A 59,473-nucleotide genomic window follows, 5' to 3' on the forward strand; every position below is an offset into this window, starting at 1 on the left:
TTTGAAATTGTCTGACAAATTTTTTGTAAGCCATTGCATGTTCAAGTAATGACTTTTTTATCAAATTGTAACACAAATTAAAGTCATTCAAGAACAAATCATGCAATGGTGTAATTTTTTAATCAATTTAAGATTTTATAAAATTATTTTAGTCTACTTCATAAATAAGTAGGTTCCCGTGTATAGCACGGGTTAGTGACTAGTTAGTCATATAATGAAATTATATCACAACGTGTAAGACCTAACTTTTATTATTAAAAAAAGTTAGATTCTTAAAATAATATAATTTGTTTTTAATTTTTAGAAATTCTTGGTAGTAGACTTTTGATTGAAGTAATAATTTTAAATTTTTTTTAGAATTTTGGTAATAGAATTTTACTTGGAGCATCTGCGATACTTATTTTTAATTATGTGCTTATATTGCTCAACATGACATAAGATCATAAAAAAGGAGAGGGCGTCCGCTTGGTACAATCAAAGTGTGTAGATCCTGTAGGATACCACTTTTATAATATATATTGATATAATTCAACATTAGCTTATATAATATTTAATTTTATTGTAAATATTTTGTTGATAATTAATAACTGAATGACTACTTAATAAATAATTTCACAACTCGCATATAGTCATGGGTCTTATAGTTCCATATGAAATATTCTTTTAGATAGATTTTAGTTATAACTTATGTGAATTTCTAATATTTTAAATAAGTGATGACTCATTGAAGACATGAATTGAAACGATAAAAAAGTTAACGGTTTTAATTGAAATCGTCTAAAAGTTAATGTGTAATTGAACCACTCCAAACCTGAGAGTTCTTTAATTTACTTGAACTTTTAATAAAGGGTGGCCACTTGGTGCAAGGAGCGTGTTACCACATGCCGTAGAGAAAAGATGGTAACTTGACGTAATTATAGCTTATAAGACCTCGCATTATTATTTTATTGTAAATACTTTGACAACAATTGTTAAATGATAGAATGCCCTGTTGGGAGACTCACCCACCACAGCCAGGTGTGCGACCCGGGTCGACCAACGGATTAGTCGGGGCGAAGCCCCGGATACCGTGGCAGGCAACCAAAAAAAAAAAAAAAAAAAAAAAAGATTATCATATAATTTCACAACTTTCATATAATGACAAAATTTAGTTACAATACTTTAAATGTTATTCCTTAAGTTCTAAATGATCGATTATCATATAATTTCACAACTCTCATATAATGTATCAAATAACAAAATTTAGATACAGTACTTTAGGCGCTGTTCCTTAAGTTTCCTTCTTAAGATTCAACTATGTGGCTATTTAATTAAAAATACATTTTCATCCCATGAGAAAAAATCTACATGACAGAATCTTAAAAGAGGAATCTATAAAATAGAACCTAAGTACTGTACTTAAGTCTTGCTCTATATCAAATGTCTTATAATGACGATATATAGCATATGCTTTACATAGAAAACCTTTATATGTATATGGTGATAGGAATAAGTTACACTAGTATAACTTTATGATTCTCAAGAAAAAAAAAGTGTAACTCTTCATGAATGTTATACCACTCAATAGATTTTAATTGAATTTAAATTTAAAAATCCTATTTTTGAATTGCACATTTTCATTATCTTTAACACTCGAATCAAATTTCGTGTTAATCTTAATCAGATATTGTTTATTATTTTGATAAATGAACTCATGTTTTGTGTATAATTTTAAAATAAAAACTTTAAAATTTAGGCATTTTATATATGAGATTTTTATTAATATTTGATTATCTTAAAATGTTACTTTCATATAATTATAAGAAAAAAAAATGTAATCTAATAGTAGTAAATTTGCCAAAATACACATCTGATAAAAAAAATTAAGAGGTGTAATATTTCCAAAAGTTACACCTAGTCTAACTGGAATATATATATATATATATATATATATATATATATATGCACATAAGTGTGTATATAAAAACACACATCTGAAATTTTATCAATATGTTTTATTTTGATTAGCCCATTCATAAATTTTGCAATTTTTTTTTTATTTATGTTGTACAGTAATTTCCATACTCTCATTTACAATGAACCCTATTTTACTTACCTATAAAACAATCCTCATTTAAAGTTTAACTCATTTGGAATTATTTAAGGTGGCATTTGATACAGGGTAATGTTTTAGGATTCCTAAGAATGTTGAAAGATTCCTATATTTGGTTGCAAATCACACAAAGGAATCAGATGCCAAGAGTATCTAGATTCCCACATAACCCCCTTCCTTTAAGAATGTAAATTCCCTCTGAAACAAGTGGGTATCCAGATTCCCAAGCTTAAAAAAAATTACATTTGTTATAAATTGACAATTTTATCATTTTTCACTTATCATTTAACCAATGGAGATAAAGCATACTTATAAAAAAAAATTGGAAATAAAACATAAAACAAATCATCAATATCTATTCCTTTATTTTTATCTCTTCCCGCCATGACAATATAAATGCTAAATTAAAATAAAATATTTATATCTCCTATTTGGGATTGGTTATTTGCTAAAATAAAATAAAATATTTATTTTTATTAACAAAACATGATGTTGTGATTTTCATAAAGAACAAGAATTTAAATAGTTATTTTGTATTATACATGTCATTTTGAAATGTTAGACTATAATTTTAATGAATTTGTCTTAATTTATAGTTTATATTTTGTTTGTTATTATTTATTTAGAGGAAGATTAAAAAAATTAATATTGGGTTTATAAATCTAAGGATAGTATGAGAAAAATAAATAATTCATTTAAGATTGTTATGAATAAACCAAACATAGGAATAGTTACATTCCAAGGCATTCAGATTGCAAGACATCACGTTTTAAGAAATTTAGATGATGGGAGTAATGTGGATTCCCCTGTACCAAATGCCACCAAAAGGTATTTTGGTAGCTTTTTTATGACTTAATGGTGCGTTTGGGTGGTAGGATTTGGACGTGGATTTGGATTTGAGTATTAAAATCCAAATATCTTGTTTGGATGCTTTAAAAAAGATTAAGGATTTAGATTTGATAAATCCACCAAAAAATTTAAACCTTTAAAATCCTTAGATTTGAAATGATATCTAAAATCAATGGATTTGAAATCATGACATTTCAAATATATTGATTTAGAACTCAAATTCAAATCCAAATTTAAGTTTCCAAAAAACAACTTAAAAAGTAAGAAATACAGAATGTGCTTTTATATCTGGTATATAGATACCGAAGACATATGAAAGATCATTAATATTGTGACTAATAAAAGCTTATGTGGAATGACTTGAATGTATATATATATATATATATATATATATATATATATATATATATATTGTGGGGGCCGGCCCAGAAATGATGGGCTATTCCGAACTCAGGCCCATCCGAGGAGCTTACTGTCCGAGGAGGAGCCTCGTATGCAGCATTACCAACCCCAGCAGCTCCAAGGAAACCCGTCCGAGAAGCAATTCGTCCTCGGACATCATGAAGCCAGACGAGAAACTCTGCTCAGCCACTTCAGCTCACCTTCCCCAACATATAAAACGAATTAAATTTAAAATATCTCACTGAAGGCTACCACCACATTAATTGCGCCCCAACCGCCCTCTTGGCCGCATTAATGGGGAAAAGACCCCTGAACAGTACCGCCTTGGCCTCTGCAACTCACAAAGAGTCTGATGAGGGCGTCTGATGGGACAGGTGCTCGAGTGGATGCTTGGATGGCTAACAGGTGTAAGGCTGGGATGAAAAGATGAAGAATATATAATGTAAATGAAGTCCCTCAAAGAGGGGCGGCAGAACTAGGAGAACTGTAAGAGAGAAAAAGAGAAATAAAATCAAACTTGAGGAATCCTTCTTGGTGTTCTTATTTTTCTTTCTGCAAGCAGTATACTACATGCAATAGACCCGCTAGTGTCATTGAGGCTAAGCTCTTTAACCCATTCTCTACAAGTATTTATTGTGGGTTGTGCTTTGGACCAGGGCCGGACCAACACCAGTTGGGCCAGGAAAATCGTGCAACTACAATTGGCGCCGTCTGTGGGAAGAGCTAGGGCATCAGCTAGTGCAACAGTCGAGCATGGAAGAAATAGATCCACACCAGGAGGATCCTCATCAAGCTAACTCCCAACGAACACAACCCGCCGAGTCCCAGAGGCAAAATAACCCAACCAACCAGGGCAGCAGGGGGAATCGTGAGGGGAGTGCGCATACCACCCGGACGAGTCAAAGTCACACAGAGATAGGAAGTCACGTGTCTCAGAGGCGAAATAGTCACCAGGCCATGCAGCGAGAGATAGATGACCTGAAAAGGAAGCTACGACGTGTACAGCGAAGACGATCTCCCTCTGACTCAGGCGAGTCTTCTAAGGCGGAGGACATGAGTTACAGACGAAGGTCAAGGACCCCCCCAAGCGAGACTTTTTCTTACGTAAAGGAACCACGCCCAGTACGGAAGTATGAGATCCCATCCAGCAGAGGTTCAGGGAGCGACGCCATGAAGAAGGCGTTGGATCAGGTTTCAAGATCACCCTTCATGAATAGAATCGAAGGGGCTAAGCTGCCAAGACGCTTTAACCAACCGGTGTTCGTCATCTATACCGGCAGAACGGACCCGGTAGAGCACGTGAGTCAATTCAACCAGAAAATGGCGATATATTCACAAAACGAAGCCCTAATGTGCAAGATCTTCCCGTCCAGCTTGGGATCGATGGCAATGAGGTGGTTCAACAGCCTGAGGACAAACTCCATAGGCTCCTACAAGCAGCTCACTCAAGCTTTTTGCTCCCGCTTTATTACAAATACCAGAGTCCCTCGACCGCTCAGTTCGCTGCTGTCCTTGTCCATGCATGAAGGGGAAACTCTGAAAGCATACTCGGATAGGTATTGGGAAGTGTATAACGATTTAGACGACGACCATGATAACGTTGCTATCAGCACGTTCAAAAGCGGCCTCCCTACCTGGCATGGCTTGAGGAAATCCCTCACCGGAAAACCAGTTACTGACGTCCAACAGTTAATGGATAGGATCGACAAGTACAAAAGGGTGGAGGAGGATCAGCTGCAAGGGAAGGGGAAGGAGAAAGTTGTCCCCTTTAAAGGAAGTGATTTCAGGACGGAACGTCACAATCCTGGTCAGCCGAGGAGAGATTTTCCGCGACAAACTGCGCAGAGCAACCCGCAAACAGTGAATGCCGTATTCAGAGAGCCGGTGCAGCAGATACTGGAAAAAGTAAGGGATGAACCCTATTTCAGATGGCCGGGAAAGATGGCTGGAAACCCTGCCAACCGTAATCAGAACCTGTATTGCCAATATCATCAGGACCACGGGCATACTACTGAGGACTGCAGGAGTCTGTGGAATCACCTAGATCAATTGGTCCGAGAAGGAAAGCTACGTCACCTGCTACACCCATCGAGCGGCCATCCTGGCCCAGCAACACAAGAACCTCGAAGAGACGTGTCTCTAAGACCCCCCACGGGGACGATACATGTCATCCTCGCTGCACCAGGAAGAACTGGGCCACCCATCCCCAGGGTATTAGCCGTGGACTGCCTTCCCTCCGAGGGCAGGCAAAGGGAGCCCAAAAGGATAAAGAAGGGAAGCTCTTTGATACTGGGATTCTCGGATGAGGATAAGGAAGGAACAATTCAGCCTCACGATGACGCCTTGGTGGTCACCTTGCGGATTGGGGGTTTCGATGTGAAAAGGGTATTAGTAGACTCTGGAAGTGCGGTGGAGATAATGTACCCCGACCTATACAAGGGGCTGAATCTGAAGCCAGAAGATCTGACAGCTTATGACTCCCCCCTCCTCAGCTTTGAGGGGAAGCTCGTTACACCAAAGGGGCAAATCCGACTTCCCGTGCAGACTGGGGCGGAGGTGGTGGAGGTAAATTTCATCGTGGTCGACGCTTATTCACCCTACACCGCGATAGTCGCAAGGCCCTGGATCCACAGCCTAGAGGCCGTGACCTCCACACTTCACCAGAAAGTGAAATACCCCTCCAGAGGACGAGTGGAAGAGATCCGAGGAGATCAGGCCGTGTCCAGGAAGTGTGTGGTGGCCGCCATTTTACATCGGCCCTTGGTCGAGACCTCGATCCCAGAGAGCTTATAGCAACCAGCCTCCTCGGCAGAGCAAGACAAGGGGCTGGCCGAGGAGATAAGGTGTGAAGGTTTAGATAGGGTTGCTGTCGGCAACGACCCGGAGAAGTTCTTTCAGGTCGGCTCTGAATTACCGTCTCAGGAAAAGGAGGAACTGATCAAATTTCTCAGAGAAAATGTTGATGTATTCGCTTGGGACGCCTACGATGCCCCTGGAGTTGATCCCAGCCTCATCTGCCACCACCTGAACGTCAACCCCTCTTCCACTCCGAGGAAACAACCGCCCCGACGCCCCTCAAAGGAGCACGCTGGTGCCGTGAGAGACGAAGTGGCCAAGTTGAAAAGAGCAGGGGCTATCAAAGAGGTCTTTTACCCTGAATGGCTGGCGAACACAGTGGTGGTGAAGAAAAAGACGGGGAAATGGAGGGTCTGCGTGGACTTCACGGACCTGAACAAGGCGTGCCCCAAGGATCCATTCCCCCTTCCCAAAATTGATCGATTGGTGGATGCAACTGTGGGACATCCTCGAATGAGCTTCCTGGACGCCTTCCAGGGCTATCATCAGATACCCCTTGCGCTGGAGGACCAAGAAAAAACGGCTTTCATGACGCCCCTCGGAAATTACCATTATAAGGTGATGCCCTTCGGGTTAAAGAACGCGGGCTCAACCTACCAGAGGATGATGACTCGGATGTTCGAACCGCAACTGGGCAAGATTATTGAGGTGTATATAGACGATATGGTTGTAAAGAGCAAGAGGGTGTCCGAGCACGTGCAAGACCTGGGAACTATCTTCGCTATCTTAAGGGAGCACCGGTTGCGGCTGAATGCTTCCAAATGTTCATTCGGGGTCGGGTCGGGGAGATTCCTAGGGTACATGGTCACCCATAGAGGGATAGAAGTAAGCCCTGACCAAATCAAAGCCATTAACAGTCTACAGACTCCTCGGAACCCGAAGGAAGTGCAGAAGCTCACTGGCATGATTGCGGCCTTAAGCCGGTTCATATCACGATCGGCGGATCGATGTCGACCTTTTTATCTCCTGATAAACAAGTGGAAAAAGTTTAAGTGGTCGGAGGATTGCGTTCAGGCTTTCCAGCAGCTCAAGGACTACCTGTCCCGACCACCCATCATGTCCAGTCCGGAGGCAGACGAGGTGCTGTTTGCTTACATCGCCGTAGCTCCCCACGCTGTAAGCCTGGTATTAATACGGGATGATAATGGAGTGCAGCGACCGGTGTACTATGTGAGCAAGTCACTACATGAAGCCGAGGTGCGATACCTACCCCTAGAAAAGGCAATTCTGGCGATAGTGCATGCAACCCAAAAGCTTCCTCATTACTTTCAGGCGCACACGGTCATCGTCCTGACTCAGCTTCCACTTCGAGCCGTGCTTCGAAGTGCTGACTACACAGGAAGGATCGCCATGTGGAGTGCTCTTCTGGGGGCTTTTGATATTAAATATATGCCCAGACCCTCCGTCAAGGGATAGGTCCTCGCGGACTTGGTAGCAGAGTTTGCTGAGCCCTCTATAGAAACAATGACCGAGATGAAAGGCCTGGGCGGAAAGCTGGTTGGCACAGTTTCAGCCGGCGAGACCATGCATTGGAAGGTCTACGTGGATGGCGCGGCCAATCAGAGAGGATCAGGAGTTGGGATAGTTTTAATATCGCCAGACGGCGCTGTCGTTGAAAAGTCATTAAGACTCGGATTCTCGGCTACGAACAATGAAGCCGAATACGAAGCCTTACTTCAAGGAATGACAATGGTTCAAAGGTTGGGTGGGAGAATAATTGAAGCCTTCTCGGACTCCAGATTAGTGGTCGGACAAGTGATGGGAGAGTTGGAAGCTCGAGATACTAGGATGCAAGAGTATCTGGGACAGGTCAAACGGCTACAGGAGAGCTTTAAATCCTTCAATTTAACGCACATTTCCAGGAGCGTAAACACTCACGCAGACTCGCTGGCCACACTTGCCACGTCCTCGGCACGCAATTCGCCACGAGTAATCCTAGTCGAAGATCTAGTTAAGGCCAGTCCCATCAGCGCAAACCCGATCCAAGTCCATCAGATAAGACAGAGCCCCAGTTGGATGGACCCCCTAAAGAATTTCCTCCAAGATGAGATCCTACCAGAAGAAAGACTAGAAGCCGAGAAGATACGTAGAAATGCTCCTCGTTTTTGGCTGTCAGAGGACCGCAAGCTTTATCGGCGCTCCTACTCTGGACCGTACCTACTCTGCGTACATCCGGAGGAGTCCGAGTCTCTTCTTGAAGAGCTGCATGAAGGAATTTGTGGAAGTCACACCGGAGGAAGATCGCTGGCGCACAGGGCACTCACCCAAGGATACTGGTGGCCGAACATGCAGAGACAAGCCCAGGAGTACGCTAAGAAGTGCGATCAGTGCCAAAGATTCGCCCCAAATATCCACCAACCCGGAGGGGTTCTCAACCCACTCTCCAGTCCATGGCCATTCGCGCAGTGGGGCCTTGATATTGTCAGACCTTTCCCCAAGGCTGCGGGGAACAAGCGATACATAATAGTCGGAACCGATTACTTCACTAAATGGGTGGAGGCTGAACCTTTGGCCAACATTAGGGACGTGGACGCCCAGAAATTCATCTGGAAGAACATCATCACCCGCTTCGGAACTCCGAGGACACTCATTTCCGACAATGGCCTTTAGTTTGACAGCAAGAATTTCAGGGAGTATTGCCGAGAGTTTGGGATCCTTAATCGATATTCCACCCCCGCATATCCCCAAGGAAATGGGCAGGTCGAGGCCGTAAACAAAGTCATAGTGAACGGATTGAAGAAAAGATTGGATGAGTCAAAGGGGAGATGGATAGAAGAATTACCGCACGTCTTATGGACCTATCGGACAACGCCACGGCGTTCCACCGGTGAGACCCCCTTCTCAATGACTTACGGGGCTGAGGCTGTGCTCCCAATCGAGAACAATTTCCCCACATTGAGGTCTAGCTCGCTTACGCCAAGCGATAACGATGAGTTGCTAGGAAGAAGTCTGGATCTAGCCGAGGAAAGGAGGGAGAAGGCCACGATTCACCTGGCTTATTATCACCAGAAGCTAAGACAAGGGTACGATGCTAACGTCAAGCTGCGGCCTCTGGGTCCAGGTGATCTCGTGATGAGGAAGGTTCTTGGCAGCGCAAAGAACCCCTCTTGGGGCAAGTTGGGGCCCAATTGGGAGGGACCTTACCGAGTCACGTCCGTGGCCGGAATAGGCGCCTACTACTTGGAAGATTTGGATGAAAAAGCTGTACCTCGACCATGGAATGTAAATAACCTCAGGAGGTATTATTATTAATAAGAATGGCTTAGCGTATGTTCTCTTTCATGACTGTTTACCGCTTTCCAGTTGACATTACAATTATTTATAAGTTTTAAACAGAACCCAAGTCCTGCATGGCTCCTCGGACCACAGACTTGGGGGAAATTGTTATTTCAAACCGATTATTTATAAGTTTTAAACAGAACCCAAGTCCTGCGTGGCTCCTCGGACCACAGACTTGGAGGAAATCGTTACTTAAACCAACTATTTATAAGCTTTAAGCATAACCAAAGTCTTGCATGGATCCTCGGACCACAGACTTTTGGGGAAGTTATTACTCATGACAGCTCATAGTTTTAAATAGAACCTAAGTCCTGCATGGCTCCTCGGACCACAGACTCTAGGGGAAATTATTGCTCATGACAAGTCATAGTTTTAAGCAGAACCTAAGTACTGCCTGGCTCCTCGGACCACAGACTTTTGGGGAGATTATTACTTATGATAGATTGGGAGATTGTTACTTAAAGGAAATCACTTTCAATACATGCGCACAGTTCAGCACCATCGCGACCCTCAAATAAGCAACCCAAAGACCCATTTTTACTTTGACCTTTTGCTTGTATCTACCTCGTCGCAAATATTTAAAAAAGAACGCTATTGACACATCCGCAGTAAGCAAAATGAACATATTATATTAATATTCCGAGTACATCGGAAAGAGAGGTCCTTACAAAAAAGGGAAGAATAGGGCAACTCTCATTTAAAAGGAAAATGAAACAAAATAAAAAAAAATATATATAATAAGAACTATTTACAGAGGTTGAAAGCCTACAAGGCTAGGCTTGAGCAGGAGGATCTTCTTTCTGCTCGGACTGAGGAGGGGGAACCTCAATTGTAGAGTCTGTGGCAAGATCCTCAGCCACATCGGGCACAAGATCCTTAGCCACAACAGGCACAAAGACGGCGTCAGACGCCACCAAGTCTTGCTCCGAAGCAACTTGGACTTCATCAGGGTTAGCTCGGATCTCCGGAGGGTAGAAGATGCTCTCGGGCAATCTTAGTGCCGAGTCCGCAGGAACTCCTGCAGCATCAAGAGCATGAGCCCATGAAATGTCGCAGTACTCCCTGCATACCTCAGGGATCTCCTCGGACAGCCTGGCCTCAGTCTCTGCGGCCCCGAGTTGGCGAGCAGCATTCTTCTCAGCCTCTGTGGACTCTCGGATCAGCTGGGCCTCCTCCCTTGCCAGCTTCAGTTCATCCTCCACCTTTTGCAGGGAAGCCCTGAGATCCTTCACTGCCTGCCTCTCAGTGGTAAGGTTAAGCTGAGCCGTGTACAGCTGTTTGCGCTGGTCCTCCGCCTGATCCTCGGCAGTCTTCAGGCCAGCCTCTGCACTTTTACGTCGGTGCTCCGAATCCTTGAGCTCAGCCGTGAGTTTAGTGTGATCATGCTTGAGAGAACCCAAGGCTTTCTTCACCTCTGTCCGAGCCTGGGTCTCAGCCTCAGCCAGATTGCGGCTATCACGGCAAAACTCCTCAGCCACAAAGACCTGCTGAGTAATCTGCGGACAAAACAAGAGCGTCCTTAAAAGAAGAGTATATGACCTAACAGGAGCAAGTAAATGGACAAAGCAGCAAAAGGATTACTTACCAGCGCAAGATCCCTTTTAAGGGATAGGAAGAGCTCGGACTGAGTGCACCGCCTGTAGGCCTCCATGTCCCGAGGAAGAAGTAGGGGCTGCTCTAAGGCCTCAGCCACGTACCCTGCCCGGCCGCGATTATACTCTCGGACCGAAGCAGTGTAAGGAATGGCAAGCCCATCCAGCTCCAACTTTGGGTCCCATGAGCGAGGGGCAGTGCGCACTTCAGCAAGGTTCCCCTCGTCCCTACTGTCCGAGGATGTACCCCTTCTGCTCCTTGGCGCCCGTGTGGTTTTCTGCTGCTTGGCCGGCTGGACAGCCACCTCGCCTTCCTCAGGCGTGTCCACCGGCCTTTTCTTCTTCAGGTCCGGATTAACCTTAAGGCCAAGGTCCGGGACACCCTGGGGGACCGCCGGGGGAAGGGTCTTGACCTGAGATGGAGTAGGCCCCTTCGAAGATTGACCCTTTGGTGACTGACCTTTCCCCCTGGAAGACATCAGCTCCTTCAAGGACTTCCCTTTTCCCGCCATAGGCTCGGCCTCTTCGTCTGAGGTATCGTCCGAGCAGATAACGATTGGGGGAACACCAACTGCAGAATGTCGGTCCTGCTCGGCTTCAGGATTGGAAGACTCCCCTAAAGGATTTTGCTGAATTTCCTCTTCGAAGTAGAACTCGTCTATTTCTGCCTCAAGAGAAAGACGGGAAGATTCTGTTTCTTCTTCAATCCGAGCAGCCGCGCCAGGCTCATTCACCGGAGGAAGCTGCTCCGCTAAGTAAGGATCCCTGACCCCAGGCAGCACTACTGGTGGTAAATCGTGTGGAGCTAGGAACCCGTCTCGGGACACGTCAATCCTGGCCAACCTCGTACTGCCCGCCCTTATAGCGTGACCGACTGCCTGGAAAGCACTGCTCAGAGGTTGATAGCCCAAAATCAGATGGGCCGCACGCAACTGTCCGTCCCCGGTAACGTAAATCTCCGACCTGAGAAGATAATTCAGCGCTGGCACATTCGTAAGATCTATCCGAGGAGCAACGTGAATTTTGTCTGCAAACAACCAAGAAAAATGAGGTCAGATAATGAAATTTTTCAATTGCAAAGAAAGCCAGAAAAAAAAAAATAACCCCTCAACACTAAATCCTTTCCCCAAAAAGGATCAATCCTAAAAGCGCCGCACCTGGTTTTCCCGCCCGAGTTGGACAGTGAATACCGTCGAACCACTCCCCGGAGGCAATGAGGAAGTCATCCTTCACGGTCTTATTGGAAACTGGAAGACAAGAGATCAACCTAACGGCCTCGTTCCGGGATTTAAGATAATACCCATCATCCCCGAGGCGGTGGCATTCGTACAAATAAGCCACATCATGCCAAGTAAGGCCTAGATTCATCCGCTCGTCTAAGACATCTACACAGCCTAGTATCTTGAACATATTTGGGGCACACTGATACGGCGTCAACCTATGGTTGAACAGGTACTCCCTTGTGATCCTGCGCATGGGAAGTGTCATCCCTCCCTCTATGAAAGCAATCATGGGGATAACGACTTCTCCCTCAACTCTATCGGTCAATATTCCTTCAAGAGGACAGTGACGCAGCCCAACCCTCGGGGGAATGTGATATTTAGCCCTAAAGGCGTCCATAGCGGCAGGAGTTTTTACTAATTTTTCGAATCTACCCATCTGAACTGAACCGAGGAAATGAAAGTAAAGACTGAAAAGAGAAGTAGAGTCCGAGGAAGGAATTAAAACGGAAAAAAGGGCGAGATGTACTGGTACCTTCACAAAACGCTCGAGGAGACGCCTAGGAATCTCTCTTGGACGAAGCGCTTCAGAAGAACGGTTACGGCGGCGTAACGGACGCAAGTGTTCGTGTATCTCTGGGATTCGATGGAGTTCTCTGGAGCCTTTTGGGGTTTGAGGAATGCAGATGAAAAAAAAAAAAAAGGAACTGAACCCTGCTGACGTCTTATATAGCAGGGAGGAAAGAGAAAAGATCATCCCCGCCTAGAAATACGGGAAGAAACGATGGCCGTTCGATTCACGCCAAGCCGTTGGATGAAGGGAACATAACGCCTCCAGAAGTTAATGGCCACGTCTCGTAAATTGTAGCGCGTGAAAAGTAACGGTCCGCACGCGCGCCCCCCGATTTTCTTATTTCCCTCCACTCACAAATATCAAAACCCCGCTTTTCTCCTCGGAGTGAGGTTAAAACCGCAGTTTTGAGGGGCTATTGTGGGGGCCGGCCCAGAAATGATGGGCTATTCCGAACTCAGGCCCATCCGAGGAGCTTACTGTCCGAGGAGGAGCCTCGTATGCAGCATTACCAACCCCAGCAGCTCCAAGGAAACCCGTCCGAGAAGCAATTCGTCCTCGGACATCATGAAGCCAGACGAGAAACTCTGCTCAGCCACTTCAGCTCACCTTCCCCAACATATAAAACGAATTAAATTTAAAATATCTCACTGAAGGCTACCACCACATTAATTGCGCCCCAACCGCCCTCTTGGCCGCATTAATGGGGAAAAGACCCCTGAACAGTACCGCCTTGGCCTCTGCAACTCACAAAGAGTCTGATGAGGGCGTCTGATGGGACAGGTGCTCGAGTGGATGCTTGGATGGCTAACAGGTGTAAGGCTGGGATGAAAAGATGAAGAATATATAATGTAAATGAAGTCCCTCAAAGAGGGGCGGCAGAACTAGGAGAACTGTAAGAGAGAAAAAGAGAAATAAAATCAAACTTGAGGAATCCTTCTTGGTGTTCTTATTTTTCTTTCTGCAAGCAGTATACTACATGCAATAGACCCGCTAGTGTCATTGAGGCTAAGCTCTTTAACCCATTCTCTACAAGTATTTATTGTGGGTTGTGCTTTGGACCAGGGCCGGACCAACACCAGTTGGGCCAGGAAAATCGTGCAACTACATATATAATTTCAAACCTATGTCATCCGAAACACTCTTATTACTGAAATTAACTCTTCAACAAAAGCATAATTATATAAATTTTTTTGAGAATCAAGCATGATATAAATATATAAATATACAATGCTTACTTTTTATTTTATTTAGTCAATTCAAAAAAGTTAACTTTGACGAAGCACTCTTTGCAAAAGAAAACAAGGCTGGCCTTGTTATTATAATCTATAATGATGACAGATTGGTTATGGTTGCTTTAACACAACAGATTCCACTATCTGCTTCGATTGAGATGGTGGAAGTGCTAGTAGCGCGCCGAGCTCTTTGGTTTGCAAAGGAGTTGGGTTTTTGAAAATTGATAGTTGAAGGTGATTCAGAAGTCATTATTAACTCAATCAATTGTGGCAATATGACTTAATCTGAGTTTGGGCATATCTTACAAGACATTACTTTTCTTTGTTCTTTTTTTAGTCATGTATCTTTTTGCCATATTAAGAGACAAGGTAATTGTGTGACTCAAAGACTAGCTAGACGAGTTGTAACTAGTCCATTGGATGTATGGATAGAATCTGTTCTTCCAGATACAATTGATGCTTACAATTTTGACCTTTGTTTTAGTACTTAATAATACTCCCCATTGATAGGGGATTCTCAAAAAAAAAAAAAAAAAAAAAAAAAAAAAAAAAAGTCAATTCAGAAAATGCCCAACGCGATTAGCCCTTTTCTCCTTGTATGGGCCTATAGGGGATAATGATCACTTACGTAAAGCTCAAAAGTGGGCCTATCAACGAAGTGGTCTTTACAAATAAGTTCATTAAATATGTCATTCTGTCTCATATAATAAAAACTAGGCCTTTTGTTTTTTCTTTGGGCTTTGCTAAACCTCATCCCATGCTTTTGAGGTTAAGTTTTTCTTCTCTACGATGGCCCATTCTTTTGTTTTTAGTCCATAACAATGGGTTGTACTTCTCTTGCTATGGTTAGCCCAGTATAAACTTTTGGGAATACTCAGGCCCAAAATATGAGCAAAAACTTTAATTATTGTGAAATGATAGAAATATATAAAACAAAGTAAAATAAACAAGAAATATATATTGATAAACTCTTATATTCAAGTGGTCATCCATAATTCTTTTGATCTCTCTTAGATGTGTGTACAATAACAGTAAAGTAATCCCACATATATATAAGACCTTAGAATACTTGTAGAGTTTATGAGATAAGATTGTAATAATAAATACACTTATGGATATACATTTCCCCTATAGGCTTAATACATTTCACCATTTATATATCCCAAGTAACCTTTTCATTCCCCAAAGTTTACACATTCTAATCAGACTTTATTTCTAACACTAATGCCTTTTTCTATATATCTTTCTTTCTTAATTATTGGGTCTAAGTTTATATTTTCGGTATGGAATTAATGCTCTATTTTTTTTTTCCTTTTTTCTTTTTTCTCTTGGAAAACCTTCTATAAAGATAATTTTTCACATTTTTGGTGTTTGGTAGCATAAAAAAATTTGATCAACAAAAAACTATTTTTAGTTAACTGAAAAGCCTAACAAAAACAAGGCTCATTTTCTATAGGTTGTTTTCCACATAAAAAGGTCGGAAAACAAACTCTTTTTCACACGACGCATAATTACTCCTGTAAATATTATCTTTTTTTGACTTCGGGAAACAATTTTTATTTTCGTTCCTTCAAAGTCTTTCTATGGTAATCTCTCTCACTTCTTTTCTTCCTTTTGCTTTTTCTATCTTCTTAGGCCCTCACTGTCGCTCTGTCTTCGTACTTTTAAGTTGTGCTCACAATCATAGCAGCAAGCTCCATTGATTTGGAGCTTGGGTTTTAAACATCGTTAGGAGGAATTGTGGGAAAGGTTTGTGGAGATGAATTTACCAAGGCACAAAACTCCTATCCATAAAAAAAAAAAAAAAAAAAAAAATAAAAAAAAAAAAAAAAAAAAAAAAAAAAAAAAAAAAAAACGTAACATTCCTTAACCTGGTTCTTGAAACAAGATCTATTTACATGTGAAAATTATTAAAAATAATAGAGGAAGCTTTTAAAAGTATTAAAACTTTCAAGTGGCGATGTTTTACACTACCAATAATAGGGGCTTTCTTCGAGCTTTATCTATGAATGCCGATCCAATATCAGTAATCATATGAATATGTTTATATAAGAAAGAGTCATTATTGTTTCTAAAAAAAAATAAAAAAATAAAAAAGATAAAAAAGAAAAAGAAAAAGAAAAGAAAGAGTCATTATAGATTGTAGGGAGTTGGCAAACTATATAAGAATTAATTACTTGTATAATTGCATAGATTGTAGTTCCAATACTGGGAAAAAAAAAACCCGCTTGAACAACATTATGAGGTGTGATTGACAATGTATCATAATATTTTGCACATTATCTTTTAGATTTATTAGTAACTTCATTTTGAATTGAATTAATGTTTCATCTAGTACTTTCGTATCAGTCTACCCAAATATTTAGAATTTAATAGCATGACAACATGTACAAGCATTGCAAATAGAGATAACGAAAATTGAACAACTAATTGTGAGCCCTGTGAACATATATATGAGCAAAATTGTGGTAGAGATCATTAAAATTGGACAACTATTTTAGTTTGAAAACTAAATTCATATTTAATTTTTATTTTTTATATTGACTATGTACATTAGTTGGGTTTACACAATATATATATGTTATACATGTTTTAAATTAAACAAGAAATATTATTAAAAAAAAAAAATGTGCATACCAAACACTAGAAAATGTTATCAAGCTCATTTTCAAGGTTGTTAGAAAATGTTATCAAGCTCCTTTTTAAGGTTGTTACTAAACATCGGATAATGAGATAGTTTTCTAAAAAATGTTTTTTGGAAAATGACCAATTTTCCAAAAAACGTTAATATTGAAGCAAACAGTAGGAGTAAATATACATCCTTGTATACTTCCTCTTGGTGTTTAACTTGTTTATTAAATTATCAATTTTTGGTTTCTTTATGATCAAAATAAATTGTTTTAAAAAATTTGAAGTGAATAATGAAGAACAAGTTTCATAAATTTCTTTTTGCAGTTTACGACATTAAATAATCAATTTAACAAACTATGTAAGATTGAGTTTCTAAAAAAAAAAAAAACTATGTAAGATTGTGGTGGTAGATTAAGTTAAACTCCTATAAAATTTAGCTTTGGAAATTTTACTAAATAAGTGTTGCATATGATAATTAATAAACGGGGATGTGATTACCAGTTTAAATAGATATGAAGAGACATGAAGGAGTAATGATAAATACCCTTCTATGTTTTCTTTCTTTAGGGTTATTGGTATTGTGGGTTTCAGTTAGTTCAACTGGTAAAGTCTCTGATGGTTGAATAATAGATTTGAGATTCAACACCCACGTACACCAAAAATCGACTAGTGTCTTGGTCTGATAATAAAGAGCTATCATCAAGAGCGGATGCTAGAAGTTAAAACTCTCTCTAAAATAAAAGGGTTATTGGTATTGAATTAATAGTCATATAGTTCCTCTTGGTGTATAATTGTTTAGTCAATTATCAATTTTTGGTTTCTTTATGATCAACATAAATAATTTTATAAATTATAAAGTAAATAATGAAGTACAAGTTTCATAAATTTCTTCTTGCAGTTTACGACATTAAATAATCAATTATACAAACTATGTAAGGTTGAGGTTGTATATTAAGTTAAAGTCCAATAAAATTTTGGAAATTTTACTAAATGAGTCTTGCATTTAAATTTAAATTAATAAATAGCGATGTGATTACTATTATTATTATTATTATTATTATTGTAAGGACCAAATTTATGGTCCAAGCCCAAGATGTATGGGATCTTGGCCCAATAACCTTGGTACAATAAATTTGTAGAGAGTGGGTCAAAGAACTAGGCCCTAATGAGTTGAACAACAGCTAGTACTGAATTAAATGACGATCAAACACAAATAAAAAGTTCTGATATCAATAGACTTTCAATCCGAGGAGATCACCTTGTATAAATTGATCACAATTGGATACAAAGGCAATTTAGATTGCTACAGTGTTCTCTCTCCAATTTTCTGATCCCCTTTCATGGAGGGTCTCTTCACATTATATAGCCCCTTTTGGACCATCTTGATCCTACACTTGTTGATCATCTGAGTTCTTACTTGAGTACTTGTCTCATCGGACACCCTCTTTGGCTTTCTGTGAGTTGCGGTAGCCAAGACAGTATTGTTCAGAGGTCTTTTCCACATAAATACAGCCAGAAAAGTAGTTGCAGTGCATTTAATACGGTGATAGCAGTTTTCTCTTAGATATTTTTTGGGTTTCCTTCTTTCTCTTATATTCATGAGGCATGTCCCTATCGTTGGAGCTTCTTGGAAAGTCACCCTAATTGTTAGAGTACATACTTGAGCTGCCTTCGTCATATTCGAGGAGGAGTTCCTCCTTGGACTACCTTTCATTTGTTCTTTACTCATGAGACTTTAAAGTGGAACCCCTAATAATTATTTGTTCCTCCTCAGACCATTCAACGCTCTCGGACAAAGCCCAAGGCTCAATGTATGATTCTAGGCCCTTATCCCTACAATTATTATTATTATTAGTATTTATATCTGAGATAGAATTCTACTCTAGTTTGATTTAAGTATATTTGTGTGAAATTTCCTTATGTAAACTTAAATTAAGCCTTTACTCTCTCTCTCTACATCTCACAAACACTTATACGTATGGAATGATCGTCATAAGATAAATAATAATAAAGATAAAATAATACCATTCTATGTTTTCTTCTCAAAATTTTTTTTTTTTAACCTCATAGCTTTTTATAATGTAACGGATAATTATGAAGTTTGTGGAAGTTGGAACCTTAATTGAATGAGGTACACACTATCAAACTAGAACCAGGATTCTGATTTTTTTTTTCCTAATTTTAAATGACATTGAATTTTGTGTAGACAATAGGGAAAACATTAAGTACTATGAATTCCAGTCAACTCAATTGATATAGTTTCTCGTTATTGAATAAGAAATTTAAGGTTTGAATCCCACTTAAAAAAAATGGTTAGTATTTTGACTTAATGATAAAGAGTATTTATCATAAAGTGGATGTTAAAGATCGAACTTCTATTGTATTTATAAAAAAAAATTGCTAATGTACCCTTAAAAAAAAAAATTTGTGTATAGATTTTTTTTGATAATTGTGTATAGATTATGTGGGGGTAAAATTCATCAGTCAACAGTGGGCCTCAGTACCCATGCGGAGCCCAGCCATAACAGGAAGTGAAGACATGGCCAGAGGACTTCCAGCCCAACCCTGTTGGGCCGGACCGGGCTTGTTTAAGAGGCGTTTGAGGAGGAGTGTCTCCTCGGACGCACCAAATGGGAGTCTAACGCACACCCTTCACATGGTGGGAAATCGTCCCAAATCGAGGGGAAATGCTAGACGCTCAGGGGGCAACCACAACTGCCGCATTAAATGCAAGGAAGTTACTTTTCCAGCCGCATTAATGTAGAAAAGACAGGAGAATAGTATTATCTTGGCCAGTGCAACTCACAGAAAAGGGGGGGGTGTCCTATGAGACAGGTACTCAAGTAGAGGCCCAGATGGTTAACAAGTGTAGGGCCATTACCAATTTAAGGACGATATATAAGAGAAGAAAGTCCCCATGACTAAGGGAGAGGAAGAAAGAGAGAGAAAAAGAGAGAGAAAGGGAGAGAAGTTCTGTAAACAAAGCATAAGATATTGTCCCATGAACTGTTATCCCAGGAAACTTAATAAAACATCCCCACGTTCAACTGGTTGCATGGCTTACTAACAATTACGTTTACTCTGTCTAGACCTAGTTCTACGACCCACTCTCTACAAATTCATTGTTGAGGGTCTTTTAGGCCAGAATCGCCTGCTTGCTGGGCCTAGGCCCTAAATTCCGCCCTTACAATTGGTGCCGTCTGTGGGAAGAATTTGTGTCTCGACAAGTGAAACAGTAAGAAATGGAAGGATCAGGCCCGCGCCAAACTGGACGTGCAGATTCTCAATGGCAGGACAATTTTTTAAATATCGAACGAGGGAAAGACCAAGATAATCAGCGAGAGGGCAGCGTGAACACCTCTCACACGAGTAAAAGCCACTCAAAAGGGAAGGATCATGCATCCCATAAGCAAAACGATCGAAAGGCTTTACAATAAGAGATTGATGATTTGAAGAAAAAGCTGCGCCGAGCACAGCAGAAACGTACTTCACCCAGCTCGGGCACTAGCAGTGATGAGGATAACGAATACCGGCGAAGATCAAGAACCCCTTCGAGCAAGACCTTTTCCTACGAGGAAGAGAGGCCTCGTAAACGCAGCCACAAAAGCCCATCTTACCAAGGCCTGGCCAACGATGCCATGAGTAAGGCCCTGAATCGCATTTCCCAGTCGCCGTTTACACGTAGAATAGAGAGTGCAGTGCTTCCTCGGCGGTTCCATCAACCAACGTTTGCTATATACAATGGTCGGACCGACCCAGTGGAGCATGTAAGCCAATTCAATCAGAGGATGACCGTCCATAACAGGGATGAGGCGTTAATGTGTAAGATATTCCCAACTAGCTTGTGACCCATGGCGATGAGATGGTTCGATGCCCTCCAGCCAAATTCCATAGATTCCTTTAAACAGCTGACACAGGCTTTTGGTTCCCGTTTCATTACCAGCATTAAAGTCCCTCGGCCCCTCGATTCCCTCTTATTCTTGTCCATGCGGGAAGGAGAGACGCTGAAGGCCTACTCAGATAGATACTGGGAAATGTATAACGAGATAGAGGGGAATTATGATGACGTCGCTATCAGTACGTTCAAAAGGGGCTTGCTGGTAGAACATGGCTTAAGAAAGTCCCTCACTGGAAAGCCAGTCACCAGCGTGCGCCAACTCATGGACAAAATTGACAAGTACAAAAGGGTCGAGGAGGACCAGCAGATGGGGAAAGGTAAAATGAAGGTCGTCCCTCAGGAGAGGAGGGACTTCAGGTCGGAACAATTTAACAACAGTAACAGGCCGAGAAGGGACTATGTAGAGCAGTCCGGATCTACTGGGGCTCAGGCAGTCCATGCTGTGTTCCGAGAACCTCTTCACAAAATCCTAGAGAAGGTGAAGTATGAGCCTTTCTTTCAGTGGCCGAACAAGATGGTTGGCGACCCTTTGAAGCGTAATCGGAACCTGTATTGCGCGTACCATCAGGAGCCAGGTCACACTACTGATGATTGCAGGAACCTGAAGAACTATTTAGACCGGCTCGTCCGAGAAGGAAAGCTGAGACATCTGCTGCATCGCCCTGAAGGATGGCAAGAACCATCAAACAATGAAACCAGACAAAGTACGTTGAGGCCACCCATTGGCACAACTAATATCATTCTCGCCGCACCTGGAAGGACAGGCTCTGTCCCCTTCAGGGTAATGTCAGTGAGCAGTTTCCCGACTGAGCCAGACGACAGGGAATCCAAAAGAGCTAGAATGAGCGCCACGCCATTAATCGGGTTCATGGAGGAAGACAAACAAGGAACTATCCAACCCCACGACGATGCCTTAGTCGTTACGCTCAGAATAGGAGGTTATGACGTGAAAAAGGGTGTTAGTTGATCAGGGCAGCGCCGTGGAGGTAATGTACCCTAATTTGTATAAGGGACTGAACTTGAAGCAGGAAGACCTGTCGCCATACGATTTCCCCCTGGTTAGCTTTGAAGGAAAGGTCGTCATCCCGAGAGGCATGATTAGGTTGCCTGTGCAAACAGACTCAGAAGTGGTAGAAGTGAACTTTATTGTCGTAGATGCATACTCCCCTTACACAGCTTTCGTGGCTCGGCCATGGCTTCATGCACTAGGGGTTGTGTCGTCAACCTTGCACCAAAAGGTGAAATATCCGTTAGGAGGTCAGATCAAAGAGATAATAGGGAACCAGGGAGTGGCTAGGCAATGCATGGTATCGGCAATCTCGCGACGGCCGGATTGCATAACTTCTACCTCGGCCGAGAACGGCTTATAGCAATTAATGACTACAGTCCCAACTGCGGGTAGTGGAGGACCAGCCATGGAGGTGAACTGTGAGGAGTTGGAGAAAGTACTTGTCGAATCTGACCCTGAGAGGTTTTTTCAAATTGGTTCGGAATTGCTGCCCCAAGAGAAGTCAACACTGACTGCTTTCCTCCGACAGAATATAGACGTGTTTGCTTGGGACCCCTATGAGGCCCCCGGGGTCGACCCAGATTTCATCTGCCACCACCTTAATGTGAACTCGGCTATAACACCTAAGAGGCAGGCTCCTCGACGACCGTCGAAAGAACATACCGACGCCGTGAGAGAAGAGGTCGCAAGATTGAAGAAAGCATGGGCTATCAAAGAGGTCTTCTATCCCGAGTGGTTAGCCAACACGGTAGTGGTAAGGAAGAAGAGCGGGAAATGGCGGGTCTGCGTAGACTTTACAGACCTAAATAAGGCATGCCCAAAGGATCCCTTCCCTATGCCCCGGATAGACCGGTTGGTAGATTCAACTGTCGGACATCCTAGAATGAGTTTTCTAAACGCTTTTCAGGGCTACCACCAGATACCCTTGGCTGCCGAAGACCAGGAGAAGACTGCTTTTGTCACCATAGTTGGGAATTATCATTATAAAGTGATGCCCTTTGGCCTAAAGAATGTCGGGTCAACCTATCAAAGGATGATGACCAGGATGTTTGAATAGCAGATGGGTAAAAGCGTTGAAGTGTACATAGACGACATGGTGGTTAAAAGTAAGTTGGCTCCCAACCATATTGAAGACCTCGGCAACGTTTTTCAAATACTAAGAAAGTATAAACTACAGCTGAACGTAACCAAATGTTCATTTGGAGTGGGATCTGGAAAATTCTTGGGCTATATGGTGACTCACAGAGGCATTGAGGCTAACCCTGACCAAATAAGAGCCATCCATAGCTTGCAGCCTCCTCAGAACCCTAAAGAAGTCCAGAAGCTTACTGGTATGATAGCTGCTTTAAACCGTTTCATCTCGCGCTCAGCAGATAGATGCAGGCCATTTTTTCTCCTGTTACATAAGTGGAAAGGATTTGAGTGGGATGAGGAGTGCACTATAGCTTTCCAACAGCTAAAGGAATACCTCGCCCAACCGCCGATTATGTCCAGTCCCGAGGCCGACGAGGTTTTGTTTGCCTACATAGCAGTGGCCCCGCATGTAGTAAGCCTGGTGCTAATCTGAGAAGATAACGGCACACAGCGACCAGTCTATTACGTTAGCAAATCCCTGCAGGAGGCAGAAACCCGTTACCTTCCCCTCGAAAAGGCTATCTTGGCCATCGTACAGGCCATAAGAAAGCTGCCCCACTACTTTCAAGCACACACTGTCGTGGTGTTAACTCAGCTCCCCTTAAAGTCCATCCTGCGCAGCGCCGATTACACAAGTAGAATTGCACAATGGGGAACGATTTTGGGCGCCTTTGACATTAGATACATGCCTCGCACTGCTGTAAAAGGCCAGGTCCTCGCCGACCTAGTAGCAGAATTTGCGAAGCCTGCAACAGAAGGAAAAGAAGTGTCGGTCTTACTAGGGGCTGGTGAACAGGTGAGCAGCACAATTTCCCCGCATGGACTCACTTGGTGGAAAGCATACATTGATGGCGCATCGAACCAAAGGGGCTCAGGGTTAGGACTTGTCCTGCTCTCACCTGAAGGGATAACAATAGAGAAGTCATTGAGACTCGGTTTTTCAGCCACGAATAATGAAGCCGAATATGAGGCGCTATTGGAGGGAATGGGAATGATCCGGAAAATGGAGGGGAAATCTGTAGACATGTTCTCGGATTCAAGACTTATTGTGGGGCAGGTAAATGGAGACATAGAGGCGAAGGACGAAAGAATGCAAGAGTATCTAGTTCGGGTTAAGCACCTACAGACCCATTTTCATCACTTCCGCTTGACGCACGTACCCAGAAGTGGGAACACTCATGCTGATTCTCTCGCGACGTTGGCTACCTCCTCGGATCAACCCCTACCTCGAGTCATTTTGGTAGAAGAGATCCTCCGTCCACTAACAGAGAAGGCCAATGGGATTGGAATACATAACATCAGGGCAGGACCGAGCTGGATGGACCCTATCGTTCTGTACTTAAAGCACGACACCTTGCCAGATGATAAGGTTGAGGCTGGCAAGATCAGGAGAAAAGCTACTCGATTCTGGTTGTCGGAGGACTCCAAGCTTTACAGACGCTCGTTCTCGGGGCCGTATTTGCTGTGTGTGCACCCAGAGGCTGCTGAACTCATCCTGGAAGAGTTACACGAAGGAATTTGCGGAAGTCACATGGGGGGTAGATCTTTGTCTCACAGAGCCTTAACGCTGGGTTATTGGTGGCCGAGCATGCATAAAGAAGCCCTAGATTATGTGAAGAAGTGCGACCAATGCCAGAGATTCGCTCCGAGCATGCACTAGCCTGGTGGAGAGCTAAACCCATTGTCCAGTCCCTGGCCATTTGCGCAATGGGGCCTAGATATACTTGGTCCATTCCCCAAGGCAACAGGGAACAGAAAATTTCTTCTCGTCGGCACCGACTACTTCACCAAATGGGTGGAGGCTGAGGCGCTGGCAAACATTAGGGACGTCGATGTCAAGAAGTTTTTCTGGAAAAATATAGTCACCAGGTTCGGCACCCCGCACACCCTGGTGTCGGACAACGGGCTCCAGTTTGACAGCAAAGCCTTCAGAAGGTACTGCAGTGAGCTAGGAATTGTTAACCGGTACTCCACACCAGCTTACCCCCAGAGTAATGGACAAGCGGAAGCCGTCAATAAAACCATAATGAACGGACTGAAAAAGAGACTAGATGACGCGAAAGGAAGATGGGTAGAGAAGTTAGCCCATGTCTTGTGGACATACCGTACCACGCCTCGTAGGTCCACAGGGGAAACCCCTTTTTCAATGACCTATGGGGCCAAGGTTGTCATTCCACTGGAGGTGAACTTCCCAACCCAGAGGACCACCACCTTCTGCCCCGCTACCAATAACAAACTTCTAGAAAAGAGCTTGGACCTCATCGACGAAAGAAGGGAAGGCGCGATGGTCCACCTAGCTAACTATCAGCAGAAGCTCAAGCAAGGTTACGACGCCAAGGTGAAGTCCAGACCATTAGTGCCTGGGGATCTAGTACTGAGGAAGGTCTTAGGCACTGCGAGGAACCCCGCATGGGGAAAGCTCGGACCAAATTGGGAGGGACCGTACCGCATCACTTCTGTAGCCGGCATAGAAGCCTACTTTTTGGAAGATTTGGATGAACGTGTAGTGCCACGCCCTTGGAATGTAAACAACCTGAAAAGGTACTGTTATTAATGAAAGATATAATCTTTGATGCCGTATTGCTGTGCAGTTACTTATGTAAGTGTTAAACAGAACTCAAGTCCTGCATGGCTTCTCGGCCACAGACTTGGGGGAAATTAACAGTGAAGCGATTCTCACTAAGTGTTAAATAGAACCCAAGTCCTGCATGACTTCTCGGCCACAGACTTGGGGGAAATTAACCGCGATACTATTCTCACTAAGAGTTAAACAGAACCTAAGTCTTGCATGGCTCTTCGGCCACAGACTTGGGGAAAATTAACCGCGAAACGATTCTCTCTAAGTGTTAAACAGAACCTAAGTCCTGCATGGCTTCTCGGCCACAGACTTGGGGGGAAATTAACCGCGAAACGATTCTCTCTAAGTGTTAAACAGAACCCAAGTCCTGCATGACTTCTCGGCCACAGACTTAGGGGAAATTAACCGCGAAACGATTCTCTCTAAGTGTTAAACAGAACCCAAGTCCTGCATGATTTCTCGGCCACAGACTTGGGGGAAATTAACCGCGAAGCGATTCTCTCTAAGAGTTAAACAGAACCTAAACAGAACCCAAGTCCTGCATGGCTTCTCGGCCACAGACTTGGGGGAAATTAACCGCGAAGCGATTCTCACTAAGTGTTAAACAGAACCCAAGTCCTACATGGTTTCTCGGCCACAGACTTGGGGGAAATTAACCGCGAAGCGATTCTCACTAAGTGTTAAACAGAACCCAAATCCTGCATGGCTTCTCGGCCACAGACTTGGGGGAAATTAACCGCGAAACGATTCTCACTAAGTGTTAAACAGAACCCAAGTCCTGCATGGCTTCTCGGCCACAGACTTGGGGGAAATTAACCGCGAAGCGATTCTCATTAAGTGTTAAACAGAACCCAAGTCCTGCATGTCTTCTCGGCTATAGACTTGGGGGAAATTAACCGCGAAACGATTCTCACTAAGTGTTAAACAGAACCCAAGTCCTGTATGGCTTTTCGGCCACAGACTTGGGGGAAATTAACTGCGATACTATTCTCACTAAGTGTTCAACAGAACCCAAGTCCTGCATGACTCCTTGGCCACAAACTTGGGAGAAATTAACTTCGCAGCCATTTTTGTCTAATTATGAACTATCATTATTTTCACGAATTCATTCATTTATACTTAACTTTCAACAGTAAATGACAGAACAGACATCCAATCATGATGAAAACAGAAGAGAATAAAACAACGATATCTGAAAGGAAATAACCTTTATCATTCAAACCCAAAAGCGGTTTTGTTCACAAACATTAACAACGCAAAACAGAACAAAACACGAAAAGTAAAACAAATAAAATCCTACACTACTTTCCTAAGAGCCCTGAGTCGGAGCGGGCTGATCATCTGCTGCTTGGGTCTCCGGGGCAATCTCTTTGGCCTGTGCAAGAATCTCGCTAATACGAAGGCTGTCCTCGGGTGACTTGCCCTGCGCGGCCTGCTCCGTGCCCCCAGCCTCGGGAATAGAGGAGTCTGTTGGAAGAGGCTCTTTGGAGGCAACCTCGTCAGGAATCTCGCGTATGTCCTCCGGGAAAAAGATGTTCTCAGCCTTCCTAAGATCAGAATCTGCTGGGACAGCTGCCCGATCTAGGGCTACACCCCAGGACGTGGTGATGTATTCCCTGCAGACGATGGCAACTTCCTCGGCCAGCCTAACCTCAGTATCATGGACTCCACGTTCATATGAGGCCGCCACAGCCTTCTCGGCAGCTTCCCTGGCCAAGCGGGCCTCCTCCTTGGTCCTTGCAAGCTCAGCCTTGAGCGTTGAAACCGCCTGCTGCTCCGCCATAAGTTTCTCCTCAGATTGGCGGAGCTGTATGCACAGATCGTCAGCTTGCTTTTCGGCATTCTTAAGGCCGGCTTCCGCACTCGCATGAGCCTTCTTCACCTCCTTTATTTCATTATTCTGGCGATCAAAATCCTGTTTGAGATCGCCAGCGGCCTTCTCGACGGTAGAACGGGACTGAGCCTCCCTATGCAAGTCCTCACGAGCCTTCTTGGCCCATTCCTCAGCAACAAAAATTTGTTGAGTGACCTGCGCTCGGAAGGAAATAAAACCCTATTAAAACATGATGATAAGAGGGTACATAATATAGAGACGAGATAGAAGATTCCACTTACCATGGCTATGTCCCTCTTCAATGACATGAAAAGGCCTGGCTGACGAGTCTTTCTGAGACCTTCCATATCACGAGGCAAGAGAAGAGGCTGCTGCAGGGCCTCGGCCAAGAATGATTCCTGCCCTCGTTGGGATTCCCATAGGGTCGCATCCCAAGGGATCGGGGCGCCGTCTAATTCGATCGGCGGGGACCATGTTCGTTGTTCCCTACGAATGGCCGCCTTGTCTCGGCTGTCAGTGGACCTAGTCCTCTTCTCTCGGGGCTCTTTCGTCTCCTTGCCCTTCTTCTGAGGCCTGGCCTTTTCACGGCCAATCTCTCCCTCCTCCGTTTCTTCTACAGGCCTTTTTCGCCTTAAGTTAGGCATAGGCTGCAGCCCCGCGTCCGACGTGGGAGGGAGAGGAGGAGCAGGAGCCTTAGGAGCAGTTTGTTCCTTCGAGACGTCCTTAGAGGACTGCCTCTTACTCCTGTTAGATAGAAGGCCCCTGAGGCCAGTCCTTGGCTTCAAATCCATTCCTTCTTCTGCAGTCTCTTCGCTGGTATCAACTTGTGCGATGACTAAACCAGTGTCAGGAGTCGCTGAAGCACGGTCTAAATCTTCGTCGGAGTCCGAGAGCTTTACTACCCTGGCCAACTCCTCTCCCTCCTCGGTAAATTGGAACTGGTCTATTTGTTCCTCTAAGAATGAATGCGAAGAACCAGCCTCCTCCTCCGGGATAACCACTACGGGAAAGGCGCATTGGGCAGGCAGCTGAATAGGAGGTAAGTCTGTTGAAGCAAGGAACCCTGGTATGGATACGTCAATACGTGCCAATCTTGGACTGCCAGCCCTTATAGCTTGGCCGGCGTCTACCAAGGATCGAGTGAGGGGAACGTAGTCCAAAATCAAAGGAGCCGACCGCAATTGTCCGTCCTCGCTTACGAAAATCTCAGATCTCAGGAGGTAATTAAGAGCCGGGACGTTGACCAAGCTCAGCCGAGGGGATGTTCGCTCCTTGTCTGCAAAGGCCGTTAAAGGGTTTACGTTAGTCCGAGGAGGCATGCAACCAAACCAACAACTTTAAAATTAAAAAAAAAAAAAAAAAAAGAGAAAAAGAAAGAAAAAAAAGGGGGGGGGGGGGGAAGAGCTCAAAACTAGGGTCCTCCCTACGGAATCTAGTTCTATGACACCCCACCTGGCGTTCCCGCCCTATTCGGACAGTGAATACAGTCATGCCATGGACCGGAGACGATCAGATGGTCGTCCTTCAAGCCTTTGCTGGACTTGGGAAGGCAAGATATCAACCTCACTTCGTCAGTCCTGGACTTTAAGTAGTATGAGTCGCCGAGCTTATGGCATTCATAGAGATGAACCACGTCGTGCCATGAAAGACCGAGGTTCATCTGGTCGTTTAAGGCGTCGGCGCACCCCAGGATACGGAACAGGTTCGCGGTGCACTGATGGGGGGCCAATCTATGACCACGTAGGTAGTCCCTAGTTATTCTCCCCATTGGAATCATCATTCCTCCTTCCACGAAGGCTATCATTGGAATTGCGACCTCCCCTGTTCTCCTCTTGAACAAAATTTCCTCTTGGTGGCAATACTTTAGGCCTACCTCCGGAGGAATACGATACTTCACCCTGAAGCCCGCCATACCGGACGGAGAGTCTACCATTTTTTCAAGCCTACCCATTCCCCCTAATCCTAGACAACACGAAGGGAGTTTTCCTAAAGAAGAGTAACAAAGAAGGAGAAGGTAAATTGTGCGCACTTACAGGTAAGAAACTCGACGGAATCTTCAAGGGAATGACGGCGAAGGTAAGAGCGTGCTGAAGGAGAAGGCGCTGAGACGTTCTGAATACTGGAGCGTTCGTCAAAAGTAAGGAACAGACGCCTTTAAAACCTTATATACTCAAAAGGAGTTGGACAGACATGCTCCCGCCTAGAGCAAATGAAATAGTGTCCACCGTTGATCTGATCTCCAGCCGTTGGATTGAAAGAGCGTAAGGCTCCAAAAGCTGCAATTAATCCCCCCCCCCCCCCTCGGGTCATTAAATGCCTGCTGCATTAATGAGGCACGTGAGGGCACACCCCCGTACGGGTGAAGCGGGGTCCACAGCGAACTATCCAGTAGGTATCAAAATCCCGCCTTTCCTCCTCGGATCAAGAAGAAAGAGTCGGAATTTTGAGGGGCTATTGTGGGGGTAAAATTCATCAGTCAATAGTGGGCCTCGGTACCCATACGGAGCCCAGCCATAATAGGAAGTGAAGACATGGCCAGAGGACTTCCAGCCCAACCTTGTTGGGCCGGACCGGGCTTGTTTAAGAGGCGTCCGAGGAGGAGTGTCTCCTCCTCGGACGCACCAAATGGGAGTCTAACGCACACCCTTCACATGGTGGGAAATCGTCCCAAATCGAGGGGAAATGCTAGACGCTCAGGGGGCAACCACAACTGCCGCATTAAATGCAAGGAAGCTATTTTTCCAGCCGCATTAATGTAGAAAAGACAGGAGAATAGTATTATCTTGGCCAGTGCAACTCACAGAAAAGGGGGGTGTCCTATGAGACAGACACTCAAGTAGAGGCCCAGATGGTTAACAAGTGTAGGGCCATTACCAATTTAAGGACGATATATAAGAGAAGAAAGTCCCCATGACTAAGGGAGAGGAAGAAAGAGAGAGTAAAAGAGAGAGAAAGGGAGAGAAGTTTTGTAAACAAAGCATAAGATATTGTCCCATGAACTGTTATCCCAAGAAACTTAATAAAACATCCCCACGTTCAAATGGTTGCATGACTTACTAACAATTACGTTTACTCTGTCTAAACCTAGTTCTACGACCTACTCTCTACAAATTCATTGTTGAGGGTCTTTTGGGCCAGAATCGCCTGCTTGCTGGGCCTGGGCCCCAAATTTCTCTCTTACAGATTATTTGCTAGATTCGTGACTATCTAATAATAACTATCACTCTCAACAAACAAACTAATAATTATAATTATAATAGCTACTTTGCCTTTTTATGGTATGCTTATTCATTATTGGCCAATATACTTTTTTCTGTATTGAAACCGGCTAATTTGCTTTTTAAGCAGGTCAAAACACAGTTTTTCCTAAGCCTCATTTTTTTTATTATTATTAGGTTTATAATTTTAAATGCATACTTTGTCACCTAAGAGTCAGAGTGATGCTTCAAATTTCAAATAGCAAATCATAGGATAACAAAGAAAAGCTTCAAATTGGCAACTATACATTTTTATACAAAGTACTAGGAAAGTCAGCATATAGTGTTGTCATGCACATGGTTTCTGATAATGAAATCTATCTACAGCCGCAAAAAATGATACATTTTGATCATCTGGCTGACGGGTCTCAATCTTGATGATGGCTGATGCATAAACATGCTATCACATTTGTGCCAAGTTGGGACTTGCTGATTTACTATAATACCCATCACCAAGCCATTTTTTGAGTGCAATATTGAAATTAATTTCATATCTAGCTGCCCATTGGTTGGTTTTTAAACTGCTCAAGTGGTACAATACAACTCTTATAATTCAATGAATGCTTCTTCCCCCTTCTCTCTCTCTCTCTCTCAAAAGACAAAAACAAACCCCTCTTTAGATTTTTTATTTTTTTATTTTATAAGAGTCATCCCAACTAGCTGAATCGGTTCTAACTAGTATATCATTATTTGGTAGAACATCCTTCATCTATACAGTAAAATCAAAGTACATCTTTGAGCAAGGACATGAACGACATTTTTCCTTCTCGACAAACACGGAAAAAAAAAAAATTTCCGTCTATTTTGCTAAATGCTTTGCATTCTTAATTATGTGACCAAACTATGACAATTGGTATGTTTCCTTTCTAAAAGCATTATAAATATTAATTGAATCCTTCCCAAAAACAACTCTGTTAAAACCCAATTCTGTGGTAAATAAAATAGTTTTTCTTGCCGCTAATGCCTCCACCATATCAACTGAGGATGAGAGAGGGATTTTTTGAGATTGAGTAGCCATCACCAGCCCCTCATATGGGTTATAATTACCACTCCTAGCCCCACTTCATTTGAAACCTCAAAATTTGCACTGTCATAGTTTGTTTTCAGTACCCTAATCGTCGGTGGTGTCTAGTAGTCCATTCTAAGCATCATCTTGACAAATTTGAAACTTATGGCTTTTTTTTTTTAGCAAAAACTTATGAAAAATTTGAATAGTGTACATCAATCACAATACGTCATCTCGTAAAATTATCGTGTACCTTAAAATCTAATCTAAACCTTTTTAATGTTAGAGTCAAATGAAAAGTGTCTATCCTAAAGGCCAAGATGCATTTTTCAAATAAACGTAGGGTCTAGATTATGCTAGCTCATTTAACCGTGGTTTATGTAATAGAGTTAATATCTAACTCTAGTTTAGTTTAAATACACTAATCTAGACCTCACATTTATTTGAAAATGCACCTGCCCCTTGAATGGACACCAAATCCATAATTTTGGGGCTCATGGAGCGCTCCATGCATTGGCCACACTGGATAACCAACAACCCCAGTCGGTAAGGAAGAATAGGCAAATGTGCGAGCCTATAAAAACCCACCACGTGGCATTTCAACCTCGTATTGGCGAGGCTTTTTTACAGTACGTTTAGATGCACCCAATCTCCACATATGGCAACTTTTTGAAACGGCCTAGATTCCATGTCCCCACATAGTCCCCTTACCATAAAATACCGTGGACCCCACAGAATCTCCACGTGTACGGTCAAGACGAGCGAGTCCATATATGGCAATGGGCATAGAGATCCGCACTAGAACATTTCTAGACACAGTTAAATACCCGAGCTCGCTCACAGTCACAGTCACAGTCACAGTCACACTCAACGCACATATCCAAAGTACTCCGTTTTTTTATGTGTTTATCTCTCCGGCGACTCTCTCCGCCGGAAAAAACCTCAGGTGATCAATCCGGCGAAGGTAGTTCCATTCAGAAACTCTCTCATTCGTCTCAATTTCGAAACTTCAACCACCATTGCCATATCTCTAATGCCTATATATACATGTATATATGTGTATGTATAAGTTTCTAAAAAAAAAAATTCACTTTTGATCGTTTTACGCTTTGTATTGCTCTAAAACGCTGCGTTTTGTTCTGTTTGGATCATTTTCTGCATGTTGTGTTTGATCAGAGCTCGATTTTTTTCGGTTTTGAAAGTGTTAGGTTTTGCTGTTGTGTGCAGATTGAATTAGAAAGGATTTTACAGTTGTCTTGGTTTGTGGGATTTTTTTATGCCCCAAAACGACGTAGTAAAGTGTGGAGTATTTTTTGGAGACTACAAAGACGGAAGTGAACGGTGATTCTTACTGTGGCTAAGATTTCTGAAAATGGTAAACTCTGAACGCTGATTGGATGGTTTTGCATGGAAATGCTGTGTTTGGAATTTTTGGTTATTTTGGGGTGTTTTGTATTTTGTTTTTCTTGTTAAAGTGGATTTTATTTTTTATTTTTTACAGCTTGATCAATTTGGTTCTGCATGTTGTGAAAATGTGTGGGGTACTTTGTGTTGGATTATATAGGATTTAGTGAGTGTAAGTTAATTGCTTCTTTTGTGCTTGTCATATTTATGTGTTCATTGGTTGAATTGAATCCCTAGAGTGTTTAAATGATAACTTGGGTCAATCTTGACATTTTTTTTTTTAATGTGAATATGAATCTTTTGATTAACTTATTGTTATTAAAAAAAAGGAAAAAAGAAAACTAAGAGAGTGAGGTAGATTGATGATTTGTCCAGGATATTTGATAACATTGACCAAGTTATGATTTGATTATGCTGTATCTTTAATTATTACTAATCGTATATTTGAGGGATGTGAAGATTGGTTCTTGACCTGAATCTTTTTTTTTTTTTTCAAGACTTTGTTTGCGAGGATGAATGCTTCAGGTGTTTTTTCTTTAGCTACTTTGCCTGATTTTCTTGGTTGTTGTACTTTTCGTGTTTAAAATTTGTACAGGTGGCACTCTTTTTGTTTAATCAATGAAATTTAACTCTTAAAAAAAAAAAAAAAAAAAAAACAAATCCTCATTTCTTGGTCTGTATACTCATAAATCAGTTAACCAGGTATATAGTATAATTATGTAATTCTCTTCCTTTTTTGACTTTTTGTAAAGAACCATTTTACCCTCAATTTCATTTTGAAAGGCCAAATTAAAAGGTCTCATGAGAGTGATTGTGTCCTGTGGAGGCAATGTAGTCCTGTTTATGATATAGAAGTGACTGGAATTTTAGGTTACAAGAGTTTGTCAGTTCCTTTAGGGGTCATTCAGCAGAGAGAGAGAGAGAGAGAGAGAGAGAGAGAGAAGAGTTCCTTTAGAAGTCACGATTCTGTCCATTGTCTCATTGGGTTAGGATTACTTAACAAGTGATAGTTGATGACTTCTCATTCTATCCTTCTTCCACTCCATGTCAGATTGCTGAAAGACTGTGCACCTGTTGAGAAAGGTGGACATCTAGTTGTTTTTGCCATTAAGAATTTATTATGTATGATAGTCAATAACCGAGTGTTTCATGAAGTTGCAAAGAATAGTTCTTTTCAAGAGCTTGATATCATGGATTGATGGGTCAAGTTATGGGGAGCACTCAATGGTTACCTTTTCATAAGATGAGAAAACTCTATTCCCTTCCTTTCCTCGATAATCCAAATTCTCAAACTTTCAGTTTTTATACATAATCAATCCCATTGCATACCCGGGTTTCCTAATTTGTCTGATTTTGGTAAAAGTCAACTTCTGTTACAAACATGTGCCTAGAACTACATTGTTCTCCTTTATAACCAAACGAACTAGACCATTACCCAAACAATCTAGACCATTAAACAAACTAGACTGTTATTTACTCAACTCCAATTGATCAGTTCTATGATAATAATTAAGACCTTAAATTTTCAATTTTCTGATTTGAATGTCTATCATATACTATAAAATCATAATCATTAACAGAATTATTAAAATTATTACCTAGTTTGGAGTTTGAGCAAAAACCTGTTCTGAGTTATTTGAGCTACCTAGTTTGGAGCTTGAGGGCCTAAAATTGCATGGCTAGAAGAGGTAAAGAAGGAATTTTTTTTTTTGTTAAGTAAGAAAAAATTATTAGACAAAAGGAACACTTGAGAGAGGGGAGCTTTCTCAAAGAATTACAAATGGACACTCATAAGATCTAAGAAATCAACAATAGAGGTACAAGATACATAAAATTATTTTTAATATCCTGGAATGGTCCATATTATGCAATGAGGGGTGGCTTACCAAAAAACCCTGTTTCAATGACAGCCAAAAACTCCTCTCCACATAATTAACAACTCTATAACTCAACCCGGCATCACCCATAAATCATAATACTGCAAACGCTTAAGTGCTAAAGACCACAGTGTTCTTTAGCGATAGGACGATGAAGTAATAGATGTTTTCCTGTTTCACAACTGCACTTGCACATCATACATCTATTAATAACCAACATCTTCCTCTTAATAAGATTATCCAAGGTAGGTATGAAATTCAAAGCTACTTTCCATAAAAAAAGCCACCTTACTTGGTACCTTACAACTCTATACCAAGGAAACTGAGAGGCTGGTACCTGTGTCAAACATACATAATAGGAGCAGACACACAACTTCCCTTTCCCATCCGGATTCCAAAAGAAACAATCCTCACTTCCTTCTGAAATCTGCCTCAACATTCACCCCTTGTAGCCCCCAGTGATGAAAATCCCAAATGAACCGAAGGTTCCAACAAAACAATTATATTATCTCTTTAGAAGTTAATATAAAATTGCACTGAAGCATCCTTTTCCACTGCAATCAAATATAACTCTGGGTACAACTCCTTCAATGTTTTATCTCTACACTGAACTTCATGCCAAAACCTGATATTTTTGCCGTTTCCTACCCTAAACAACACAAAAGCAGAGAATCTATCCCAACTAGCCTGAATGCCTCTCCACAGATTACTACCATAAGGCCTTCTCACAACAGTTGTAGACCAATCTCCCTGAAATTCCCCATACTTTTTCTTGATAATGGTGTGCCAGAAATGCTCTTGCTCCACTCTAAATCTCCATAGCCACTTACCCAGCAAGGCTTGGTTGAAAGTGATAATTTTGTGAACCCCCAACCCCCGTACTGAATAGGAGAACACACCCCTTCCCAACCTACTAAATGGAATTTTTCCTGCCCATCCTACTAAATAGAATTTGTCCTGCCCATCCACCCCTTCCCACTAGAAATTATGCTGAATCCTCTCAACCCTGTTAGCCACAGAGGAAGGAATAGTAAAGAGAGACAAAAAACAAAAAAAAGGCAGGTAAGCTAGACAGTATACCTTTAAGCAATGAGGCACTTGCCCTATGATAAATACAGCTTCTTCCACCCAGCCAACCGTTTCTCTAATCTTTCCTGCACAACATTCTAGACTACAGTAGATTTATTTGAAGACCCTAACAGCATTCCCAGGTAAAACATAGGGAAAGACCTCTCCTTACAACATAACAACTCTACTAAGTAGGATGGGTGAAGAAGTATATATTTAATTAGGGAATCTACAAAGGCTCAAAGAGTATGATTTTTGATAGAATATGATGGGAAGGAATACACGTGGCTTATCTGGTTAATTGATAAGGTCAAGAGCAACCCTAATTTAGTTGGGATTAAGGTTTGGTTGAGTTAAGCTGTTGAGTTTGGATCTTGAGCTTGATCCACCTAACTTGCTAAATCTGCTTCAATTTACTTTAACTAGGCTGAGCTTGGGCTCCTCCTTTCATAAGTAAAAAGGGATTATTAGAAAGGAATAAAGTCTCTTCCATGAATTCTCCCTATATTGTAGAGATCTTTCAAAAAGCTCAAGAACTGTGCCTTAGTGTTAGATTAAAGGCCTATAAGGATCTTATTGTGGCCAAGTAAAATGTGTGGAGCTATTCACAAATGGATAAAAATATGATATTTCTCTTTTTGAATATAGTTTGATGAGAAATCTGATGTACTTTGACCAAAATACTTCAATTTATCTCCTCAAAATCAAGATAATGAAATCCACTCAATAAAGATTATTCTATCATGGTGCCGCCTGTTTACTTTTTCTTGTCCAAAGTACCTCAAGGTGTAAGGAGAGGGAAGAGGGAGCCCACGTGGTAGGACGACTTTATTTGAATGATTTGTTCTGAAATAATGAATTCTAGTGGAACTAATTTTGTAAAGTGGTGATTAGAATTGGCATATTTGATGTGGTCTGTCTTTCACTCCCCATAAAATTAAAATATTTAATACATTAAAAAAAAAGAAGATCAAGAAAGCTATTGTATGGGGTTAAAAAGGAAACTAAGAACCAGTTGGTGTAACATCCAGTCCAACTATGCATGTTCCCCCAAACCAAACAGAAAAGAAGAAAGGAATCCTTTAATGAAATCTAGGTACCGTAAGTAATCCTTGAAAGTGATCTAGTCACTGTTTTACGGAGTGAGAGCACGTAGGTTGTAGAAACTTAAGACTTAAAGCACCTCCAAAACATTTGCGTGCATGAATTAAACACAAGATATTCAATTCTAAGCATATATGCACAGTTACATAAAAGAAGTCTCCATAAAGAGTGATAACAATCCATTTAAACTTTATAAAAAATCCATTTATATATAAATTGTTTCAAGCAAAAACAGTTTCATTCATTATAGTGTGCCCTTAAGATGAATAATTTGCAATCTTCAAAGTAAAGTGAGCACATCACCATAGCTGTTTGAATTTTGACACCTAAAGCGTGATTCATACGTAAGTATTAACAAAATAAAACTTGGGTGACTATTTTTTTGATATCAATAAAACTTTATTACTTATCAAAAAAATGAGTATTAAGAAGATAAACTAACAATGTGATGCGTCAGCCTCAAATATATGATGGTTCTCAACAAGTGATGCTCCCATCTTCTAGTAACTCCCAAGTGATTTTTGAAGGCTTTGTGTTTAGAGATATAGCTTCACTTAAGTTTTATTTAGATGCAACTTAAATAGCAATGATATGAACTAAACAATATCTCTTCTGGTAGCTTTGATTCTAAAGTAAGATTAGTTATGATCATGTTTTACTAGTTTAACTCAAAAAGTAAACTATACCTTATTCCACTATGTTTTCAGAATAAAATAACTGGCATATATAATTTGATGTCATAATAGGTTGTGAGATTCCGTTTGCATTGTCAGTTCATTGTTGTGTAATCAAATAACATTGTTGTAGTTTTGATTCTAAGTTGTATCGAGTCCAATTATCTTATATGGACACTTCAAAAGTGTGAAGTACTTGGCATTCATGATTTAATATGAATTACAGGTGTCTGATTAGAGTTTCTAACAAAAAGGGCAGAGATTCTCCTTGTAACTTAGAGTTTCCTAAAATATACTTCTTTATAATGTTCTCATGTTTGATAAATAGTTATGTAATTATGAATGCCCTTTGAGTCATAATTTTTAAGATTTGAGCAAATCCATAACCTAGTTCAATCAAACACCTGATATGTGGACTCAATTCTATGGCACTTATGACCCAACAGAACTTTGACCCCAAGCAATCTTTAAATCCATAAAATTAAGCCCTTGTTTATTTATCCTTTATATGCTGTTCAGTCTGCCATTTTTCACCACTGTTTGTGTTGTGCAGTGGTGCCTTTACTGTGGCACTTTGATATTTGCTTTTATCTACTTCATCCTTTACTGTGGCACTTTGATATTTGCTTTTATCTACTTCATCATTCTATAGTGGATTTTCCTTGCTTTGACAACCAATCCTATGGTTGAAAAGCAAGCCAAGTCAAATTGAGTTGAGGGCTACTAAGGCTCATCTAAGTGAATTTGAGTTGTCGATTCAGGTTCGTATTTATAATGAGTTTTGAATAGCTTGATCAGTTTGCCTTGCAAGCATTATTGAACATTTGATACTGGCTTTGTGCATGTGCTTGTTCTACTCCAAATTAATATTATATACATATGTATGCATGTGTGCATGTAGAGAGAGAGAGAGAGAGAGAGAGAGAGAGAGAGAGAGGATATACTCAAGTAGATTCATTAACGTGTGTGCCCAAGTCTTAGACCTGAAGTCAAATACTTTCCTTTTCTGTACTCTTTAAAGTGATTCTAAGTAGCAAAAATGTTTTATAATAAGTAAACAGTGGAAATATTCTGGTAGCTAGCTATCAATGAGTGCCTAAATTTTTTGTTTTAACTAAGCTGAGTTGAATGATGTTTAAACTCATTCAAAAGATGATGATCTAAAATGTGATCCAATATTGGCCCATTTAATGGTGATTAAGATTGAGCAAGCCTTAAAACCTTATTTACTTATCAAAAAAGAAAGAAAGAAAGATTGAGCAAGCCTCAAGACAAGCTGATTATGAGCTGAACTAAGCAGCTTAGATAGATTCACATACTAGCCACTCCCTTTGGATACTCCATCTACAACTCTCCACCACTCACCTAAGAAAACCAGGATTCTGAAATCAAGATGTTTGGTTGTAGCTTGACATATTTAACCAAAAGAAGTGAGGGAAAGGCGGGGTGAGTTGTACAATGTACTAGTCATATCTAACGAGGTTCAATTGCATTCACTATTTTTTTACACTTCATTCTTGTATGATTATACCATTTTTTTTAATAAGTATATAATTATACCATGTATTTCCATGTTTATTCTTTAATTGTTCTGCAAAACTTGTTCATTGAAATAATTGGTTCAAATTAATAACTGAAAATAAATACAACCCAAAAAGTTTGAGTAAAACTTGAAGTAGATAAATGTGGTCTATTTATATTTATATATATTGTTGATGATACTTCAGTATCTTTTTGAGATTTTATGCAGTTTTAGTTTCTCATTAATTAACTTTGTAGACATCTTGTGCATATAATCATGATATATGATCAAGATTTTGGTCCATGACTAGGAAATGTATTGCATGCCATATTAGCGCTTAGTCGCTTACATACATGTATAAAATTGAATCTGACTTTTTATGCATCTATTAATGTTTCATTCTCATTAGTAGCCAAGTGTTGTTGAATGCACGGAATAGTTATTGACAAATAACATTTAAGAGTTTGTTGGCCATGCATTGAAATCTTAATTTGGAGAAGAAATGTAGTTGGATAGATCTATCTGGCATACTTTAACATGGTGATGATGATGAGAAATCTCATCTCATAGGAAACAATATGGGTTGAATGTGTCTGTGAGGTCAATGAATTTTAAATGATTTCCTAAGAGTTGTCAGATCAAGTTTACTTGTTTCCTTATTTTATGCCAAAATAGCACTCTTGTTTGCCTATACTTAAAAGCCTTGATGCATGTTGTCAATGCATTTCATGATTTGACGAAGATGATTGTACTATTCAAGTTCAACAAACTTTGCATATCAGTAAATTTTGCGAATACTCTTGAAATGGAATTTAGGCAGCCCATAGTTTTTGAATAGGCTAAAGCCTTGAAAGGCAAGTTTATTAAGTGCCGTGCAAAAAGGGTTGTCCGTAAAATTCGGTTGTGCATTATGTAGGTAATCATGTGAAGATTTTATGCTTTGAGATTTTGAGTTATTACTTAGCTTATTTGGAAAGATTCTTGGTGAAGTTTATGAGCAATCTCATGATTATAAAACGAAGCAAGGGGCTGGCAATATTCAACACCAACTCCTGCCATTATCTTCTATATTGCTGGGTTAGGTGAGTATCTCGTGGAAATTCTAGGGTCTCTCAGTACGTCTAAGTTTTGGATAAATCAAGCGATGATGGTAATAATTCTAGTAGATTTAGCCTATTTTGAAGAATTTTTTAGCTTTTGATGTAGCATAACTGCATAAATCAGAAAAGTTTAGTTTCATCATCAATATCTCTTTGGAATAACTCTATTAAAGGCTGACCAGTTTTCTACTGATTTAACTAGAATAATTTTGCATCCTAAACTCTGTATATGGCTGATATGTTTTTCCATTCTTATTTTCTGTACTTTAATTCTGTCTTTGCTAGAATTATGTGGTTGAATGATTAAATCCACCATCTCCTAATAGCTTAAGCTTTTGGGGGAATTATCAGAGCAGGAGGTCCTAAATTCGGTCCTTGTCTCCTCCACTCTATCTCCCATTTAAAATCTTGTGTGTTGGGCCTCACCTATTTAAAAGGGAGTTTGAGCCCACACGTGAGGGGGAGCGTTAGAATTATGTGGTTAAATGATTAAATCCACCATCTCCTAATAGCTTAAGCTTTTGGGAGAATCTGTAATTTAGATTGTTTAAAGATTTTACAGTCTCAATTGATCTTTCTAAGCTGTTGTTATTGGCAGTCTTTTCAGCACAAAGGCTTTTGGATGCCCAGTAATGCTGGGTGTCTAACGAATGGAGAGATGGGTTATGATAATTCATCTAGAATTGAACAGAAGCGTGGTCATCAGTGGTTTATGGATGCCACCGGACCGGATCTATTCCAAAACAAGAAGCAAGCAGTAGATGCTGTAAATGGAAGACCAGAGTCTGGAGGTCCACATATGGCTGTTTTTCCATGGGATAACGCTTCTGGCTTCCAGTCTGTTACAGGGCAATTCAATGACCGCCTCTTTGGATCTGAGCCTTTACGGACTATCAATCTGGTTGATAGGAATATTTCTTCTGTTGATAGTGGAAACATGGATATAGGAATAAAAGGTTTTGAGAATCAGTATGGAAAAGATCCTTCAGTGGGTTTATCTATGTCACATACCATTGAAGATCCCTCATCGTGTATGGGCTTTGGTGGAATTAGAAAAGTTAGAGTCAATGAAGTTAGGGACTCTGACAATTGCATCTCTGAATCCATGGGACACTCCTACAGTAGGGCTGATAATGGTTCAATTTCTATGGGTGACACCTATAATAAGAACGATGAAAATGCCATATCGTTGGGCCCGAAGTACAATACTGGGGATGAGAATACCATCTCAATGGGCCCCACCTTCAGTAAGGTAGATAACAATTTCATTTCAATTGGCTTCAATAAGGGAAATAGCAGTTTCATAACAATGGGTCACAACTATAGCAAGACAGATGATGGTATATTATCGATGGGTCAGCCCTTCGACAAGGGGGATGGCAATTTTATATCCATGGGTCAGTCATATGAAAAAGGAGATAGCAGTGTCATATCATTGGGTACCTCCTATAACAAGGGGCATGAGAATTTTATTACAATGGCCCCAACATATAGTAAGGCAAATGAGAGTTTTATGTCAATTTCTCCTTCTTATGATAAGAGAAATGATCATATCATATCGATGGGTCCAACCTATGACAAGGCTGATGCCAACATTGTATCAATGGGTCCTTCCTATGACAAAGGAGATTCCAGCGCTTTATCTATGGGTCACAACTATAACAAAGGTGAGGGCAATACCATATCTTTTGGAGGTCTTCGTGATGAGACAAACCCCTCTGGTGGGATCATCAGTACTTATGATTTATTGATGAGTACTCAGAACCCAGCTCAAGCTTCTCATAACCCAGATCAAGCTTCCCAGAACCAAGCTCAAGCTTCTCAGAACCCAGCTCAAGCTTCTGAAGTATCAGGCCAGAAGGATCCGGTCGAGTCCAATGCTGATCCAGTTGTAAATGAAGCTCCAAAAGCTAATTCTAAACCCGATGCCAACTGCAGGAATAAGGAGCCAAAGACAGCCAAGAAGGTTCCTCCTAACAACTTCCCTTCAAATGTCAAAAGTTTGTTATCAACTGGTATGTTTGATGGAGTCCCTGTGAAGTATGTTTCCTGGTCACGTGAGGTATGCTAATTCTTCTAGGTTGCTAGTCTTTATCTGGAAAGCTGATTTAATTATCCAGAGCTTTTAGCTGTAATAATTTGACATGTACTTAATCATACGTTTGGCAGAAAAATCTTAAAGGAGTTATAAAGGGAACTGGGTATTTGTGTTCCTGTGACGACTGTGACAAATCCAAGGTAAACATCTTATGTTACTTTTCAGATTCTTTAGGTAAGTCAACTAATGAATTTTCAATCTAAATCAAATGAGTGAGCTTGTATTTTGGATTGCATCATGCAGGCTCTTAATGCTTATGAGTTTGAGCGTCATGCTAATTGCAAGACCAAACACCCAAATAATCACATTTACTTTGAGAATGGAAAGACCATCTATGCTGTTGTTCAAGAGCTGAAGAACACCCCTCAGGAGATGCTGTTTGATGCAATTCAAAATGTGACAGGTTCGCCAATAAATCAGAAGAATTTCCGGATCTGGAAAGGTAATGAGGAATTTTTCACTCAAGTGACTGGTCTAGCACAAACATGAAAGATATTCTCTTTTCCATTGTCTCTACTTAACTAAGTGCAGTAAATTATTTTTTATTCTGTCATATGATTTGTCTGTCTTCTTTCCCTTTTCTCAGCATCATATCAAGCTGCCACCCGTGAACTTCAGCGCATCTATGGAAAGGATGAAGTTACCTTGCCATCTTGAGATGGAAACCGTTCCTTTCTAACGATTTTGAGGATGGTGAATGTGTGATCTGTGCATAGCAGCATACAACCTACAGAAAGTATAGACTCAATTTGGGATTTAATAGTTTTGGCTTATGGATGTTTAAATATTTTGGGTTTTATACATTTCCTAAAATAAGGTCTTAATTTAATATTGAATTTTGGACGTGGATTATCTGTTAAATCTGGATTTAGCATTTTCTTATTTGTGTGATTGGAGCACTAGAGGTGCCTTTTTACTGTGTTGGTCATGGTGGTGATATGAATTCGTCTTTGAGCAATGGGGAGTTCAAATGCTTGGTCAGAGTCATACTTTTTGGCCCTTTGGTGAGTGAGAGTCCTTTCTATTTAATACAACCAGATGTAATGAAATAACAAAAAATCAGAGGCATTTAATGGATAATTGAAGGGTGAAATTAAATGGAGTATGTATGTTTTTGAAATATGCCCTGAGAAATTCTTGGACAAATCATCAGGCATTCTGCTTCTTGAAGATTGCAAGCAATTCTGATTGGATATTATTACAATAGACTGGGAACAGAGCAGTTCCCATGTGGCCAATATATTCTATGCAAATGAGTTAGGCTGCCTGTGATTTTTTATGTTAGGGCCCCGATTCGAGTAGTGTTGCTTCTTTTTGCAGCTTGCAATAGTGCAGCCAAGTCCATTTCAGGCTCGGTATTGTTAGTCTTGTCTGGTTTATGGTCAGTTACTCCTTTAAGTTTTTAGGCTCCAGGATTGTGCAGGAATGGGGCAAAGGCGTAGATCTGGGCCTGACAATGCAAGACAGTTGCGTGTCTGATTTTTAGTCACTGTTGGTCAGTGGGTTTCTTTGTTATAAAGAATCCTTTTATTTTTTTTATCTTCCAGTTGCCAGAGTTAAGAAGGCATTTGATCCTAAGTGAACTTGTTAGTTGCATCAGCATTCTAGTTCTAGGTTACATTCTGGGTTACATCTCTGTCTGACCCTCGGTCAAAACAATAAACATGGATCCTAGTAGTAAGAGCAAGAGAAAGTATTTGGTGCCTGAGGTGAATCTTTATTTTATGAAACCGTGATATGTAACACCTCTCATGTGGGGATGGACTTTACCACCCAGCTCATATGAGAGGAGAGTTGCAAATCACAATTTCATACAATATCACCTGCTTCAAAGAACTAGGTGCATTTAATATTATTATGCTCATGTTTGTCACTAGGGCATGGAGGCTTTGGCCTGTGGTATGACAATAATTATTTTATGTATTAGATATACGCATCTTCCCTCTCATAGTGTGTGCATCTCACAATCGTGTAGAATTCACATGCTTTGAGAGATCCACGCATTGTGAGAGGAATGATGCATATATTTGATACCTGAAATACTTTATCTTAATATGGGGGTAGTATATATGGGATGTATTCAATAGTAAAGAGCTTTGATTGTTTCATATCCAATACTATTCACACTCTTTCACATAATGTCTACATTCTTTCATATCAAATGTAAAATGTGGACATTTGATATAAAGGTGTGGATATTGTGGAGAAATATTTCACTTATGGGAGTGTGAAACAAAAATTAGCCCAATAGTAAAAGCTTCCACATTTTAGGGTGGGTATCCAGGATCCTTGATTGCTTTCTGACAACTTATTATTGGGTATATCTCTTATATGCAACAATGAGAAGCAAAAAAAATTGTGGAATAACACCACGTCGTTGTGCAAGCCTGGGAAAAACTTCTCCTAGGTAAACCCCCGATGAAAAACTTCTCATGGCCAATGGTGCTTTATAATTGCATCAACATATTGTCCAAAATTCTTAGGATATTATAGATGTGATAGCCGCTCCAACATGCACTCAGTGAGAGCTCTAGAACTCTCAGAATTTCATTTATACTAGGAACTTGTTACATACTACGAATCAAATTCTAAGCAATTTAGACCTTTTTGGGTTCCTTCAAACAGATTCATCCGCAGTTACTAGGCTGGTGACGATGTGATGTTGATGCCAACATGATTTAAAGTACCCTTACTCTCAGTAAGTATAGCCATTTGCTGTTCGTTTGGTGCTTCTGTATCACTGTGGACAAGGGGGACTGAACCCCAGAACTAGACCACAGCAAGGGGGTCAGACAGATCCTATAGGTTACAATGAAAAAAGTTGTACCAGTTAATTAAGAATTTCTTACCCCATAAACACTGGCTAGTAATTTGTAATCCCAGTGAATGGACCACACTGCAACATTGCCCTTTTCAAATGCCAAGGCCACTATGGTGCCTTCAACCATGCCCGAAATGCAAATCAAAGTTGTAAGTGAGAGCTTGGCAGGATACGATTTCAGCGTTAATGCCTAGAAGCAATGTAAGTAGACACACCAAATTTTAAAAAAAAAATTAAATATTTTTTTTTGCTAACGTAAGTGTCCAAGACTATTAGAAGATCTGATCGATAGTCCTTCAAGAAAAAAAAGAAAAAAAGAAAACCATATTTGCTAGAAGTTGATTAGTGTATGGAGATAAGGTAAAACTTGGGAGTGTGAAATAACATTGAATTCAGAATACCAACTTGAAGAATGACGAAGCAAGACCAGAAGAAGCTATGATTATCAAAGCACCCTTTATGATATCTTGCTTATGTGCAGCACTAGCAGATTGATCATGAGGGTTTCTTCCTTCTGTCCATAGCAGATTTAGACTGGGTCCTTTAATTAGAGTCATTAAAAATGCTCCCCCAACCGCCACTATGGCTCTCAATATCTTTGCCTGGCTATGCAGTCTCCTAACATTGACCATCTCTAGCCTACAAACAAAAGTACCCTTCACAAAGTTACATCTCTATCACTAAAATTTCTCACTTCTTTGGCTTATATATACAGTGACAGACATGCATTTGCTGAGTGAAAACTTACCTAAATACCCAAGCCATGAAAAATGCAAAGGCAGGAAGGATATTGCACATGGCAGATGTGAAAGAGGTATCTGTGTACTTCATCCCAAGATAGAATAGGTTCTGGTCAAGCACGGGGCTGTATAGAAAATAAAAAACAAAAAATCTAGAGCTTAATACAAATCCTTAAAAAATTAGAGTCACTTAAGATAGATGTTCTAGCTAATCTCAATTGTCTAGATTCTCACTCAAACAAACCTAGCAACATTGCCTTGACTATTATAGAGAAGGTCATCTTTGGCCTTGATTTCCTGTTGGGTATCAACTAACATGTCAGTATAATTAGCTTCTTCATCTTTTGTAAACCATGGAAGATATATAAGAAATGCAAAGAATTCAAAAAAGAGGGGGAAACCTATCTAGAACAATAGCTAAAGGAGCAATAACAGCAGTCACAACGGACATTCTGTAGGCAACTAGTACATAATGACTCATCCCCTGGTTCAAAGCAAACCTGACGATAATGGACAACCCTGCATAGCCAAACTGCAAAAGAATCACAGCCAAAAGTAGCTTCACCTGACAAAATAAGCGAGTCAAGGACTACATACACATTATTTTCGTCTCTCAGCTTGAAAAGCTTGCAAGCATATATAATAGGGGGTGCAATGGCTTATGTATCTATACCTTTATATGTAGAAACTCAGCTTGCTCTAGCTTGAGTTTTTGCCACGTGGCTTGCTTATTGGAAAGGGTTATTGGAGTCAATAGCCTTCAGTTCAAATGACATATCTTAGTGTTTCCAATGAAAGTATTCAAGTTCGAATCTCCCTTCCACTTAAAATGTATAAAAAAATGAGGATTGGAATGCTTTGTTTTAGAGTTCTAGGTCGGCATTTCATAAAAAATTTATTTATTTTTTGACAATATATATATTTAGCACTTTAGTTTTGAAGACATGAATATATTCTACATATTTGCTATTCAATTTATCATTTAGTTTTACAAATATCAAAACAAAATAATTTTTTTTTAACCTAGCATATTCAAAGTGAACCTTTTCTATTTTTAAACCTACAATGTGTGTACGTCACAATTAGAGTACATAGGAGATGCTAGTTAAATCCAATACTGGTAAGTGAATCGGGTAATGCACCAAAAAAAAACAAAAAATGGTATTATTTCTGTTTCACTTTTTCTAAATATGTAATTTGATAATTGTGGTTGGTAATTAATTCTCCTTATTATGATTATATATGTTTGTATATGGAACAATCTATTTTATAAATTAAAGAAATACATTGTGACAAGAACCTAAGAATCTAATAGAGGGTGTGAATATAAGAGGTTTTATAAGAAATTCACATAAACTTTTAATTCATTTAAAAATATAAGTCAAAATAATTCCATTGAAAAATATTTGTTTTTAAAAGCTTATGTGGCAAAAAAGAAAAGAAAAAAAGAAGCTTATGTGACATTATTAGAAGAAGTCAACAAAAATTCAATTTCATTTTGAATTATATACTAACTCCTGCAATGTGCATCAAAGTTCAATAAAATGAAATAAATTTTTTTTGTTTTGTTTTGTTTTGTTAATATGAAATTCAACAAAAAGTCATATGGGTATATGGGTATTTATATGATTGTGTTTATATAAGAAACTATTTGATGTACCATTCAAAGAAAGGCTAAATTACAAATTACCCTCTAACTTTGGCCAGAATTAAATTAAGTCCTTTAACTTATGATTTATTCATTTAAGTCGTATAACTTTTATTTTTATCCAATGAAGTCATTCTTTTTATTTCCGTCATGTTGTGTTATTAGGTTTTTTAAAAATAACACCGTTTTGGTATTTTTGAGGTTTTTAGATTAAAAACATCTAAAAACAAATTAATAAAAAATATTTTTGGAAAAAAAATGAAAAGATCAAATTTTTAATCTCTCCCTCTCCCTCCTTTTTGATCTTTTGATATTTCTCTCTACCTCTCTCTTCCAATAAAATCAGGTCAAGTCAGCTTCGAATGGTGTTGTACAATGCCAGGTGTGAGATCCATTTGAAGGACCCAGGTTAGGGCAATCTCTTTGTGGTGTACGTGCTTCATCCTTTTAAGTTAGCCATGCAAGGCGTCCATGCATGGAGATGGTGCTAACCCTACAACCTAAGAAGAATCCTTATAATTTAGCCTTAAAGAAATGAAACATAATTCTAATGGAGATTATGAATATACGAGGTTTTATGGGGAATAATTATTGAATTTAAACTTAGTTAAAAAAAAAAAATTTGAATTATGAGTAATGTTATAGGCACAAATTATATTACAATATTTATACAAAATGTTGATGTGGCCATTCATAACTTATTGGTTTTCATCCAGACTCACCATTAATATCACTTTTTTATTTATCAATAATTACTCACCACATCAGTGGTTTGTAAATTTTTTTGTAAAATAATTTGTATCTCTAACATTATTCTTAAATTATAACATAGAAAATTTTGTTTTCAAAAGCTTATGTGGCAATTGTTGTATATATTAGCATATACTATACAGGTTGTAATATGTGGGAGTAATCTTATTGTGAATGTAAAAGAGTTAAGAGAAAAATTAAGTTAAAAAAAAAAAAATAAAGTTTTAGTGACCTGCTTGAGCAAGCCCACAGTGCAAGCAATAGAATAGAGTAATCGGCAAACAAAGTGAATTACATGGAAAACAAAAAAGTTATATTGGCACTTTAGCCAATACTGCTCGAGTGAGAGTTAGTCGAGCGAGGATGAGCAATATACAAACAAGGATGGACAGGGATGAGTGAGGTCAGGCAGATGCTTGCCTGATATCTACTCGAGAGACAGGGACGGAGCTAAGATTTCGAATGAGGGGGGGGGGGGGGGCGAGATACACTCAAACCCAAAGACAACCTTCATATTGTAGCTCTAGATTAACCCAAAGATAACCATGTTTTTTTATCCAAGCAACTTATAAAAGAATATATATATATATATATATATATATATATATATATATATATATATATGTGTGTGTGTGTGTGTGTGTGTGTGTTTTTTTTTTTTTTTTTTACTCCAAGCTTCTTTGGGGAAGTTCATCAAACATTTAAGCCACAATTATCCTATACTAATGCTTTAAGATAAATTTCTTAAATCATTTAAAACCTAGATAGAAACCCATAAAAACAATCAAAATTTATTTAAAATTTGAATAAAGAAGATGTATTTTTTGTGAAAGCATGGAAGTATTGAACAAAAATGGAGCATAAATATTTAAAAACAAGCTTTATATATTACATATTTTACTTTTTCTCATTGGGCCAGGGGGGCCATTGCCCCCCTTGGTCCAAGCATAGTTCTCTCTATCGAGAGAGGTTATAAAGCTTGCTTGAGCAATGTAAATCATGCTCAAGCAAGACAATTATAGAAAGTACAAAATCTACAAAAGTTTGCCAAAAAAAAAAAAAAGGAGAGGGATGAGACATTTTTTTTTTGGTCTCTAATGGCTAGTATTAGACACAACTCATATTTTTAGGGTTTGTACCAACCAAAGTTACTTTCCAAAATTCATTGTTTATAAATTTGCCTCCATATTCAATTTTATTTATCGATAGATTTTACACCATTAGATAGAAATTCACCGAATTCTCAAAGTTTGCTACATGAAAGATTTTGGCTTAGTTGTATCTTGGAGACAAATTTACTAATAGTGCTTTAGGTAGCAAACTCTTTGAGTGGAGGCAAATATTATCTTAAGCGAATTTATTTAAGCTATTATTATTATTATTATTATTTTTTTTTGGTGTTATTTCATTATTTACCCCGTAAGCAACATTTACCATGGTGTATCAAACTGTGCTGAGTGCTGACTGAGAAGAAAGTAATTGCACTAACCAAACTGGGCTGCTAGCTAGACATGACTGAAGGTTTTGATTGGCGTTATATATATAATGGTAAAACACTGCTAATGCATCACGTGGTTACATTATCTTAGTTCACATAGCAAGTGGAAATTAGAAACATAATAATTCAACAATTGACTAGTTTTGCACCTTCTAGTGCTATCGACATCATATGCCAAAAAATAAATAAAGGCCAAAGAATTTCAAATAAATTGAAATATTTTAGCGTTGGGAGTACACACTTGAATGAACCTTTGTTTAGTAGTGCTGATTAGCCTTTTTTTTTTTTTTTTTTTTTTTTTTTTTTTTTTTTTTTTGGGTTGAGAAATAACAGCATTAATTGGAATTATGTCATATTAAACATTTGAGAGATGCCTTGTGTGCAGGGTAGCAGTGGCATTAACAATCGAGGATTTGTAATCATCCTAACTAAAACTACCAAACAAACATATGTACGTAGCTTTTGCATTGATAATACTAACAATAATTTCAGAATCCATCTAATCGAACTTATTAGACTTTGACATATTGTATAAGTTGTTGGAGATATGTCATGGCCTCTGGATTGTCTTAAAAATTATTGGGACGTTTGGTCTTGCTGTGGCTTGTTAAAGATTGCGAGCAAATGCATGTGAGGTTTAAACCAAATCTTCTTGTACTCTTACTATGGATGGAAATCTTCCATTTGGATTTTGAGTTTTGTGCACCACCATGCCAACTTTAATTGGCCTTTTCAAAATATATACCCGACCAATCTGTAGTTTCTGTGCACTCGATTGCACATGAGGTTTAGAGAATTGAAAATTTTGGTGGTGTGCTAGTTGTGACGAGAGAGACATCTTTTGGTTTATTAGGGGTTTAGGTTTTATGAGAACTAGCCGCGAACCCGCGCATTGTGCGTGATAATTATTTTTATGGTGGTTTTATTAAAAAAAAATTTACAATTTAAACTAATCTAATATTGAGTAAAGTATTTCGTAATTATATTTTTATTTATTATAGGAACAATCATAAATGTAATATAGGAACAATCCAAAACACCAAAAAAATGTAAACTAAAAAAAATTAATAAAACTTAACAATGATTAATTGAACCAATATTAGGATAGAATTTTGTTTTTGATAATCTATTAAGGTTTTTTTTTTTTTGTAGAAATTATAATTTTGGCCACCCAAAACATATTATCAAATAAACAATTATTAGCAAAATCTAAGAATTTAATTTCTATACATGCATTGTTATAAAATAATAATAAAAATAAAATTGCAAAAGTTAAAATTTGTCAACTATCCGATTATTTTCGTTTGGCTAACCTTTGCTTTTCTTTAAATATATGGCATTATAGAGTACTTCTAATACAACTATTAAGAGTACTTTGTCCACCACAAAGGATTAGAAAATAAACAAAAATTAGTAAAGTCTCATAGTTTAACATCTAAATTGAGCACTATAAAAAATCATGCTATGTAATAGAATAAATAGCAAATTATCCAAATCATGCTATGTAATAGAATAATATTATATTTTTATATGCTATATTTAATTCTTTAGAACGCAATAGGATAATATTTAACATTCAAAGAGAATAAAAAATAAAAAATATAAACAATAACAACAATTTAAAAAACAAAACTAAATCACAATTCAAAAAACAAAACTAAAACGCATTAACCCAAAATAGAGTTTTAAAGGATATAAAAAATTATCAACCTAAAGTATAGATGCAAGAAAAATAAAAATAAAATCCACCAAAAAATTTAGAGAGAGATAGAGAGGGAGAGAGAGCGGGAACCTTTTTTTTTTTGTGAGGGAAAACTATGCATAGAATGATAGAATAGAAGAGAAAGTGAAAATTTTATAGTAAGAGGGTGTGAATAAAAAGAGACAAAAATAAGGGAAGATGAAGGGAAAGAGGAAGAATGATATTAATGTAGAGGGTAGTGGGGAGATAAAAAGGTAAGGGAGGGAGAAAGATTGAAGAAGTAGTGGGGAGATGAAATGGTAAGGGAGAGAGAAAGGTTGGAGAAGTGTAAATATTAAAAATAAATAAATGTTAAAAACAATTATAAGAAAATTGAAAAAAAAAAACTGAAAAGACTCACACAAAACCCTAAAGCTAAACTGAAAATGCTTTGGATTGGGCTTGATAGTGGAACTAAATAAATAAAAGGTGGGCTGGATTAATTATACAGATTTATTATAGGGTGATAGTAGAAGTAAATAAATAAGTAATAGGCTGGATTTATTATAGGGTGATAGTGGAAGTAAATAAATATGTAGTGGGCTGCATTTATAGGACTGAAAATTGCAAAAACCATTTTAAAATTGTAGGACAAATTATATTTTAAAAAAGAAAAGAAAAAAAAAAAAGAATGACCTGGCAGTTGATGTGGCGCAACGTGAGAGCAGCAACATTAAACACTACGCTTCAGCTTTTAGTAATATATAGATGTATATGTGCCGCCTCTGTAATATCTATGTTTCTTAGTGACTCTTTTTCCTAGATGCTGCCTATGGATATGTCTAGGCTTAAAATCGAACCACATATATTTGTGTTCTATGTGTGATTGTGTTTTCTAATTGTGTCTCCCCTCTCATTAAAAATTTTCTTATGTATGTTTTTAAGAAATGTAGCACATAAAAAGATCTAGAGGTAAAAAAAAAAAAAAAAAAGAAGCCACATCATACGTAATTTATTGTAGATTAATTGCATTCGACTTACATGAATATGCTTCTAAAAGAAAATCAGACTTTTAGTCATAGTAATTATTTTAATTTCAGAAAATTGTTGAGAATCGATTTGATAGAAAAATTTAAATCCCAGACAGATGGTCGAGGTGAATTCTCAAAGGGTAAGTTTTTGACTCTCAGTCATTTACGTAAATGTGGAATCATGTAGCAGTACTTGGCCCTACCATAGGTTCTTTTTGCTGATACCAGTCCATCCGACTGGACTTGTCTGTGTGGCTTGAAGGAAGATAACTCCAAATCGGTTTGGAGCTAAATTTTTTCTCTCATCCAAATTATTACAATTCAATCGGACCATAAAACCAAAGACCATTCCCTTTCCAATTTTATTTTATTATTATTATTTTTTTTTCTAATCCTTTTTTTAAAACAATGCTTATAAAACCATTTTCCTGTGCACTGATAGCCGGAATCAACGAATAGGAGGAAGGTGGTGGCATAGAGATATCCTTTCCTTGGTTAAGAAATAAGTGAGAACCAAGCAATGGAGATGTACTTGGTGCACCTCCTTTAAATTCAAGCCATGTCTAACTTTGGAGGTAATATTACACGAGAAACTTCACATTGAATAGAATTTATTCCATATATAGAAAATACACAAATTCCAACTAATAAGCACATATATAAATAAAATAAAATATCCACTATCTTCAAGTAGTCCCTAATGTAGATTTTGTACTTGTCACATCAATGGCTAAAAATTCTTGTTTTTAAGTTGTTTTCCTCTCATTCATAGTGTCTATATTTTGGGCCGTTAGTACTACCTTATCACTGTCTGATGTCGATTCCAGTTGATCTTTACTCTTGCCCCATAAAACTAGGTATAAGCCAACAACAATGACAACTGCTCCAATAACCCTAAAAAAAAGTCCAGTTACCTAAGTTAGCTTTTATACAATGTTTATGATTCCAAAATTTTTTCCAACGATTTCCTTCCATTAACCAAATAAACCAGATAAACTATAATAATTAAATACTATGGGAATATACTAGTAACACAACTTTTCCCACAATTACTAACACGGCATATTGTGATTGGAGTAATATTACTTTTACTTGGATCCATTGACATAAGTTTTATTATGAAACAATTACTTTAGGCTATATTAGTAGTTGTGAAAAATATTGTACGGTGACTTTTTGGTAGGCATATTAAGAAAAATCAATGCGCACCTTCCCATGTTCAATGTCTCAGATAGAATGAAGGAGCCTATAATCATAACTAGAACCACACTTAGGGGACTAAAAGCAGTCACAAAAACAGGTCCCCTTTCCTTCATTACCCCTCCTTGAATGTAGAAAGCAAATCCTGAACATATTAGGCCCTGAACAGAGTTTCTTATGAGTATAAAAGCAAGTATATAGGCCACTATTCACTATCAACATTTTTATAAGAACTACAAAAAGAAAAGGCATTAAAAAGCATAATATTTTTAGAATTTCTCACACTGTATATAGTTGCTAAGAGCGTAATATCGAAGTGTATTGACCAGGCTGTGGGGTTGCCCCATTCGATTGCAAGGGCTAGTATGGTACTTTCTAGTGAGCCCATCAAGCAAATCAAAACTGTTAGAGAAAGCTCCGCGGGGTATGTTTTCAGTGTAATTGCCTACAATGCAACAAGTATATCTCATTATTAATTCAGTCTAACTAAACGTTTTGAAATATCATGTGCAAGAAGTTGATTGTAATGTTTAAAATGGGATTCATGTATCATACTCTGTTAATCATATTTGTTTTGTTGATTATAACAAAAATCCTAAATAGAAGAACGATATTGTGTGATTTATTCACCTTGTGCTTAAATTGTTTCTTGAAACCACCGAGCTTGCTCTTCGATAGTGAATTGCTGCGGCTGATGGTTCATTCATAAAGGAAATTTGTGTAGAAAAACTTCCATCGGTTCTGAAACCACCATGGAGAAAGGCAAGCAGAATGATTTCTGAGGTTGCATAGAGAGTCTTAAGTTTTAAAGGTTTTGTATGTTTTAGCCAACTGTAATTGTTTCTTCTATTGGATTTCTACAGGTTGGATCCTCGGAGTGATTTTTCCTTTGAAGAAGTTCTTCATTGGTTTTCTACTTTGTTACTAAAAATTTGGGTGTAGTTTACTACTTTCATTATTTTTGCTTTAGATTTGGTATATTATAACTATGGTTGAAACACTGATAGAACATTTGTTTGGAACTTAACATAATCCACTGCATAAATGTCTGGGGTCTAAATTAAATTTTCAATTGATTTACCTGTTTATGCTTGTGCTCAATTTAAACTGAAAATTGCAAATTATATTAAGGCCGATTAGACTCTTACTTGAAGAATAAAGAAACCAGACCCGGATAGAGAACTTGCTAGAATCATCAGAGCACCCTTCTTGATATCTTGCTTGTTTGCAGCATTAGTAGATTCTTGATGGGCATTTCCATTTGCCCATGGAAAATTAAACATAGGTCCTTTAACCAGAGTCATAAGCAAAGCTCCCACAACTGTGACCGTAGTCCCAAATACCTTGGCCTCGCCACGCAGTCTCCTAAGATATACTTTCTCAAGACTGCAAAAGCATTCATAAATTTGAAGCAACCCAAATTTGTGTACACCATGTACGCATGCTAGAACGTGAATGGGGGAGCTAAAGAGAGTTACCCTAAAATCCAAGCCATTGCAAATGAAAAGGCAGGAATAACATTGCACATGGCTCTTGCAAAACTTGCTGTAGTATACTTCATCCCGGTGTAGAACAAGTTCTGGTTTATTACAGGCCTGAATAGGAAATTAAAAAGATAAAAAACAGAAGAAAAAAGTAAAAATTTTTGTTTGAAGCTTAAGACCAAAAGCTTAATTATTGAGTGATGGTCCAAATTCTTACCCCAATAAGGCAATCAACGCAACCTTAGCAAAGACAGAGAATGTCAACGTTGGCGTTCTCTTCCTGTTAAAATTATCAAATTAATGTGGTTAGCCTTTTCGTCTCGTTCAACATGTAACATTGAAGAAAAGAGTTGAAAAACTTGTACAATAACAAGAAGGGAGGAGATGGAGACCTATCCAAGACAATAGCAAAAGGAGCAATGACAACAGCGGCAATGGCATGCTGGTAGGCTATGAACACATGTTCTCTCATCCCCTTGTTTAGAGCATACTTACCGATTATGGACATCCCGGCATAGCCAAATTGCATTATAATTACTAAGAAATATGGCTTCACTTTGTTATACAATTGAGTCTTGGAGTACTCCATAGACATGTTAAGCTAACGTTCTCTTTCTTTCTCTCTAATGTGAAGAGGTTTGAGCAAAGTAAAGTATGAAGTTCACTTTATATAAACAATAATTCTTTTTCTCTCTCAGAAAATAAAAATCAATTATAACACTTCTAACTTTATAACTTGTTTGGGAGAGGAGAACAAGAGGAACCAATGTAAACAAAAGAATTTTTAAAGAATATTTCCTGATGGGTTCAATGGGGAAAATATATATCTCTATATATTAAGAGGATTCAAAAAGTTAGTTATGGTTTCAAAAAATGTCAAAAATACCTCTAATCTAATTAGATAATTCTTATTCTTAAAAAATATAAAATAAGGTTAAAATTGTTATTCAACAAAATTCAAAATTCAAAATTCAAAATTCAAAATTCAAAAAAATACTACTAGATAAACTTTTTTTCCTAAAAATTAACACTTTCTATTTAAATATATTTTACGCACGTTTCATACATTTTATCCTAAAATCTAGCAAATACTAAACCTAGCCGTTTACTTATTTTTCAAATCATAAATTTTAGTTTCTTAAAAATAAATTTCTGTGTAACCTCACTAATAATAGATAAATTCAAATTGAAAAATTACATTAAACTAAGAAAAAAAAAAGCCTTATCGCACATGCGGAGCGCATGTGATGAGGCTAGTGTGTGTGTGTATATATATATTGTTATTCATTTCTATCATAACTCATTTTTTTAATTCTTTCAAAATTAGTACGTCTCAAATTGAATGAAATATCTTAAAATATGGATTTTCACTGAAAATCTTATAATACTTTTTTTAATCCTTAAATGTCTATGCAATTATTTTTATTAAAGAAATGTCATAATAATAATAAAAAGGTGTATATACACATATAAAATCAAGTGGTGTAACTTTTGTTAATGTCACACTACTCAATAACTTTTAATTGGTTTAATATGTTTAAAACCGTGGTGTTGGATTACATATATATATATATTCTCATTATCTTCAACACACATGTCACATTTCATATTAATAAAATGTTATTTACTATTTGTATAAAACTTGATTAGGAATGTTGTATTCTTGCTTGAGTTTAGTTACTTTGACAAAAATTGAAACGCAATCAAGGAAAAAGAGGAAAAAAAAAACATTTAAAAAAAATATGATATCATCAAGAATAAAAAAAAAAAAAAGATAGTGTACTTAACATAGTGGATATAATTTAATATTTTTCAATTTACTTAAGAAAGAAGTTCATATTCTTACTTATAATAATCATAATAATTTAGATTTGCTTTCTTTACAATGATGTGTAATCTAATTAGAATTTTTTTTTCTTAAATATTATAACATGTAGAAATAATTCTTTATCAAATTTTTTAAAAATGAATTTATAGAGCATACTTGCATTGCATGGGACATCAGCTAGTAATAATAATAATTAACAATTTTTTCTCATTTAAATCCCAAACATGATTAATTCATTTCCTTTCAAACATTTAAACAAGAGGGAGGTAGATATTTAATTTTTTTTTTTTTATATATGTTTTATCCTTCATAAACTTCCAAGGCTTAAAGAGTCTTGAGACTCCACTCATACACCAACTATCTTTTTCTAATAGAATGCTAAGCACTATCAGTGCCGACTAAGGAGAGGGACTCAGTGCACCAAGAAAAAGTTTCCACAATGTGGGGCATTGATTGGGTTTACCTAATTCTCATTGAGGATCAATAAGATTGAGTTTAATTAAGGATAGCATTAAAAAAAAAATTTTGGGAGAATGGAAAATTTTTTGTTTATCTTTTAACTTTGCCAATAAGAGTAGATATTCTAAGATATTTAGCAGTGTCATTCCTAGATCTAAAATGTTGAGTTTGCCAATTATAATATTAGTGGCTGTAATTAAAGCAACAGAGGGAAGAGAGGTATTGCCATCTCTCTCTCCTGCCCTTTTTTTCAATTTGCTAATGGTGGTAAAGGTTTTGTTTAACTGTCTTTATCGAATGACAATGTAATCCATCTCATACTTAAAAGTAGTGTCTTCTTAGTGCGTTCGCATTTGTTGTGTTGTTTTTATTATAATTAGATGATATCTTGCGCGATGTGCGGACTATTTTACAATTTCATTTGAAATCATTTTTATGTATATTAAAATCTACATATAATACTTAATACTTATTTTGTTGTATAATATTTATGTTTGCCCACAATATTGTTAAATACTTTGAAACTTGATTTTTTTAATTCATAATTTATTTTAAAAAATTGTATAACATTGTAAGATTATAATATATTATAATATTTACCATTAAAAGTAGATTTTATTTTTCAAACTTATTAAATGATTTTGAAATCTACAAAATAAGAATTTAAAATATAAAATACTTTTATATCCTAAAATTACATAAATATAAGCAACCTACCGAACACTTTCTCAATCACTCTATTCTCACAATAAAATATGGAGACCTTGATCATAAAAACCCAATTAATTATCTTAATGGAATTAAAGAAATCATTTGTAAGTATCAACATAAAGAGAACGTGATTAAACAAAGAGTTTTTGCTAAAAACACATTCATTTATCAAAATTCGATTGACTTAAGTTGGGCTTCTGTATCCTTTAATAAAAAGCGAAAAATACTTTTAAGTCACCATCGATTTTTGTTTTTACCACTATGGCTACATACAAAGAAACCTACAAATTATGAATTCTAACATAAAATTTAAAAAAAAAAGAAAAGAAAGCTAACTTCATAAATAATCAATTAGAAGGTTTCTTTTTCTTTTTCTTTAGTTCTAAAATAAAATACATTTATAACTTTCCCAAACCAAAATCTCAAACACTTAAAGACTCCAAGCGAATCATAACCTTCACGAAATCTACAATGTCTGACTTCAACATCAAAATCGTAAGTTACCATCCCTGAATAAAAAACGCAAGCCCCCTTCCTTGGTCATAGCCTACTCATACGGGTTACAATTAAATGATACTGCAACGTTGGAGTTATGTAGGTGTCATTGAAAGGTCGAAACTAAATGACATCATTTTTTGTCTAAGTGTATTTGAGATAGGATGATATGAAAGCCTATGGACATGTGTATATAAAGGAGTAAAAGTGAAAAGGATGAATGGAAATGCAAAGAGTTTTTTGTGTGTGTGAGAGATGGAAGGTCTTGAAACATTGAACCAAACGAAATAAATAGTAGTCTTAAAACATTGAATACAAAATGTAACAAAAATTAGTCTTGAAACATTGAACCAAAGGAAGTATAGAGTCTCCACTTTTAAATTTGTTCTTATCTCTAATATGACTTAAGGGTATCTTAATTCTTTTCATAGAGTACACCATATGACAGAACCTCATACTCTCTCGCATGAAGTCTTTGCTTTTATATATACTAGCGTTTTACCCACGCAATGCGCGGGATACTTTAATTCTTATTCATGGTAGAATATTTAAAAGTAATAACAATAAAATATTTAAATTCTATTGTTAGGAAATTGCTATTTTCACTAAGTGTTTAATCCTACCAATATTATTCTCTAATAATGTAAACATGATATCATAAAAACTCCATGATAGCTCCTTAAGCCAACTAATCATAAATATGATATCATAAAAATCTTATGATAACTCTATAGATGATTAATAGAAAACTAAATACTTCAATCAAAAAAGAAAAAGACAAAAAAAAAAAAAAATTCCCTATTATTATTTTTTTAAAGGAGATTATAAAATCCCTCA

The 59,473-nt window shown here is 38.6% G+C and overlaps 3 protein-coding genes and 1 pseudogene across 6 annotated transcripts; 2 read left to right on the forward strand and 2 right to left on the reverse strand.

Moving 5' to 3' along the window:
- The first annotated feature begins 22,694 nt into the window (after positions 1 to 22,694).
- Positions 22,695 to 25,371, forward strand: LOC126696567 (uncharacterized). The gene is made up of 4 exons (XM_050393285.1): positions 22,695 to 23,180; positions 23,253 to 24,388; positions 24,638 to 25,151; positions 25,360 to 25,371. The coding sequence occupies exons 1-4, from the start codon at positions 22,695 to 22,697 to the stop codon at positions 25,369 to 25,371; spliced, it is 2,148 nt and encodes a 715-aa protein (XP_050249242.1).
- Positions 25,372 to 32,239: 6,868 nt separating this feature from the next.
- LOC126697428 (uncharacterized) lies at positions 32,240 to 43,207 on the forward strand. 4 transcript variants are annotated; one of them, XM_050394424.1, is made up of 7 exons: positions 32,240 to 32,389; positions 32,671 to 32,818; positions 40,009 to 40,242; positions 40,791 to 42,254; positions 42,362 to 42,430; positions 42,534 to 42,732; positions 42,877 to 43,207. In XM_050394424.1, the coding sequence occupies exons 3-7, from the start codon at positions 40,237 to 40,239 to the stop codon at positions 42,945 to 42,947; spliced, it is 1,809 nt and encodes a 602-aa protein (XP_050250381.1). In that variant the 5' UTR covers positions 32,240 to 32,389; positions 32,671 to 32,818; positions 40,009 to 40,236; the 3' UTR covers positions 42,948 to 43,207. The 4 variants fall into 4 exon arrangements, with proteins under 4 accessions (XP_050250381.1, XP_050250380.1, XP_050250383.1 ...); XM_050394423.1 differs by having other exon boundaries at positions 32,241 to 32,407; XM_050394426.1 differs by lacking the exon at positions 40,009 to 40,242 and having other exon boundaries at positions 32,241 to 32,389.
- A 1,723-nt stretch (positions 43,208 to 44,930) lies between these two features.
- Positions 44,931 to 49,686, reverse strand: LOC126696568 (WAT1-related protein At2g39510-like; annotated as a pseudogene).
- Positions 49,687 to 53,053: 3,367 nt separating this feature from the next.
- LOC126697437 (WAT1-related protein At2g39510-like) lies at positions 53,054 to 55,792 on the reverse strand. Its single transcript, XM_050394437.1, has 7 exons — positions 55,536 to 55,792; positions 55,361 to 55,423; positions 55,138 to 55,254; positions 54,808 to 55,045; positions 53,943 to 54,104; positions 53,669 to 53,820; positions 53,054 to 53,353 (listed from the first exon to the last, which is right to left on the reverse strand). The coding sequence occupies exons 1-7, from the start codon at positions 55,736 to 55,738 to the stop codon at positions 53,206 to 53,208; spliced, it is 1,083 nt and encodes a 360-aa protein (XP_050250394.1). The 5' UTR covers positions 55,739 to 55,792; the 3' UTR covers positions 53,054 to 53,205.
- Positions 55,793 to 59,473: the final 3,681 nt, after the last annotated feature.

The sequence above is a fragment of the Quercus robur genome, chromosome 8 (assembly GCF_932294415.1).
Source record: "Quercus robur chromosome 8, dhQueRobu3.1, whole genome shotgun sequence".
NCBI lineage: Eukaryota > Viridiplantae > Streptophyta > Magnoliopsida > Fagales > Fagaceae > Quercus > Quercus robur.

What these genes read in the sequence shown, in the direction of transcription:
- LOC126697428 (XM_050394424.1), top strand. An exon ending in ACGACTGTGACAAATCCAAG is followed by an intron (nt 42,431 to 42,533) that starts GTAAACATCTTA and finishes TGCATCATGCAG; the next exon opens with GCTCTTAATGCTTATGAGTT. An exon ending in GAATTTCCGGATCTGGAAAG is followed by an intron (nt 42,733 to 42,876) that starts GTAATGAGGAAT and finishes CCCTTTTCTCAG; the next exon opens with CATCATATCAAGCTGCCACC.
- LOC126696567 (XM_050393285.1), top strand. Translation starts at nt 22,695, where the DNA reads ATGGGTAAAAGCGTTGAAGTGTACATAGACGACATGGTGGTTAAAAGT. An exon ending in TAGCAGTGGCCCCGCATGTA is followed by an intron (nt 23,181 to 23,252) that starts GTAAGCCTGGTG and finishes AAATCCCTGCAG; the next exon opens with GAGGCAGAAACCCGTTACCT. An exon ending in GCCCTAGATTATGTGAAGAA is followed by an intron (nt 24,389 to 24,637) that starts GTGCGACCAATG and finishes TATAGTCACCAG; the next exon opens with GTTCGGCACCCCGCACACCC.
- LOC126697437 (XM_050394437.1), bottom strand. Translation starts at nt 55,738, where the DNA reads ATGTCTATGGAGTACTCCAAGACTCAATTGTATAACAAAGTGAAGCCA. An exon ending in TTTGCTATTGTCTTGGATAG is followed by an intron (nt 55,424 to 55,535) that starts GTCTCCATCTCC and finishes TAATTTTAACAG; the next exon opens with GAAGAGAACGCCAACGTTGA. An exon ending in CTGGTTTCTTTATTCTTCAA is followed by an intron (nt 54,105 to 54,807) that starts GTAAGAGTCTAA and finishes GTTGCATTGTAG; the next exon opens with GCAATTACACTGAAAACATA.